The following is a 72,089-nucleotide window of genomic DNA, read 5'->3' as shown; positions in this document are numbered from 1 at the left end:
TGGGAGCTTTTTCTGAAGTCCACCGCACTGACCTAAGGTGCCCAGTTGGTGTCCTGGCATATCAGGAGGGCCAGTGTACTACGAATCCTGGCCCCACCCACGACCAAATGGCTCGGATTAGGACGTTTTTGAGCTGGGTGTTTTTTGTTTCCATTATCGCTAAAAAAAACAAACACCCAGCTCAAAAACGTCCATTTTTTCGAAAATACGGTTCGGTCCGCCTCTTCACGGACCCGTTCTCGGAGATAAACGCCCATGGAGATAGGCATTTGCGTTCGATTATGCCCCTCCACGATGTTGAGAGTGCAACTAGCTGGAAAGTAGACTTCCTGTCCTATTGTGGACTTGGCCAACAATATTCTAAAGTAGCTTCTGATAGATAAGAAAGCTAAGGCCTAAAATCATAACAGATGTGTTACAAGAAATGTTTTTTTCACTTGTCATTTTATATTGAGGGCTCTTGCATAAGATATAGTTGTGCCCCCTATTCTGTGCTAACATAGCTTCACTGGATTCCTATTTGGTGATCAAATTAGTATAGCACTCATGATAGTCTCCTATTGTTTTTCATTGTTTGCTGAGGAAATTGTTCCTGGGCAGGGCCCCATAGATGGCATTTGAACACAGCAAGCTCTCTGGTGTATCAGGCTGTTTTGAAAATGGCATTTTATTCTTTATATAAAATGCCATTTTCAAAACAGCCTGATACACCAGAGAATATGCTGAAATCTTCTGCTCAGTGTGTGGTGGTGGCCAAAAAAGCAAATATGATGCTAGGAATTATTATTTATTGCACTTGTATCCCACATTTTCCCACCTATTTGCAGGCTTAATGTGGCTTACAGAGACCTGTTATAGCAACGCCATATCAGGTTGGAGAAAACAATTGGTGTTACAAAGAGGTAAAGAAATACAGGAGAATAGGAAAGGGATGGCGAATAAGACGGAAGGTTCAAAGAGGAGCAACCAAAATGATAAAGGGGATGGAACTCCTCTCATATGAGGAAAAGCTAAAGAGGTTGGAATGGAGGAGTAGCCTAATGATTAGTGCAGCAGGATTTGGCCCTGGTAACCTGGGTTTAATTCCCATTGCAGCATCTTAGGCAAGTTACTTAACCCTCCTTTATAGGAGCAAAAGGGGCTTTCAGGGAGGACAAGGCAATAGCGGAGAAACTGAATGAATTTTTTTGTTTTGGTCTTTACGGAAGAAGATGTAAGAGATATACCTGAGACAGATATGGTTTTCAAGGGTGATGATGTGGAGGAACTGAAAGAAATCTCGTTGAATCTGGAAGACATACTGAGCCAAATCAACAAATTAAAGAGTAGTAAATCACCTGGACAGGGTGGCATATATCCAAGGGTACTCAAAGAACTCAAGCTTCAAATTTCAGATCTGTGGTTAGTAATATGTAACCTGTCATTAAAATCGTCCATAGTACCTGAAGATTGGAGGGTGACCAATATAACACCTATTTTTAGAAAGGATTCCAGGGGGTGATCTGGGAAATTACAGACTGGTAAGCCTGATGTCAGTGCTGGGTAAAATAGTGGAAACTATTATAAAGAATAAAATTATGGAACACATAAACATGGTTTAATGGGACAGAATCTGCATGGGTTCAGCCAAGGGAAGACTTGCCTCACCAATTTGCTTCATTTCTTTGAAGGAATGAATAAACACGTGGATAAAGGTGAGCCAGTTTATGCAGTGTATCTAGATTTTCAGAAAGCTTTTGATAAAATTCTTCATGAGAGACTCCTGAGAAAATTAGAATCATGGGATAGGAGGCAATGTTCTGTTGTGGATTAGGAACTGATTATTGGACAGAACACATAGGGTAGAGTTAAATGGTCATTTCTCTCAATGAAGGAGGGTGAATAGTGGAGTACCACAGGGATCAGTACTGGGACCGATGCTATTTAACATATTTATAAATGATATGGAAATCGCAACGTTGAGTAAGGTGTTTTAAGTTGCAGATAACACCAAACTATTCAAAGTTGATAAACACATGCGGACTGTGAAGAAATGCAGGAAGACCTTAGGAAATTGGAGGACTGAGAATACAAATGGCAGATGAAATTTAATGTGGACAAATGCAAAGTGATGCACATTGGAAAGAATAATCCGAATCATAATTACTTGATGCTAGGGTCCACCTTGGGGGTCAGAACCCAAGAAAAAGGTCTAGGTGCTGTTGTAGATAATATGCTGAAATCTTCTGCTCAGTGTGTGGTGGTGGCCAAAAAAGCAAATATGATGCTAGGAATTATTATTTATTTATTTATTGCACTTGTATCCCACATTTTCCCACCTATTTGCAGGCTCAATGTGGCTTACAGAGACCTGTTATAGCAACGCCATATCAGGTTGGAGAAAACAATTGGTGTTACAAAGAGGTAAAGAAATACAGGAGAATAGGAAAGGAATGGCGAATAAGACAGAAGGTTCAAAGAGGAGCAACCAAAATGATAAAGGGGATGGAACTCCTCTCATATGAGAAAAAGCTAAAGAGGTTGGAGTGGAGGAGTAGCCTAATGATTAGTGCAGCAGGTTTTGGCCCTGGTAACCTGGGTTTAATTCCCATTGCAGTACCTTAGGCAAGTTACTTAACCCTCCTTTGCCCCAGGTACAAAAAAAAAAAGAAAAAAACTTAGATTGTGAGCCCCTACGGACAGAGAAAAGTACCTGTGTATAATGTGTACAGTTCTGCACGTGTTGTTGGTCTGCCTTACTTACTTTATCTGTTCGTAAAAACAACTCATAAATCTTGCAAATCTTCTGTTTGTTCAGTAATCTTTACTTTATTTCAGAGGCGTAGCCAGACTTCGGCGGGAGGGGGGTCCAGAGCCTGAGGTAAGGGGGCATATTTTAGCCCCCCCCGGCACTTTTGACCCACCCCGGTGCCGCCGCCACCACTTTTGACCCTCACCCCGGCGCCGCCACCCCTCCCCTTTTGACCCCTCCTTCCCCCCGCCGCCAACCCTCCTCTGCCACCGCCATCAGGTACGTGTGCTGGCGGAGGTCCCCAACCCCCGCCAGCCGAAGTCCAAGTTGCTGATCTGGAAGGATTCTGTTTCTGTGTCCTCCTGGCGTCCTGCACGTAGGAATGTGCAGGACATCAGGATGACTCACACAGAAACAGAATCCTTCCAGATCAGCAACGCGCCGGCCTGGAGACCGGCGCTGAAGAGGACTTTGGCTGGCGAGGGTTGGGTACTCCTGTCAGCACAGGTACCTGATGGTGGTGGCGGGGGAGGGTTAGTGGCGGTGGGAAGGGGGGGGGGTTGAAAGGGTCGGTGGCAGGGGGGCCAGGGCCAAATCTGGGGGGGGCCATGCCCCCGTGGCCCCACGTAGCTATGTCCCTGCTTCATTTCACACAAGCTTGACCAAATAAATGCTTACTTTCAGACACACAAGAAAAGTAGGGCTGCAGTTTGATGCAGAATTCTAACTGTGATTAATCACGCAATTAAAAACATTGATCTCACTGTTAACAAGGTTGACCCATAGCCAGCTGTTCATGGGGGGGGGGAGGGGGGTACAGGGATGGAAGTGGAGGCACATTTTCTCTCTGCCCCCCCATTAGATATTATACCTTTGCTGGTGGGGATGCCAAAGCCAGTCAAACAAATCCACTTCCAAAGGGTCTTACTTCCTTCTCGTGCTGCCTTAGCAGTGAAGAAGTTAACAGAGTGCCTCCAGATGCTGATGCCGGCAGTCCCCAAGCATGCTCAGTTCATGCTCAGACTGAGTATGCTTGGAAAGTGCAAGTGTTGGTGGCTGGAGGCACCCTGCAAACTTCCTTGCTCATGAGGCAGTATGAGGAGGAAGGGGTGACTCAGGAAGTGGATTTTGTCAGCTAGCGGGGCTTCAGCTACCCCACCAGCCATTGAACAGGTATTGTAGTTTTGGGGGGCCTTCAATCATTCTCTCTCTCTCTCTCCCTGTGCACCCTGTTCCTTCGCCCGTTCTCTCTTTCTTTCTCTCTCCTCCTGTGCCCCCTGAACCTTCACCTGTTCTCTCTCTCTCTGTGCCCCCCTGTGCTTTCACCTGTTCTCTCTCTCTCTCTCTCTCCCTGTGCCCTCTGTGCCTTCACCCATTCTCTCTCCCTGTGCTTTCACCCATTCTTTCTCTCTCTATAATATGCCTCCCCTCCTGCATTTTCCCTCAATTCCTCCTACGTTCTCCCTCGCTTGCCTGCCCGCCATTTCTCCTCAGCAGCAGTGGTTGGTGGTGGCTCTCTCCTCCCCTCCTCTCCCAGTTTACCTCATCAGTTGTCTTACAGAATACTGAAATGCTGTTTCAGCCTGCACTGGGCCTGTCCTTTTGACCTGATGTCCCTTTCTGAAAATAGGAACTTGTGTCAGAGGGGGACGGGACAGGTCAGAAGGCAAGACAACTAATGAGGTAAACCAGGTGGGGAGGGGAGAACCACCAGTGGTCCCGGAGGGGAGAAAGTGATGCCAGACTGGTGGACTGGCGTGTGTGTGTGTTGTGGAGGGTAGTTAATCATTAATCACGATTAATTTTTAAATTGTGATTAATGATTAACTTGTTAATCGCGGCATTAATCACGATTGACGTACAGCCCTAAACAAAATACATGATAAAGTTTAATGCTGATCCCACCAATTACCTTTGCTATAATGGAATACTGTAAAAATGTCTCAATGATAACTTTCACACATAATTTATTTGATAACTTAGGGTCCCTTTTACTAAACTGCACTAGCGATTCCTGGCACAGCAGTGCTGATAAAACCCATTCACTTTGCTGTACAGGATTTGCTAGTGCCATTTGGTAAAAGAGGCCCTAACAGCATTCTAATACCCAAAACATTTTAATACAAACCTTTCATTTATTTTGGGAACAAACACAATAAGATTTAAAAGACCACCTACTATACTCATAATTTACAAATTCCTAATTTTTGGAAATATGTAAAATTAAATGAAACAGCAATAAAATATCACAAAAAAAGATATTCTTCATCCCTCCCAATCAGGTTTTAGGAAGGACTACAGCACGGAAACTGTTGTGTATGCCTTGATAGCGTATGCTAAAGAACTATTATGTAAAGGCCAATGTGCTATTGTTATTCAATTCAATCTAAGCAGTGCATTTGATTTAGTGGACTTTAAATTGATGATAGAGATCCTGAATCATTTTGGTATTCGAGGTCAAGTTTTGTCTTGGTTTAATGGTTTTTCTTTTTGACAAATCGTTATTATACTGTGAAAAAGGATGTTTTTTCCCCCAGAAATATGGAGTCCTTCAAGTGGTATTCCACAGGGATCCCCACTCTCCTCCATCCTTTGATCAAATTGGGATAAAACATTTTATTTATGCAAATGATATTACATGATTTTATCTGTTTCCCAATTGTGGGATTCTGTATTAGAACCTGTGTTTGTACGATAGATAATTGGATTGCATTCCATAGGCTAAAATTAAATACGAACAAAACTAAATTCCTATGGCTTAGTTCTATGTCAGATCCAAGATATGTTGAGACTATATCCCTGGATGGCAATCAATTTTCTTTGGATCTTCGCTCACTAGTTTTGGAGTGGAAGTCGACCATTCACTATCTATGCACTGCCATATACAATCTATTCTTAGACACTCTTTTGTCATATTGAGAAAGTTGAGAATCATTAGAAAATATTTCCATTCAGAAGTTTTTAGAATTTTGGTTCAATCATTAATTGTTTTTATTCCAGAAATTTTATTAAAATTTTGTCCAAAGAAATACAGAATGTATTAGTCACAATTATGAATATTAACATATTATAGTAAAGAATAGTATCACAGCAACAATGGACACAATAAGTTGTTCTAACATGATAAAACTATAAAAGGAAAAAAAGGAAACTTAAAAGAAATTACTAGCTAAGTAACTGACCCGAGGGCACTGAGGCATTATCATTATAGTATATACATTGAGAAGGAGAGATAATTGGAAATATGAAAAAGGAACGGTGTGGAGAACAATAAGTAAAAAGGTAGCACAATATCAGCATTGCAAGAAGGAAGTCAGTGTGGACCAAATCTTATATTTCTTTAATACAGACCCTCATTTATTTCTTTCTATTCTGGATTACTGCAACCTTACGTTAGATAATTGTTTTAAATCATTTATTAATCACTTACAATTAGTCCAGAACTCTGCAGTTAGACTGATTTTTGGGTTATCCAGATTTGAGTCGATTCAAACTTTCTCTTCTGAACTTCATTGGTTGCCTGTTGCTGAGAGAATACAGTTCAAATTAGGTGTTACTACTTTAAAAATCTAATTGGTGAAATTCCTGTTTATATGCTGGATTTAGTATCTCTGCTACAAGGGTCTTCTACTAGATATAAGACTCAAAATCTTTTCCAATTAAGATTTCCAATGTATAAAAAAGGAAAATCAGTTAAACATCTCTCATTTTTTGTTCAGTATCAGCTAGCTAACCCGTGGAACCAGCTTCCTTTTTCTCTGAGATCTTGTACTAACTGTTTTCAATTTAGGAAACATCTCAAAGCTTCTCTATTTTGTAAATTTGGTTTATCTACTGTTTAGCAAACCATATTAGTTGTTTACTTCAGTTATCTATAGTTCCTGGATAGATCGGTCCAGCTCTTGTTTATTGGAATCCGTCCTTGAACTGAAAAGATATAGGTGGAATACAAGAACTGGTGTAAAATAACGTAACATAACATAACATAACATATAGACTAGCAAAGAAAAATACTCTGATTCCAGCACAAAAAAGCAAGAATATACTTGGTAAACTTGTAAAAGTGGGGACTAGCTAAAAAAATCTTTGCAAAATGATGCCAAGTTATTAAAACTTACACTAAATAATTTTCAAAAATCAGGCATATTGCCTACAAATTTTTAAAGTTGACCACTTTTTACAAATTACAAAAATGTTTGTCTGACATTGTATGAATTCTACAAAACATTCAATGAAAAACATGCCGTTTTCAAGTATACTCTGCGTCTTCTCCCCACCAACACTTATTCCTTTCACCCAAGTTACACAAACTGATTTATTAAATTCAGTGAACCTCAACTTTTCAAGTGAGATTTCTCTTTTAATTCCTTCAACATTTTCAGTATAGTTTCCAAGCTCCTCGCCTTTGAACTTTTACCTATTTAACCCATTAGTAAACAATCCATACTGGTAGACAACTAATAACCTAACACACCACCAACCAACCTATAAACAACTATTCTGAGAAGGACGTGGAGAACTGGCCTCCCATGTATCCCCACAAATAAAGAGACTCCAAACTCCAACCATAGGATCTAACTTTTCAAAATGATTGGGGGTGCTGAGAACATTTTTAAAGGGGGTGCATCTCCTCCCTGTGCTTCCCCCATACCTTAAAATCCTGTCTGCTGCAGTCAAGGAGGTTGGCTGTAGTCTTCACCCAGGCAGTGGCAGCGCCACTCATAGGCTGTCAGCGGCCTGCACCGGGACTTCCTCCCTGAACAGTCCTGCTCCTCAGTCCTGGTGCAGGCTGCAGACAGCCTATGAGTGGCGCTGCCACTGCCCGGGTGAAGACTACAGCCAACCTCCTTGACTGCAGCAGACAGGATTTTAAGGTGGGGGCAGGGGCTGGGTCTGATAGGGGAAGCATACGCCACTTCTGATACACCTTGTTTAAATACGCCACTGGCTGTTGAACACAACCCAATATTCTCCCTCTCCCCAGCCTCTCCCCCAGTTTCTCTCATGCCCCCTTCCCCTGCCTCTCCCCCAGTTCCTCCCATGCTCACCTCCCCAGCCTCTCCTCCAGTTTCTCTCATTCCACCCTCCCCAGCCTCTCCCCCAGTTTCTCTCATGCCCCCCCTCCCCACCATTCATCCATATTTATCTCTACAGCAGGGCTCGGGATGGGCTCCAGATTTTTGCTCCTTCCACAGCGCTCCCTGCATTTACCTCTACAGCATGGCTCGGAGTGGGCTCCAGTTTTTTGCTCCGTCCAGGCTCTGCAGATACTTGAGATGTTCCTTAACTTCCTGCACCACAGCAACTGAAGTCAGATCGTGGCCCAAGAAGTGTTTTGCTTCCTGCAGAATTTTAAATCTATTTGATTCAAGGCTCTCCTTAATATACAATGCTACCCCTCCACCAATTTGATCTGCCCTATCACTACGATATAATTTGTACCCCGGTATGACAGTGTCCCATTGGTTATCTTCCTTCCACCAGGTCTCAGAGATGCCTATTATATCTAATTTTTTCATTTAGTGCAATATATTCTAACTCTCCCATCTTATTTCTTAGGCTCCTGGCATTCGCATACAGACATTTCAAAGTATGTTTGTTGTTCCTATTTACATTATGCTTACTACTTGACAGTATTAATTTGCAATCTTTTGTCTACTATGGTGTCTTTTGCAACCTCACTATCAGGATACCCTATCTTCCCTGTTTTGGTGATATCTTTGAAAGATACCTTATCCCGAACCATGCACTTTTGAGCGACTGTCGGCCTTGCCCCGTTTCTAGTTTAAAAGCTGCTCTATCTCCTTTTTAAATGCCGATGCCAGCAGCCTGGTCCCACCCTGGTTAAGGTGGAGCCCATCCTTTTGGAATGGACTCCCCCTTCCCCAGAATGTTGCCCAGTTCCTAACAAATCTAAAACCCTCCTCCCTGCACCATTGTCTCATCCACGCATTGAGACTCCGGAGCTCTGCCTGTCTCTTGGGCCCTGCGCGTGGAACAGGTAGCATTTTAAGATTTGCCAAGTATATTTATGTTTTTTGGGGCTAGAATCAGAACATTTTTCTTTGCTAGTTCATATATTAACCCTCTTATATGTTAGATGTTTATATTTTGCCATATTAAAACTGACATCTCATGGATTGTGTATGAGTTTGAAATCTGAAAAACTGAACTTGAGTATATTGCATGCACATATTATTTTTAAGATTGTTACTTGTCTTGTCTTGTTACTTGTCTTGTTTTTCAGGTGTTGTATGGAAATCAGTCCGAATTGCTGTCTCAATTTTTTTCCCCACTGCTTTTATATTTCTGCTCGAGTTTGAGATAGTTTGTTACTGAAATTTCTGTTACTTAAGAGTATACAGTTTAAATGTCAGCTTGGCACCATATTTTCCTTCCAGGCGGTTGTTACTTGGAATGAATTACCTGTTTCTATCTGTTTGGAATCAGATTATATACGATTATGCAAGAAGCTGGAAAGTTCTTATTTGACAGGTTTTAATGGGTTTCTATTCCTGATTATTTAAAATTATTTTCCTATATTGAATGTATGTTTTTATAGTTGTTATTCCTCACGTTTATGTGGGCTCTTATATTGTAAAGACCTAGAACCTCCTCCTGGGACCAGTGCGGTCTATAAATCATAAATTAGATTAGATTAGATGATCCCTGAGGAAGCATTTTAATGCACAATGATTCATTGATGCTGAGCAGTTCTTTTCCCTTAATAAATGCAAATACATTTAAAAACAGGCCTCATTTCCAGGTTTGTGGTCCAGAAAATAAGAGCCCATCCATCCTTATCTAATCATGTGATCAAATTGTCTGATGACATTTTGGGTCATTACAGTATTGATAAACATGCAAATTTTGCCCAAGTGTTTATAGTAGCCAAATTGTTGAACTGGTTTTCAGTAGATGAATTATTATGCCCAGACACAAAAAAATCAGCTAAAAATGGAAGCTAAACATTTTGCTAAGAAGGTTCTCTTTCTCCTATTAATTTTTACTCAGTTTTAACAGGTAACTTCAGATGAAGACCAAAATGGTATATCCAGTCTGTCTTAGGGTTGAAATTACCATTAAGTTTAGGTACCCCCCCCCCCCCAAGCCTTTATTTAGGATTGTAGCTTGTGCTTTAATGATGTTGTAGATTCTGATCAAATAAAGCTAAGTATATCATTTATCAGCATGTGTAATTTTATATTGGCTGTATCTGAATAAACTCCTCATGATGAATTATATTCAGTGAGACCTTACATGTGATTGCACCAAAGACACTTCTATACTGTAGGTGCCTGATATTATTCATATGATGACAGGCTGGCATTTCACATTTCTCTTTGAAAAGTGGTATGTGTTATTCAATAGAATGAAATGCCTGGCCTGCATTAACATTATTTATGATGTGTTTTTTTTCAATGCTATAACTAACAAATAGTAAGAAAAATGACCTTTCTTACCATGAATGTGATTTTATTGTCAGAAATAGTGAACAAAAACTCAGTCTTAGATCAAACAAATGCTTTAAGTTCAAGAACAGAGAATACGATCTTATTCAAACCAATGAATAAGGCGACAGTTTTCCACGGCACCCAAGGTCCAAAGTCTTGGAGGTGATTTCATAACAGAGCACCTCTGGGTAGTGTGCAATAAGGTGTCTATTTTATGCCCTTTTTACAAAGGAGTGAATAAAAATAATCCTCCACTATAAGTATTATATGCAAAAGATAAAACCATTAAGGACCTGTTATATTTTTAAAGGTGCCAATGTCAATAATTCCTTATTAGTCCATTTGTTCTTATTATGTAGGAACCTGTGGATTTTTGCACAGGAATTGTGCATTTTAAAAAAATCCTTCAGGCTCCTCCAACAGTATTATGTTAATGAAGTATGATAACATCACTGGTAACCAGGAGAGTGTTTATTCGACTGATTCCAAAAGAACCTGTCTAGAACAAAGGGGAAATGGGAGTGTCCTAAATTCTATTGGTGAGAACTCCAAAAGAGGAGGAGTACACTTTAGGAGGGAACTTAAGGTCAGTTGGCTTTAGCTTCCTGAGCCCTGACCACATTGAGCTAGGGAGAGCACTCCAGCCTTAGGCCCAGATGAAATAATTACTGCATAGCCATTTAGGTAGCAGAGCTTGCTAGCCTAGCAGGACAGAGAAGCCACAGAAGAAGTATGAGAGACATACAGCAAGCAGAGGTGTTGTCTAGACCTCTGTTCCATATCCAGTGAAGTGGGGAAGCCATTTCACCCCAAGCTCCAGACCAAGGGAGGGAGAAGGCTGTGCCAACCATCTTATTTTAACCATTTGGGCACTGTAAAGTTCCTATTCTATTTAAAGGCTAGGAGAAAGGACACAACTACAGCTTTTATGACTGCAGCCTTACAAATGAGAAATGAAAGACCTCCCATATCCTGTATGTCTACTGAGGCTCAGCACCTGCCTGCCTGATACCCTTCTGGGATCTGCAGAACTGTAAGTTTGTTCCAATTTAGCATTCAAATTGGTCTGGCTGTTATCCTTTAGATTGTAAGCGCTCTTGAGCAGGGACTGTCCTTCCCCTTGTCTAAACTTGTACAGCGCTGCGTAACCCTGGCAGCGCTATAGAAATGCTAAGTAGTAGTAGTAGTAGTAGTATGTGAGATTAAGAAGACGTTTTAAAGAGAGATAGAGAGGACTCTTCACTGGGATAAAGTGAAACATTGTAAAGGAGAAGTGTAAATATTTTCTAAAGCTTCTGCATTGTTACTGCCTCTGCTTAATGTCCCAAGGATTCTTCTATTATCAAGTTCTTCAGTCAAGACAAGAGCACATTCAAAGGTGTGGCCTGAGATTTGTTTTGTGTGTGCCGTGGGTGCATGGACTAAGCCTTATTCAGCCTCCTGAGGGAACCTTAAATCCCTGCCTACACCCTAAAACAAAACTATTGTGTGTCTGACCAGCTTTCTTGCTCCGGAGCACACACAAGGCAGCTGTCTAGGATGACCCCAAAGGTCAAGAGAGCCATACACAGATTTTTAAAAAGTTAAGATTTTTACATGATGGATGAAGGGAATAATTCTTCATAATCTCTCATTTATTTCTGTCTCTAATATGAAAAACAATAAAATATATAGCCTTGGTACCTAATTGGTTGCACTTCTATATAGTATATCACAGTAGATAGTGAAGCTGAGGGAGCTTGAATTTAGATTAAAATATAATTTCACACTCAACAACACTTCCAAGGCATTACATCAAGTAGAGCATATTCACCTAATAAGTTCTTTTGAATAGCTTGTTGCTATAGTAATTGAGTTAGCTGTTTAGTGAGCGGTAAGCGCGCATTGGGCTTAGTGCCGCTTAGTAAAAGGGGCCCTATATGTTCCATCTTTGTTTTTACTCTACACTGTCTATTAAATATTTAAGCACCTCTCGGACCTCATGTGCAACTTTCTTTAAATTAGTCCCCTTATTTTCTAACTTCTCTTACTCTCTTACTATGGGCCCCTTTTACCAAGCTGTGGTAAAAGGGGGCCTGCGCTGTCGTTGGCGTGTGTTTTTCACGCACGCCGAGGCCCCCTTTTACCTCAGCAGGTAAAAGGGAAGTCTCACTTTCCTGCAGAAAATGGCCTTGCGGCAAGTAAAGCACTTGCTGAGCAGCCATTTAGTGGGGGGTGGGCCTTTATCACCATCCATTGAGGTGGCGGTAAGAGCTCCCATGTTAACCCGGTAGTAACTGGGCAGTGCATGGCACTACCCGATTACCGCCGGGTACACGCCGGTGCTACAAAAATAAATATATATATTTTTGTAGCACCGGATTTGATGGCGTGATAGGGGTGGGAAGTACCACTGAGCTGCTGCGGTAGCCCAGTGGTACTTCCTGTTTAGTGAGCGATAAGCCCGCATTGGGCTTAGTGCCGCTTAGTAAAAGGGGCCCTATATGTTCCATCTTTGCTTTTACTCTACGCTGTCTATTAAAATGTTCTATTACGTATTGTGTTGACATTGTAAGTAGTATACTATGCCATACTTTGTATTGTTATTTGAATATTTTTACTGCTGTAATTGTGTATTGCTTATGTTTGATTTATTCTTACTGTACAACGCCTTGAGTGAATTCCTTTAAAAAGGTGGTAAATAAATCCTAATAAATAAAAATAAATAATAACATTCTGTGGAACTACTATTAAGTTATGCTATCTCTGTAATGGCGACTTTCTGACACAAATCAAATTCATGGCAAAGTGTGACCCAGTCATAAAAAAGCATATCCAATGTTTTTTCAAGAGGTAATTCAAGCAATTGTAAAATAAGTAGAGAAGATGAAATATTCTTCCTTGAGTACACAAAAGACATTGGTCACATAGTGCAAATGTCAGTCATTCCTCAGAACATAAGCAGTCATTAGATAGAATTAAACATCAGCAAACATTTTCTGTTATTTTCTACTGCAGATGAAACTATAGGAACATCATTGTGTGACAGACACTTCAGATTTTGCAAGGATATAATATACTGGCTGACAATTGCAGAAGGTATGATTATGAGTACGAAGCAAATATGGGATGGCATGTTCTTTTTCTGGTAACAGGTTTTTTTTTTCATATTTCTTCAGATATCTGTACTATATTTGCTTCTTCAGACTGAAGAGAGGATAGTTTGCAGTTGTTTGCAAACACAACATTAAAACCCCTGTCAGATAGAAGAAGAGAATGTAAATTAGAAAGTGTCAAGGCTGTAAGAGACCAGACCAATTAGATCAGTATTGTTGAAATTAACATAGACTACAAATGACAGTTCAACAGATTTGAGAGGCTGGATCATGTGTAGCAAAGCTTTTGCCTTACCAATGTCTCATTTCGCTATTTTTTGTATCATATATATTTACAAACCAAGTTAAAAGGGACAATTTTTTAAGCCATTTATATAGGTAAATAGTGTTTTACTGGGGTAAACTGGCCTGTCTGAAAACTCCCCTAAGAGCTGCTAAAAGTAAACATGGAGGGGTCAATTGTCAACCAGCAATGCTCAGTGTATTGCTGACTGCTGCCGGTGTTATGCCCAGAAATTCAATGCCTGGTCATGTCTGGGCTTTGGCATTGAATTTCCAAGATTCTGGAGCAAGCACTAAGGGATCCTTTTACTAAGCTGCGTTCAAAAATGGCCTGTACTGCTGAAGGTGTGTGTATTGGACGCACTCAGGTCCATTTTTCAGCACACCTGCAAGAAAGACCTTTATTGGGGGGCCAAAAATGGACATGTGGCAAAATAAAAATTGGCACGTATCCATTTTGGGACTGAGACCTTATCGCCACCCATTGACTTAGCAATAAGGTCTCACACGTTAACTGGGCAGTAATTGTCAGTGCGTATACGCTGCCGATTACTGCCCAATTAGCACCACGTGGTAGAAAATTACTACTACTACTACTTATAATTTCTATAGCGCTACTAGATGTACGCAGTGCTGTACACTTGAACATGAAGAGACAGTCCCTGCTCGACAGAGCTTACAATCTAATTAGGACAGACAAACAGGACAAACAAGAGATAAGGGAATATTAAAGTGAGGATGATAAAATAAGGGTTCTGAACAAGTGAATAAGGGCTAGGAGTTAAAGGCAGCATCAAAAAGTGGGCTTTTAGCTTAGATTTGAAGACGGCCAGAGATGGAGCTTGACGTACCGGCTCAGGAAGTCTATTCCAGGCATATGGTGCAGCAAGATAAAAGGAACGGAGTCTGGAGTTAGCAGTGGAGGAGAAGGGTGCAGATAAGAGAGATTTACCTAGTGAATGAAGTTGCTGTGGAGGAATGTAGGGAGAGATGAAAGTGGAGAGGTATTGAGCAGCTGCAGAGTGAATGCACTTTATAGGTCAATAAGAGGAGCTTAAACTGTATGCGGAAACGGATAGGAAGCCAGTGAAGTGACTTGAGGAGAGGGCTAATATGAGCATAACGACACTGGCGGAATATTAGTCGTGCAGCAGAATTTTTAACAGATTGAAGAGGAGAGAGATGGCTAAGTGGGAGACCTGTGAGAAGCAAGTTGCAATAGTCTAAGTGAGAGGTGATAAGAGTGTAGATGAGGGTTCTGGTAGTGTGCTCAGGAAGGAAAGGGTGAATTTTGGTGATATTATAGAGAAAGAAACGACAGGTTTTAGCAGTCTGCTGAATATGTGCAGAGACGGAGAGAGAGGAGTTGAAGATGACCCCAAGGTCATGAGCTGATGAGACAGGAAGGATGAGTGTTATCCACAGAATGGGGGAAGAGGAGAGGTTGGTTTAGGGGGAAAGATAAGAAGCTCAGTCTTGGTCATGTTTAGTTTCAGATGGCGCTGAGACAAAAATATTTTCGCTGCACCTATCAAACACATGTAAAAAATGGAATTACCGCCCAGGGCATGCAGTAGCTGGGTGGTAACTCCAAATTGACACACGTTGGACATGTGTAGGTGGCTATGCGCCTTAGTAAAATGGCCCCTAAACTAGCTATGTTGTAGAACTTGCTCAGCACACATAAACCTATTCTGACTCTACATGCAATTTTTTCTTTTAGTCACCCTTAGCTTTTAACTCCTGTTACTCTATCATATCTGTCTATATACTCCATCTACATTTATCCTCTATGCAGTTTATTAAGCTCTTTTAACATATATTGTGTTGACATTCTAAGTAGCATGCTATACTATATTGTGTTCTGCGATTTGAATATTTGTGCTGCTGTAATTGTTTACTGCCTATGTCCGAGTTATGCTTAATGTGTACTGCCTTTGATGAATTTCTTCAGGAAGGTGGTAAATAAATCCTAAAACATTCAGACATACATACATTTGTACATAAGTAAGTAAAAAAGTAAGATGAATGGATAGTGCCACTGAATATACTCATGCAAAAAAAGTTAAGCACTGTTTCCGGCACTTCACTTTAAATGCCCGCCAAGTCCACTGACTATCAGGCCCTACCTTTCAAAGCTGGTGAGTCTTAAAGGCAATTTTCACATATGAAGTAAATGCGTGAGGGGTTTGAATTGTGAGGTGACAAAAATCAATTTATTTAGTTAGTCAGATTTGATCTTCTGCCATATCTGTATCTTCCACAATTAAAGCTTTTGTTTAAATTTAGAATGGGTGCTAATGAATAACAATGGGAGTTCTGTGATTTGTAAGGAATATGCCGAAAGGAAGATATGTAAGGAATATGCAGAAAGGAAGAGGGACCCCAGCTACCCACCGGAGAAAAGAGAGCCGGAGGGTAGGAGGGAAGACCCTAGGGATGCTCAGGTTTTGCCCAAAAGGGACATAAAGATGGGAAACTACAACTCCCAGAAGGCCACAGGCCAGAAGGCCACAGGAGAGCTCCGGGGGAGGAGAAGTAGGGTGCAGAACCAAGGAGCTCCAGAAGAGGGCCGCCAGGGAAAAGGAAAAGCTGATTCTCCCACCTGGTGGAGGAGGTGGTGGAACCGGTGGCAGGAGAAGGAAAAGCAGCCTAGCAGAGTTAATGAAGAAAAGTGTAATCAGCTGGAAAAGGGGTGGGAGGAGGAGAAAATGGACTGGGCTACTGAAGGAGGGGGGGAGAATGAACCAGAGGCGATGGAGCAAGAGGAGGCTGAGCTGGTCTTAGACGAACCCATGGAGCTCTTGGCTATGGCTCAGCCAGCACTGGAGGTATAGGGGAGAGGCCTGGGTCAATGCGGGAGGAGGTCAGGAGAATAGAGACTGACCTAGAGGGTGGGACCCAAGGCTTTGAGCCTGCGAAAAGCCTAGCTCTATTGAACTGTGCTGAGAGAAGCCTGGCTGTACTTGGACTGTGTTTGAAACAGCCTAGCTCCATTGAACTGTGCTGAGAGAAGCCTGGCTGTAATTGGACTGTGTTAGAAACAGCGTGACTTTATTGAACTGGGCTGAGAGAAGCCTGGCTGTACTTGGACTGTGTTTGAAACAGCCTAGTTCCATTGAACTGTGCTGAGAGAAGCCTGGCTGTAATTGGACTGTGTTAGAAACAGCCTGCCTTTATTGAGCTGTGCTGAGAGAAGCCTGGCTGTAATTGGACTGTGTTTGAAACAGCCTGACTTTATTGAGCTGTGCTGAGAGAACCCTGGCTGTAATTGGACTGGGTTTAAAACAGCCGAGGAGCTGTTGAAGAAAAGGGGGTTGGGTTGCCAATCCCAAAAACAGGCCCAAGAAAGAAGAAGAAACACATAAAGAGGAAAACAGAGAGCTCGGTGCTGGTGGTGAGGAGGCTTCACGGACTTAGCCAGTAGGAGCCTTGTTTACAGATTTTAACAGAGCCGACATTATTAGTGAACTTCACGTTCCTATCATCTTCCATTCTTGCTTTAGCAACAATTTTTTTTTTAATACTTGGCTTTCACTCTCAAACTTTTATTCTTACTTTTATAAACTATTAAACTTATAGGCCTGTGCAAAAAGGTTAACATGTATGTAATAAATCCTAACCAGGTGAGGGGCAATTGGAGTGGAGGTGTAGCCTACTGGTTAGAGTACTAGTCTTGACATCTACGACTACTACTATTTAACATTTGTAAAGCTCTACCAGGGTTGCGCAGCACTGTACAGTTAACAAAGAAGGACAGTCCCTGCTAGAGGTAGCCAGTTCAATTCCCACTGCCACTCTGTGATTGTGGGCAAGTCACTTAACCCTCCATTGTGTCAGGTACAAAATTAGATTGTGAGCCCTTCAGGGACAGGCAAATACCCAGTGTACTTAAATGTAGCTCACTTTGAGCTACTACTGAAAAAGGTGTGAGCAAAATCCAAATAAATATAAGCTGGTACCTAATGCTAGGTGCAAATACATTGTAGGTTAGAGAATATAAGCACTGTCTTGCCTCATTGGAGCAAATAATCAGCATTTAGGTGCTTTTCAACATAATATGCTCCAAAATTGCTTAGAGGACCTTTAAAAAGCCTAACAAATATTTTTAGCTCATGGTAGAAATCAGATGGCGGTAAACGCTGAGACGTTCAAAGGAATATAATGAGCATCTCAGTGTTTACGGCCAGCTGATTTTTACCATGAGCTGAAAAAACTAGCATGGCTTTGTAAAAGACCACCTAAGCTCATAACTGCAAGGGGAGCATACATATGGACAGAGCTTTGTCGGGCTATGGGCGTGTTGCCACGTGATGCACACAATTTATACAAATCAAGACAAGCAAGCTGAAGTGCTGCCCCCCACCAAAACAAAATGCAAGCAACAAAAAAAGAAGACGTATGCTTGTCTTTTTTGACATGATCTTGGATTTGGCACCTTGCTTGTCAACGTTTTCGACGCTGTATTACTGGATTCTCCAGCCCTTACGTTTACAATTATCATCTGTGGCTGAGATCATTTGTTTGACTCCTGAAGCAGGTGCGTGTGGCACTAAAACGCAGAACTGCGTCAAGTCAGTTTTAATAAGCCAGTTGTTTTGGAACCACATTGGTCTAACCCTTCTTTGCCTTTTTTTTTTTTTAGTTGCACTATTTATACAATGCTATCAGTTGTGTGCTGTGCATGGCACACACATAGATGTGACAACTTACACCAGTTATTGATTTGCCATAAGTGGGCGCACCACAGTTTTGGCACACCAACGAGCCTTTACACTAGTATATTATAATGGCTTTTATAATTTCTAGAGACGGGCAGGTTCCCTGGAGTCCTACAGCGCTTGCCCATCCCTCACTATTGAAAATGTGATAGTAAAACAGCACCCCCTACTGGCAGGACTGTAGGTGGAGGACTCTGACTCAGCTTAGAGGGAACAGCGAAGCCAACTACGGGCCAGATGCACTTAACTTAACGAGCCGTTAATGAGCAAGTAGTAAACCCTGGCATGCACTAAAGGCCATTTTCCTATCGCAGTAGCAGCTAACGAAAACGGAATGCAGATGATTATAATGAGCTGCACTACCATTGCAAGGCTATTATAATGAGATGCACTAACGTTTACCGATTCCCCTTACCGTGGAAAACCTAACGTGAGGTTTGCACCTCTCGTTAGGCTGAGGCTGCTGTGAACGGACCCATGGAGACCAGTGGGAAAAGTGCCTAACACCCATGTAAAAAAAAAAACAAAAAACAAGCTGCATGTCCCAAGTGCTCGTCAGGGACATCCTTTCCTAACATGGACGTCCTTCAAGGACGTCCCTGATGAGCACTTGGCTTTCTTTTTTCCCTTCCACTGCTGCCCCCCCCCCAGAGGTCGCCGCCACCGCTCCCCCCTGTATTGAAATGACAGGTTCCCGCAGCCCCGGCCTCCATGCCATCCTCCGCACCCCCGTGACCCTGCCCCCGCCACCCCCCTTGAGGTCGCTGCTGCCGCTCCCCCCTCCACCTGCCCCCCTCTGTCTGCCACCAGGCCGGGCCCTCACAGCGCCTCTCACCTCCGTGTGAAGGCGCTGCAGTAGGCAACAACTGATCACCTCCCTTCGGACTTCCCTCCTTTCCTCCCTGGCCTGCCCTCATCTGACGTAAGTAACTTACGTCAGATGAGGGCGGGCCAGGGAGGAAAGGCGGGAAGCTGTCATTTCAATGCAGGGGGGAAGGGGGAGTGGCAGCGATCTTGGGGGGGGGGGAGGACGTCCATAAAGGATGTCCATAGGCACAGCTCGTCTTTTTTTAATATATAGTGAAGGACGTCCATAAAGGACGTCCTTGGCATGCGCAGAGCAACCAGCATAACGCTTGGCTGCTGTGCGCATGCTCGACTAGCTGACTGGCCGACTGTATAACGATGGAATAGAGAATACAAGTGAGCTACAACGAGCAGCTCATTTGCATTCCTATTCCTTGATGCATGCCCGTTCCTTACCGATTCACTAAGGGAATCGGTAAGGGAAGGGCTTTAACGATTTTTTTAGTGCATCTTGCCCTATATGTGTAAATGACCAAAATACTGGCATATATGTGTGCACATGAGTGTAAATGCCAATATTCCAGCTGTACGCTCTTCTATAACAAGGTGCCTAAATGTGATGGTGCATAGTTTGAAGGTGGACATACATATGAGTGGTGTCTGGGCAGAGAATGTCAGGGCTCACAGTTGCATGTCTGAATTTTAGAATACTATTATTTATGCATGTGTTTTAGCAATTTAGGTGTTAGCATGAGTCCTCTGTGTTAAATTGTACAGTGCTGCGTAACCCTGGTAGCGCTTTAGAAATGTTAAGTAGTAGTAGTAGATTTGCTGGTAAATTGGGTATGGTCCCATCATCTAAAACTGAGTGAAACAGCACTTAGCTGGCTATCCAGTGATATTCAGCTGGGGATAGCTGGCTGTCCCATGCTGAATATCGCTGGTTAGCAGCTAAAAGATAGTCATTATATCACTCGATATAACCAGCTATCCGTCGATTTTCAAAGTTAGACCAGCCAAGTTTGGCAGCCACAATAGGTGGAATAACTTTGGCCAGTCTGACTTTAACTGACCAGCGCTGAATATCGGCTTGGACAGTTAAAGATGGACCAGCAAAAGTTAAACCAATATTCAATGCCAGTGTTCGGAAATGGTCTGACATTGAATATCCAGGTTCAGCACGGACTATGGGAGACGTTATAAAAATAAGTCTAGCTTAAAAGTCTTAGTTTTAGTCCTGGACGGTTTTGTTTTGTTCCATTATGGTTGAAAGGAACACCCAAATGCCGCCCTTAACATGCCCCCTTGAGATTTGGATGCACTGCAGACGAACAGCAAAGAAAAACATCTGAAAAATAGGTTTCGAAAATACTGATTTGGACGTTTTTGTGAGAAAAATGTCCAAATGCAGATTTATGCCATGTTTTGGATGTTTTTCTCGTTTGAAAATGAGCCCCTTGAAGTAAAAGCCAGAAAATTTCCTCACCTTGAAATGAGTCCCTCCAAGCAATGTTAAAAGCAGAGGTAAATATCTATGTAATATAAATAAGTAATATAACAAACAAGTGAAATTACACAGAACTTGATCTCAGTATCATCAGCTCAGTTTACTTTTAGCAGCTCTGAGGGAAGTTTTCAGACAGGCCAGTTTACTCCTGTAAAGCACTATTTACCTATATAAATGGTTTCAAAAATTGTCCCTTTTAACTTGGTCTGTAAATATACATGATACAAAAAATAGTGAAATGAGACATTGATAAGACAAAAGCTTTGCTACACGTGATCCAGTCTATAGAATCTGTTAAACTGTCATTTGTAGTCTATGTTAATTTCAACAGTACTGATCTAATTGGTCTGGTCTCTCACAGCCTTGACACTTTCTAATTTACATTCCCATCTTCTGTCTCTCGGTGTGCCTAAGTGTCGTTATAAGATTGGTATTAATTCTGCCCCATTAGAGTGCCTAGATTGAAGCATAAAAATGTCCAAATCAGTATTTTCGAAACCTATTTTTCAGACGTTTTTCTATGCTGTTCTTCTTGCGTCCAAATCTCATGGGGACATGTTAAGGGAGGGAATGTGGGTGTTCCTAAGACATTTTTCAGCCATAATGGAACAAAACAGAACCATCCACGACTAAACCTAAGACGTTTTGAGCTAGACTTATTTTTATGACGTCTCCCACGGTCCGTGCTGAACCTGGATATTCAATGCCGGACCACGTCTGGTGACCAACATTGAATATTGGTTTAACTTTTGCTGGTCAGACTTTAACTGTCCAAGCCGATATTCAGTGCTGGCCAGTTAAAATCAGACTGGCCAAAGTTATTCCACCTATTGTGGCAACCAGATGTGGCTGCCAAACTTGGCCGGTCTAACTTCGAAAATCGGCAGATAGTCGGTTATATCGAGTGATATAACCGGCTATTTTGTAGCTGCTAACTGGCGATATTCATCGTGGGACAGCCAGCTATCCCCCACTGAATATCACTGGATAGTCGGCTAAGTGCCGTTTTACTCAGTTTTAGATGATGGAACCATACCCGATTCTCCAGCAAATCAATGCTAACACCTAGATTCAGTGGTGTACTGGAGCTGGCTCGCAAGAGCCGGTTGTTAAATTTTTTAACATCTTGCGAGCCGGTTGTTCTGCAGGGCGAACCAGCTCCAGTAAACGAGGCGTTTCCCTCACCTCCCACCACTGGATCTCTCACTGGCTTTGTGTCACCGAGGCGATGCTGTGATTTGAGAGCCCAGCCTGCAAGAAAGGAGCGTTGTCAGGATAAGAGTCTTCTCTTCTCATACCCCTCCCCTCCCCTTCTCTGAACCCAACACCTTCTTCCTCTTAGCTCTTGAGAGGGAGCCCAGGGCCAGCTGTGTGGGGAGGGGCTGCTTGCTCTGATTGCTGGTGGCCTTTGCTAAACCATTAACCCCTTGCTCTCCCAAACCTCTTTGCTTTCTGTAACTAGGCTGGCAATAGATCAAGTCTCCTTTTACAAGCTGGCACATGGAAAGGGTTCACTGAAAGCCCTGGAGGAGGACAGAAGGAGAGGCTGCTCTGCCTTTTATGGAACCTTAAATTTGGGGCTTTTTCTAATACTATGTTGTTACTTTAACTTCTTTTTACTTTGCACCTTTTTTTAAAATATAAATTAAAAGAATAATACATTTAGTACACAATACAGATGTTTTTTTGTTTCTTTCTCTCCCTCTCGTCTCTCACTGAACACTTTAAGAAAACCACAAGTAACTTACCTCATTTGCCTGTGCTGCTCTGGGGGGGGTTTAAATCTTTTTTTAATTACCTCTGTTGAAGCGGTCACGTCATTGAAAGCCCTGCCTGTCTTTAGCCTTCCCTTCGTGAGTTTGTTCCCTCAGAGTTCCACCTTCTGACGTCATTTCCTCTTTCCACGAGGGCGGGACTCTGAGGGAACAAACTCACGAAGGGAAGGCTAGAGACGGGCAGGGCTTTCAGTAACGTGGCCGCTTCAACGGAGGTAATCAGGGGAGAGAGGAAAATCACTGGGTATGGGTGGCTGGAGGGGGGGGGGCAGGGGAGAGGAGGGTTGCTGGACATGGGTGGATGGAAGGGAGGACAGGGGAGGGAAGAGAATCGCTGGGTATGGGTGACTGGAGGGGCGGCAGGGGAGAGAAGAGAATCACTGGGTATGGGTGGCTGGAGGGGGGCAGGTGAGAGAAGAGAATCGCTGGGTATGGGTGGCTGGAGGGGGGGCAGGCGAGAGAAAAGAATTGCTGGGTATGGGTGGATGGAGGGAAGGGCAGGGGGGAGAGGAGGGTTGCTGGACATGGGTGGATGGAGAGGTAAGGGAGAGAGAAGAAATGCTGGTCATGGATGGAGGGGAGGGAAGAGTGAGGAAGGAGATGAGATGAGGGAAAAGGAAGAGAGGAGAAAAACTGTACATGGATCCACTGGACAGTCAAGTCTGCGGAGGACCCAGCTTTTACTTACGGATGTAGGGCAAGAAATGAAGAAGAAAGGCGGAAAGTAAAGAAATAAATGGAAAGGAAGCCTTGGAAACGGAGTTAAGAGGACAGATAGCAGCAGGATCAGATACTGGGCCAGCATGATCAGAAAAACAAAGTCACCAGACAACAAAGGTAGAAAAAAAATCATTTTATTTTCAGTATAGTGTTTGGAATATGTCCACTTTGAGAATCAGGTGCTCAACATTAAAAGTTTATATATCAGGTGCTCAACATTAAAAGTTTATATTTATTTACTTATTTATGGCATTTTATCCCACATTAAACATGAATTAGATTGGAACCTGGGATCATTTAATTTTTTTTCCTGGAGTAATGCATTGTCCCTCCCCCAGACTCTCTCCCTGGCTATAGCCAGCTCTGCAATTGGGGGGGGGGGGTGCAGAGGTGGACGAGGGGTGCAGAGGTGGACCAGGGAGAGAGCCTGTTGTTAAACATTTACCAGCACACCACTGCCTAGATTTAAATCCATGCATAAATAATACTATTCTATAATTCAGACATGAAACTGTGTGCCTTCCAATGCTTTGCCCAGACACCACTCATATGTATGTCCACCTTCAAACTATGCACCATCACATAAAGGCACCTTGTTATAGGAGAGCGTACAGCTGGAATATTGGCATTTACACTCATGTGCACACATATATGCCAGTATTCTGGTCATTTACACATATACTTGGCATCACTGTTCTCTCTAAGCTGAGTTGGAGTCCTCCACCTACAGTCCTACCAGTAGGGGGTGCTGTTTTACTATCATATTTTCAATAGTGAGTGACGGGCAAGCTCTGTAGGAGTCCAGGAAACCTGCCTGTCTCTAGCAATTGAAAACACAATATTGAAACACCACCTTCCACTGGCTTCAATGCGGTTGGAGGACTCCCGCTCACCTTAAAAGGAACAGTGCTTGGCATTAAACATTGTTGTCCACTTTCTAGAATTACTTCCCTAGATGTCACCCTTCATTATAATGCTCTCCCTCCAGGGGAGTTGAATGTTGCTTCGCAGCACCCCCAGCTCCAGATGAATCAGTGAGTGGAAAAACCCAACTTGTAAATCAAACCATTGAGCCAGGGACCTTCTGCATAGCAGTGTGCAGCACTTCCACTGAGTCAGTGGACCAGTCTAAATTTCTACATACAAAAGAAATTTCTACCAAAAGAAAGTCAAGAATTATCCTGCTTCAAAATACATACAATCTCCAAGTATATTGTTACTAATTTAAAGATCTCACAGGAGAATAATTTGATATTTTTGAGGAAGTGACAACAGCATTTGCGTACGGAGAAAAAGACTGCTTTTCTGAAACTGTTGAATATGGATATGTTTGATTTTATAACTCTAATCATGTAAAAATAACTTCTGAGATGCCTATGTGTTACTGTACTCAATCTGTATCAGGACTGACTGAGTGTCTGTTTACATTTTCCTTTAAGCCTGATAGTTCTATCCTTGAATTAACATGAGGGGGGAAATAGTGTTTCTTCTCAGCAACAGAAGTGATATTAATTTGCATGATTAATTACATTTTGTCTATTATTTTATATGTGTTATGGAAAGAACAATTTAGAAGCTGTGAACCATGTCCTTTCTCCCTGCAACAAAATAAATTGATATATGCTATCACTTTGCCTGCTTAAATATCAGATGCACTTTCCTTCCTTCACCTTGTACTTTATTGTTTTATCTTTCACCTCTTTTTATCATTCTTCATCTTTGATCCCCTGTTTTTCAAATGTTTAGCTGGGTTCCTCAGGAAACTCTAGTCAGCTAGTAAGGTGTTTTGTTAAGATGCATCCTCAGCATTGCCCTTTGACTGGCAGGGATACCAAGTCTTCTCTTCTGCGCATGATCTCTGTTGTGTGATCAAACATTCATTTATTGTATTGTTTGAAATTAATATAGTATAGAATATCATATTTTAGAAACGAGATCATCAAGGAGCTCATTTTCGAAACAGAAAAATGTCCAAAAAGCGACAGATTAATTTTTTTATTTTTGCCAAAACGTCCAAATTGTTATTTTCATACTCCATTTTAAAGATGTTTTCTGTGCAGTTTGTCTGCAGTGCGTCCAGGGGGTATGTTGGGCATTCCCAAAACTTGGACATTTTTCTGCCATAATGGAACAAAGCAAAAACATCCTGAGCTAAAAGTTAGACAATTTGGTCTAGACCTGCTTCAATCACGACTAAGTCACAAAAAGGTGCCCTAAATGAACACTGGAGGGATTAAGGCCTAACCCCCCTTATTCCCTCCAGTGGTCACTGACCCCATTGCACCCCCCCAAATACAAGAAAGAAACAGTACATACCAGCCTCTATGACACTTTCAGATGTTATGGCCAGTCCTATTAGAGCAGCATGCAGGTCCCCGGAGTAGCCTAGTGGTCGGTGCAGTGAACTGTAGAGAAGGAGATCCAGGTCCATATCCCACTCTAACTGGTACACATCTGGTGAAAAGTGTGAGCCATTCAAAACCCACCAAATACCTACTGTACCTACATATAGGTGGCACCTGCAGGCATAAAGGCTATTGTTGTGGTCTATAGTTGGGTATGGTAGGTACTTGGTGGGTTTTGGAAGGCTCACCGTACAATATAAGGGAGTAACAGTGCAATGTATACCTGGGACCTTTTATGTGACATCCACTGCATCACCCCCTAGGGTGCCCCACAGTTCTGCTGGGATGTCTGTGTGGCCAGTCTACTAAGAATGCTGGGTTCCCCATACATCCCAATAGCTTGTTTTTGTGTGTTTTTCCCTTGGATGTTTTGGGTTTTTTTTCAAAAATGGTCCAAAAAGATAGATGCACTGAGCACAAAACGTCTAGGAAATCTCTATTTTCAAAACAAAAAGATAGACGTTTTTCTGGTTTGAAAATCACTATTTCATAAAACGCCCCAAATCAGATTTAGACCTTATATCAAAAATGCCCCTCCATAAGTAATATTGCAATGTTCACAGTAATTAAAGGGGTTTTTTAATAAGTTAAGAATTTACAGTTTTGGGAAACTTCATCTATAATTGTATCGATCCAGTTATCAAAACTACCTGCTAAGGTAATTCTCTGCAAAAGGGATGAGCACTATGAAGGCAATTTCAGAATCATTTACCAGGACAGCAAGGGAGGGAGAACTGTAAAAGAAAAAAAAAGGGTAGAAGGAAAGGAGGAGGAGTGGAGCAAATGAAGAACAGGGGAGAGGGAGGAAGAGAGAGGAGCAGAGGCATAGCCAGACTTGTTATTTTGGATGGGTCCAGAGGTAAATTGGATGGGCCCTTTCACGCGCATGCGCTGCCCCCCTCCCCCACACCACACCACAAAATTCTTCTGGAGATATTTTTTTTCACCTACCCCACATCTTCTTCCTCTCCTCCACAGCGTCCCTGTATCTGCACTTCTGTCTCTGAATCCCGTCCCTCCCCTGTGTCAGTACATGTGTCCTCGATGCCTGTAGCAATTCATTCTCGCTGCTTGTGTCGGCCCCGCAGGCTTCCTTCTCTGCCACATCCTGCCCTCGCTGACATCATTGCCTGTTTCCTGTCTAGTGGAACACGGCAGATGGAAGCCTGCGGGGCTGGCACAAGCAGTGAGAATGAAACACTGGAGGTGCCGAGGATGCCTATACCAATGCCAGGAAGGAATGGGGTTCAGAAACAGGAGTGCAGATGCCGGGACACCATAGAAGGGAGGAAGAGAGCAGTGTGGCGCTGCAGCTGGGTGTGCCTTATCCAAGAATGGGTGGGCCAGTGCTCACCCAGGCTCACCCGTAGCTACGCCATTGGAGAGGAGGTGGTGGAAATTATCTACACTGGTTACCTATTCAAACCAGAATTATATTTAAAACCATATGTTTGGTCTATACGGCCTTCCATGGTTTAATGTCTAGTTATGTAGTTAGTTATTGGAGCACTGTTCTTCCAGATACACATGTTGTTCTAAACATTATCAATTGTTGTCTTTTCCTTCGCCTGTTAGTCTCAGGTACAGTAAATATTGGAAGGCTTCTTTTTCAGTTTTTATTTGGAATGAATTACCTTCAGACTTAAGGCTGGATTCCTTTATTTTTCTTAGGAAAACATTGAAAACTTATCTTTTTAAGAGGATTTTGAATGTGTAGTATTGTATTGACATGTGAAATGTCTTAGCTTTAAATGTTTAACTGTTATTTTTAGTTGTTTTAATCATAATATTGTCCTGCCCACTTTGTTTTATGGACATGTTAATTGTAAACCACTTAGGACCGGAAGGATCTAACGGTCTAGAAATCTCGAATAAGAATTAGTATTAGAAAATTGAAGAAAGCAGAAGAGGAGATGGGAAGAGGTGGGAAAGAGATGAGGTAGGAGATGGAGGAAAAGTGGAAATAGGGAAGAAGTGGAAAACTAAGAAATAAAGGAGAGGTAGAAAGAGAAGAGCTAGGAAAGATGGAAAAATAGGTGGTAAAGGGAAATGCAAAGATATGGGAGAGGGAGGTGATGGCAGAAAAGGAGAGAGACACCTTATCATCTCAATCCCGAACTGCTGGACATTAAGGGGCCCTTTAACAAAGTGGCGGTAAGCCCAGTGCAGGCTTATCATGTGCCAATTTGGAGCTACTGCTGGCCCAACGTGGATGCTGGTAGTAGTTCCAACCCCAGAGCGTGCCATTTCCCTCGCTGGGAAAAGTAGGGCTTGATTTTTTTTGTGCGGCGGTTGCCCGGTAGTAATTGGGCAGCACCGTGTGTTACCCAGTTACCGCTGGGTTAGCACGGGAGAACTTAAAGTGCACCTCCCATGTGGCCACGTGTTGAGAGCAATCTTACCGCATGGCCATGTATTTTTGCAGCCTTTTTACCTGCTGCGGTAAAATGGGCCTCAGCGCATGGCAAAAACGGCTGCTGCTGCTAGCACAAGGCCCTTTTACCACAGCTTGGTAAATGGGCCCCTAAAAGAAATGAGCACTTCAGGGACACAGTTGCATAGACCCTGAATTCAAAACATCTTTTTTAGAGAGGAGAATAATGATCCTTGTCTCCAACAGGTCTTGGAGCACTATTTACTATAGTGTGAAGAAGAGTCAGTATGAGGCTCAAATGTAGGGGGTAACAAGATCAAATTTGAGGTCACTTATGTGGGCATACATAATTACTCCAAGAGTAATATTTTCAAAAGGCACTAAGAAATACGCTTTATGATGAAGACTACTGACCATTTTAATAGCTACCCTCTGGACGGACTCTATCCTGTTTATATCTTTTTGAGGATACGGTCCCCAGACTTGTACACAATATTCTAAATGAGGTTTCACTAGAGCCTTATACAGAGGCATCATCATCTCCTTTTTCCTACTAGTCATTCCTCTCCCTATGCATCTAAGCATCCTTCTAGCTTTCCCTTTCTCTGATGGCAGCTAGATACCCTCGGCTACCTCAGAGGCACCCACTGCACCATCCCATCCTTTCCTCTTGAGCCCAGCAGGGATGATTTTGCGGCTGCTTCATTGGATCAGCTAGGACAACAGATTACCACTGTCTAGGAGGAGAGGGTTGGCCATGGAGAGGATGCTCCATGCTTACGAGTGTATACCTGATCTGATTATTCTGATTGCATTCACTCTGGAGCAGGAATGCCTTTCTCAAAGCCCATATCCCAGTCCCCTTAATTCTATTCTTATCTCCATGGGCATCCCTCCTCATCAACATTCCCTCCAAACTGCGTGGAAGTCCTCTGCTTGCATTCCTGCTGTTGGAAGTTGATGCTTCTATATCACATTTTCAGTCTTGAGGGGCAGGCAGGTCCCTTGGCGTCCAGCAGAGCCAGCTTGTCCCTTCTGACTGAAAATGTAATATTGAAGAACCCCTCCCTCTACCAGCAGGAATGTGAGTGGAGGATTTCTGTGCAGCTAGAAGGAATATTGCTTCTAATATCCCATTCTTAGAAGGGCTCATTTCAAGTTAAGGCAACTTTCTGGCGTTTTACAGTGTTCCACATGGATCTTTAAACAAAGAAACAAACAAAAAAAAAAAGGGTTGCTAAGCTGCTTGGTTATATTTACAGTTTTTTGCAGAACAAGATTTTACTTTTTTTTAGGAAGCCTTTTTTACTGTAGATTTTATTGTTTTATCTGGTTTTTAATTTTAGAAGTTCAAAGGAGCAAAGGCAATTTATACTGTTTGAAGCCACTTGTTGATGAGTTAGTTCTCTGCTTCCCTATCTTTTGAGGAAGCCTTTTTTTTTTTTTTGCAATAGGGGTTTATGATTTTTCCAGCTTTTAATCTTAGAAGTTCAAAGAGAGGAAGAAAATTAATACCGTTTGAAGCAACTTCGATGCTGAGGTGCTATTTTCCTACTTCACTACCTCAACTCCCGTCCTCCTCCCTGTTCAATCTTGTTGTATAATGGGCTAAATTATATATAATTTTTGTAAACAAAAAATAAGAAAGTAATTAGGCCAATTTTTGGTTACCTGTGAAAAGAGAACAATGAAATATATTTCAGGTGGCTTTCACTAGTAATATTTTATTTGCCTTTTCAGGTAATTCTACAAAGCAAACACACATGAACCTCAGATAAATACATTTTGTAGCCTGAAGGGACAAGATAAACTAATGTATAATCCAATGGCAGGTGAGCAAAGGTGTTAGTTTTCACATAGGGATAGGGATGGGACTTGATATACTGCCTTACAGTGGTTACAATCAAAGTGGTTTACATATTATATACAGGTACTTATTTTGTTCCTGGGGTAATGGAGAGTTAAGTGATGTGCCTAGAGTTACAAGGAGCTGTAGTGGGAATCAAACCCAGTTCACCAGGATCAAAGCCCTCTGCACTAACCACTAGGTGACTTCTCCATTCCACATAAAGGAGACTAGCTGGGTTTTTTTTCTTTTACTTAGATAACAGCTCAACTTTGGTAGGACTTTTTATCATTCCTTTCATCACATACCAAAATTCCTATGGGAAGAAGTATAGATGGAAAAAAAGAAGAGGTCCCAGGACAAATCCCTGAGGTACACCAACTGATAGTGGGATAAAAGTGGAGGAGGATCCACCAGAATATACACTAGAAGTACGATGGGAGAGATAAGAAGAAAACCAGGAAAGAACAGAGTCCTGAAATCCAAATGAGGACAGTATCAAGGAGCAGGCGGTGATCAACAGTGTCAAAAGCAGCACATAGATCGAGAAGGATGAGGATAGAATAGAGACCTTTGGATTTGGCCAGGAACAGGTCATTGGAGACTTTAGCAAGCACTGTTTCAGTTGAATGAAGAGGGTGAAAGCAACATTGAAGTGGATCAAAAATAGCTTGAGTTGAAAGAAAGTCAAGACAACGGCGGTGAATAGCACATTCAAGTATCTTGGATAAGAAAGGGAGAGGGAGGTGGGGCGATAGAAGGACAGGTAGGGTCCAATGAAGGTTTTTTTAAGAAGTGGTGTTACGGCATGTTTGAAGACATCAGGAACAGTCACAGTGGAAAGTGAAAGATTGAGGATATGACAGATAAAAGGGATGACAGTAGGAGAGAGAGTGCTAAGTAGATGGGTGGGAATAGGATCAGAGGAACAGGTAGTTAGTTTCGAGGAGGAAAGAAAATGTGCAGTTTCCTCTTCAGTGATTTCAGAAAAGAAAGAAAAAGAGGCAGGGGTTGAAGGAGGGTTGACAGAATGGACTAAGAGGAGAGGTGGAGGTGACTTGGTTGAGAATTCAAGTTTAATCTTGTGAACCTTATCATGAAAGTACTCAGCCAGAGTCTGGGGAGAAAGTGAACGGGGAATTGGAGGTGAAGGCACTTTGAGGAGAGAGTTCAGTGTGGCAAAGAGATGTTGAGGGTTTGAGCCAAGAGAATTTGTCAACTGGATGTATTAGTCCTGTTTGGCATGTGAAAGAGCAAACTGGAAGGAGGTCAGCAAGAATTTGAAATATATAAAGTCAGCATGGGCATGGGATTTCAGCCAAAGGTGTTCGGCAGAGCGGGCACAGGAACGTAGGTAGAGGATTCTAGAGGTCAGCCAATGCTGGGGTTTGATATGCGTTATGGAATAGGAGGAGCGAGACTATCCAGAGTAGAGGAGAGAGTAGTATTATAGGAAGAGACAGCCTCATTGACAGACTTGGATAACATAGTGGTTGAGAAGAGATTTGAAACACTGGAGGACAGAGTAGAAGGGTAAATAGCCTGAAGATTCCTAAATGTATTGGTTGAGATTGGACGGGACTGGGGAGGGGGAGGTGTTTAAGTGTGAAAGTTATCAGATGATGGTCAGAGAGGGGAAAAGCTGAGGCACAGAAACTAGAGAGTGAGCAGTTGGAGAAGATAAGATCAAGACAGTGGTCATTCTGGTGAGTGGGGGTAGTGGAGCACAGTTGAAGATTGAAAGAGGATGTTAAAGTGAGAAAGTGAGAAGCATAAAAGTCAGAGGGATCATTAGTATGAATGTTAAAATCCACAAGAATGAGGGAGATGAAAGTTCAAGAAACAAGGAAAGCCAGGCATCAAAGTCAGTGAGAAAGGAAGAAAGGGACTTATCAAGCGGTTGATAAATGACTGCTACTAGCCAGAGGAGTCAATAGACGGATGGAGTGGACTTCAAAGGAAGAAAAGCAGTGAGACTGAGGTGGAAGAAGAGGTTGAAATCTACAGGAGGGTGAAAGTAGTAGCCCAGCACCACCTCCATGGCCAACCAGGCAAGGAATATGGGAGAAAAGTTAACCTCCATGATACAGGGCCACAGCTGAAGCACAGTCTTCAGGGCAAAGCCAAGTCTCAGTTAGGGCAAGCAGATGGAGACTACAAGATATAAAGAGGTCGTTGATGTAGGAAAGTTTGTTGCAGATAGAGCGGGCATTCCAAAGAGCATATGAGAAAGGCAGGGAAGAAGGGGGAGAGGAGAGGAACAGAAATTAGGTTGCAGACACTGAAACCTTCTGCTCAATGTGCTGCTGCGGCTAGGAAAGCGAATAGAATGTTGGGTATTGTGAGAATCAGAGAAGCCACAGAGCCCAGAATGAAGGGGGGAAGAGAGAAAAGCCAGAGTGGAAAAACTACAGATCCCAGAATGCATTGCGGGAGGGGCAGAGGCAGGAGCGGAGAGAACACAGATTGCAGACTGCCTGGAAGAATAGGAGAGAGGAGGACAAACGAGTACCTGAGCCACATGAGAGGAAAGGAGAGGGGGCTGATTGGGAGATGGAATCAGCTGAGAGGGTGGAACACCTGAGGGAGGGGGTGGAGAATGGGGGGATGGAATGGGAGGAGTTGGAGCAGATAGGAGGAGGAGGTGTGGAAGAGGAAATGGAGGTGGGAGAGGAAGTGGCTGGAGAAGAAGAGTGACTTCTGGAGGAGCCCAAAAGTATCAGGAGAGAGTAATAGTCAGGAGAGATCCAGCGGGTGGTTGTCAAGAGGTAAAGTGTTGACAAGTGAGGGTGGTGGATCTTTAAAAGCCTGGCTAAGGTGTGCTGGGGAAAAAAGCCTAGCTAAGCTGAACGGTTTTGAGGCCTTGCTGAAGAGGGCGTTGTTGGGAAGCCTGGCTAGCAGAACTGTGGTTAAAGCCTGACTAGCTGAACTTTGTGGGAAGTCTGGCTAGCCGAGCTGTGTTTGAAGCCTGGCTAGCAGAACTGTGTTCAAAGCCTGACTAGCTGAACTTTGTGGGAAGGCTGGGCTAGCCGAACTGTGTTTGAAGCCTGGCTAGCAGAACTGGGTTTAAAGTCTAACTAGCTGAACTTTGTTTAAAAGACTGGCAAGCGGAACTGTGTTGCACCGCCTTGCTAGCGGAACTGTGTGGCAGTGAGAGCGAACTGCACGGACGAGTGTGGAGTCGGAAGCGGACAGCACGGATAAGTGAGAGAGACAACTACGCGGCCGGGAGGAGCGGCTGGCATATGGTGGCAGTGGTGGGATTACAGTGAACCTTCACGGAGGAGGAGGAGAGGCCCCTGGAAGGCCGAGGGAGTGCCAGACCTGACCCATCGAGTAACCAGAGCGAGGTGGTGGTGGCCGGGAGATTCCTGAAGCCCGTCGAGGGGGCCAACGCTGACAAAGGCGCATTACTCGCCTACCCAGGTAAAGGGTACCTAGGGAGGAGGCGAGGGAGGATATAATAAACGGGGAGGCACAGTGCCTGTGAATTAGAATAAGGGTTTTGTGAAAGTCCGCACTTGGGTGGCTGTTTTTTTTTGTTTCCCCTCAGATACCGTGGAGCCGGGGGACAAGATGGATCCTAAAGAACTGTTTGCGTTTATGACACACCAATTTCAGAAGCAGCAGGAAATGGCTCATCAACTTTTGGAGGAGTCGTTAGCTGCTTCCCGAGCCCAGCAACAGCCACTTTTGGATTTATTTCAAGAATTGCTGCATAGTGGAGGCGGACTGCAGGGAGCAGGATTGAACTTGAGGCCCATCCGTGTGGAGGAAGGAGCGGGGACTGCTGTGCTTCCTGGGGTAAACTGGCTGCCTTGGGGTAAGCTAACTGACGCAGACAATATTGAGGATTACTTGGGAGCGTTTGAAAGGGTGGCTACGGCAGCCGGCTGGCCCCAAGAGCAATGGACCATTCGTTTGGCACCAGCCCTATCTGGGAGGGCTCTGGCTGCTTTTCGGGCCCTCCCTACCCTGGAAATAGCTAATTATGCAAAACTGAAAGAAGCTATTCTGGATAGGTATGGGCTAAATCGTCAGACTTATAGGAGGCGATTTCGGGAGTGGAGGTGGACAGAGGGGGAGACACCTAGAGCACTGCTGCAAAAACTTTTAGATTTAGCGGGCAAGTGGCTAGAACCAGAGAAGAGATCTGTTAATCAAGTGTTCCAGGATGTAGTATTGGAGCAATTTTTAGAAGCTTTACCTAATGCTCTTAGGGTGGATCTAGTGAGGAAGGGATGTGGGACCCTGGATGAAGCAGTCAGGAGTATGGAGAATTTCTTAGAGTCCCAGCATTGTGGTGAAAAGGGAGGTCAGTTAGGTGAAAGGAGGCAGTTAAGCTTGGGGTTTAAGCCTTCATCTACTGAGGAGAGGGTGTTTTATAGGTGTGGATGCAAAGGGCACTTGCGAAGGGACTGTGCTTCGAAGTTAGGGCTCACCTCTTATTCTCAGGGTTCAGTGGCTGAGCAGCTTAAACAGACTGTAGAGATCTTGGGGGTCAAGGTCACTGGTTTGTTAGATTCAGGAGCTGATCAAACGATGCTGTCCCAGGGTTTTTGGGAGAGAATAAAAGGAAAGGGGAAAGGGTGTTTGAACAAGAAGAGGCAAGAGGTAGGCATTCAGTGTGTGCATGGAGAAGTAACTAAGTACATAAGTACATAAGTACATAAGTAGTGCCATACTGGGAAAGACCAAAGGTCCATCTAGCCCAGCATCCTGTCACCGACAGTGGCCAATCCAGGTCAAGGGCACCTGGCACGCTCCCCAAACGTAAAAACATTCCAGACAAGTTATACCTAAAAATGCGGAATTTTTCCAAGTCCATTTAATAGCGGTCTATGGACTTGTCCTTTAGGAATCTATCTAACCCCTTTTTAAACTCCGTCAAGCTAACCGCCCGTACCACGTTCTCCGGCAACGAATTCCAGAGTCTAATTACACGTTGGGTGAAGAAAAATTTTCTCCGATTCGTTTTAAATTTACCACACTGTAGCTTCAACTCATGCCCTCTAGTCCTAGTATTTTTGGATAGCGTGAACAGTCGCTTCACATCCACCCGATCCATTCCACTCATTATTTTATACACTTCTATCATATCTCCCCTCAGCCGTCTCTTCTCCAAGCTGAAAAGCCCTAGCCTTCTCAGCCTCTCTTCATAGGAAAGTCATCCCATCCCCACTATCATTTTCGTCGCCCTTCGCTGTACCTTTTCCAATTCTACTATATCTTTTTTGAGATACGGAGACCAGTACTGAACACAATACTCCAGGTGCGGTCGCACCATGGAGCGATACAACGGCATTATAACATCCGCACACCTGGACTCCATACCCTTCCTAATAACACCCAACATTCTATTCGCTTTCCTAGCCGCAGCAGCACACTGAGCAGAAGGTTTCAGCGTATCATCGACGACGACACCCAGATCCCTTTCTTGATCCGTAACTCCTAACGCGGAACCTTGCAAGACGTAGCTATAATTCGGGTTCCTCTTACCCACATGCATCACTTTGCACTTGTCAACATTGAACTTCATCTGCCACTTGCACGCCCATTCTCCCAGTCTCGCAAGGTCCTCCTGTAATTGTTCACATTCCTCCTGCGACTTGACGACCCTGAATAATTTTGTGTCATCGGCGAATTTAATTACCTCACTAGTTATTCCCATCTCTAGGTCATTTATACAGTGGTGGAAATAAGTATTTGATCCCTTGCTGATTTTGTAAGTTTGCCCACTGACAAAGACATGAGCAGCCCATAATTGAAGGGTAGGTTATTGGTAACAGTGAGAGATAGCACATCACAAATTAAATCCGGAAAATCACATTGTGGAAAGTATATGAATTTATTTGCATTCTGCAGAGGGAAATAAGTATTTGATCCCTCTGGCAAACAAGACCTAATACTTGGTGGCAAAACCCTTGTTGGCAAGCACAGCGGTCAGACGTCTTCTGTAGTTGATGATGAGGTTTGCACACATGTCAGGAGGAATTTTGGTCCACTCCTCTTTGCAGATCATCTCTAAATCATTAAGAGTTCTGGGCTGTCGCTTGGCAACTCGCAGCTTCAGCTCCCTCCATAAGTTTTCAATGGGATTAAGGTCTGGTGACTGGCTAGGCCACTCCATGACCCTAATGTGCTTCTTCCTGAGCCACTCCTTTGTTGCCTTGGCTGTATGTTTTGGGTCATTGTCGTGCTGGAAGACCCAGCCAGGACCCATTTTTAAGGCCCTGGCGGAGGGAAGGAGGTTGTCACTCAGAATTGTACGGTACATGGCCCCATCCATTCTCCCATTGATGCGGTGAAGTAGTCCTGTGCCCTTAGCAGAGAAACACCCCCAAAACATAACATTTCCACCTCCATGCTTGACAGTGGGGACGGTGTTCTTTGGGTCATAGGCAGCATTTCTCTTCCTCCAAACACGGCGAGTTGAGTTCATGCCAAAGAGCTCAATTTTTGTCTCATCTGACCACAGCACCTTCTCCCAATCACTCTCGGCATCATCCAGGTGTTCACTGGCAAACTTCAGACGGGCCGTCACATGTGCCTTCCGGAGCAGGGGGACCTTGCGGGCACTGCAGGATTGCAATCCGTTATGTCGTAATGTGTTACCAATGGTTTTCGTGGTGACAGTGGTCCCAGCTGCCTTGAGATCATTGACAAGTTCCCCCCTTGTAGTTGTAGGCTGATTTCTAACCTTCCTCATGATCAAGGATACCCCACGAGGTGAGATTTTGCGTGGAGCCCCAGTTCTTTGTCGATTGACAGTCATTTTGTACTTCTTCCATTTTCTTACTATGGCACCAACAGTTGTCTCCTTCTCGCCCAGCGTCTTACTGATGGTTTTGTAGCCCATTCCAGCCTTGTGCAGGTGTATGATCTTGTCCCTGACATCCTTAGACAGCTCCTTGCTCTTGGCCATTTTGTAGAGGTTAGAGTCTGACTGATTCACTGAGTCTGTGGACAGGTGTCTTTCATACAGGTGACCATTGCCGACAGCTGTCTGTCATGCAGGTAACGAGTTGATTTGGAGCATCTACCTGGTCTGTAGGGGCCAGATCTCTTACTGGTTGGTGGGGGATCAAATACTTATTTCCCTCTGCAGAATGCAAATAAATTCATACACTTTCCACAATGTGATTTTCCGGATTTAATTTGTGATGTGCTATCTCTCACTGTTACCAATAACCTACCCTTCAATTATGGGCTGCTCATGTCTTTGTCAGTGGGCAAACTTACAAAATCAGCAAGGGATCAAATACTTATTTCCACCACTGTAAATACATTAAAAATCAACGGACCCAGCACAGACCCCTGCGGGACCCCACTAACTACCCTCCTCCACTGAGAATACTGGCCACGCAATCCTACTCTCTGCTTCCTATCTTTCAACCAGTTCTTAAGTACATAAGTACATAAGTAGTGCCATACTGGGAAAGACCAAAGGTCCATCTAGCCCAGCATCCTGTCACCGACAGTGGCCAATCCAGGTCAAGGGCACCTGGCACGCTCCCCAAACGTAAAAACATTCCAGACAAGTTATACCTAAAAATGCGGAATTTTTCCAAGTCCATTTAATAGCGGTCTATGGACTTGTCCTTTAGGAATCTATCTAACCCCTTTTTAAACTCCGTCAAGCTAACCGCCCGTACCACGTTCTCCGGCAACGAATTCCAGAGTCTAATTACAAGTTGGGTGAAGAAAAATTTTCTCCGATTCGTTTTAAATTTACCACACTGTAGCTTCAACTCATGCCCTCTAGTCCTAGTATTTTTGGATAGCGTGAACAGTCGCTTCACATCCACCCGATCCATTCCACTCATTATTTTATACACTTCTATCATATCTCCCCTCAGCCGTCTCTTCTCCAAGCTGAAAAGCCCTAGCCTTCTCAGCCTCTCTTCATAGGAAAGTCGTCCCATCCCCACTATCATTTTCGTCGCCCTTCGCTGTACCTTTTCCAATTCTACTATATCTTTTTTGAGATACGGAGACCAGTACTGAACACAATACTCCAGGTGCGGTCGCACCATGGAGCGATACAACGGCATTATAACATCCGCACACCTGGATTCCATACCCTTCCTAATAACACCCAACATCCTATTCGCTTTCCTAGCCGCAGCAGCACACTGAGCAGAAGGTTTCAGCGTATCATCGACGACGACACCCAGATCCCTTTCTTGATCCGTAACTCCTAACGCGGAACCTTGCAAGACGTAGCTATAATTCGGGTTCCTCTTACCCACATGCATCACTTTGCAGCGAGTTAGTATAACAGGGCCTTTGGGTAGACACTGGGTCTGGGTGGCTATCTTACCCTGTCTTCCTCAGGATCTTATTTTAGGAAGAGATTGGCCTGCTTTTTCTCACTGTTTAAGGGAGAAGGAGGGGTTGGTGGTTACGAGGGCTCAGGAGAGGGAGCAGAAGGATAGAGGGAAGGCATTAGCACAGATATTTCCCTTTCATGATGATGTGTTAGAGAGGCCCGGAAAGACGCGGGGGGAAGGAAGGGTAAAAAAACTAGCACGTAGGGGAAGAGCGCAGATGTTGGAAGGAATGAGGCACACGGAGGACTTCCCTAAAAGGCCCGGGGAGTTGTTGGAGCAGTTTCCTTCTTTTCTTAAGGAACAGGAATCGGACCATACGCTGCAGTATGCGTGGGAGAGGGCCAGGGAGGAAGGGAGAAGGACACAGGGACCAGCTTTTATTATTGAGAAGGGCTTATTGTTTAGGGTAACAAAAGCCAGAGAAGGGGAGTCGATGGTGAAGCAGTTATTAGTCCCTCGTGGGTTTCGGGAGGTGATAATACGAGTAGCCCATGATCACCCATTGGGAGGACATAAAGCAGGGGCGTATCTGAACTGCGGCGGTAGGGGGGGCCAGGGCCAGAGTGAGGGGGCACATTATAGCCCCCCCCCCCCCGCCGCCACCGCCGCCGCCGCCGCCGCCGCCATTGCCGATCCCCCTCCCCCCAGCTGCTACCATTTCCAACCCTCCCCCTCCGTTGCTTGCCTACCTTCGCTGGCGGGGGACCCCAACCCCCGCCAGCCGAGGTCCGCGTCCTCCTGCCGCTGCCGCTGCCGCTGCCGGCTGCCTTTGGTCCATTCATTTGTCCATTGAAGCTGGCGCCGACGAAAGTTTCTTTTGACTCTGACGTCGCTGCACGTTGTACGTGCAGGACGTCAGACTCAGAAACATTTTCTGAGCCTGACGTCCTGCACGTACAACGTGCAGCGACGTCAGACTCAAAAGAAACTTTCGTCGGCGCTAGCTTCAATGGACAAATGAAAGGACCAAAGGCAGCCGGCAGCGGCAGGAGGACGCGGACCTCGGCTGGCGGGGGTTGGGGTCCCCCGCCAGCGAAGGTAGGCGAGCAACGGAGGGGGAGGGTTGGCAGCGGTAGGGGGGTCCAGGGCGAAATCTGCGGGGGCCCAGGCCCCTGAGGCCCCACGCAGATACGCCCCTGACATAAAGGGACACAGAACACCTTAAAACAACTGCTAGGTCGGTTTTATTGGCCTGGGGTGTATAAGGAGGTGGAGGCTTACTGTGATTCCTGTGGGTTATGCCAGAAGGTGGCGGAAAGAGGGCCAGGGCCAGTACCCTTACATCCGCTTCCTCGGATTGGGGTTCCATTAGGGCGAATTGCTATGGATATTATAGGCCCACTTATTAGGTCCACAAGGGGGTTTATGTATATTCTGGTGATCATGGATATGGCTACGCGGTTCCCGTGGGCAGTGCCTCTGCGTACCCTATCAGCCAAGGTTATTGCAGCAGAGCTTATTAGGCTGTTTTGTGAGGTGGGGTTTCCTAGGGAGGTATTGACTGACCGAGGAACGAATTTCAGGTCGGGCATACTTACCCAAGTATGGGAAGCTTTTGGTATTGTTCATATTAACACCTCAGCATACCATCCCCAAACTAATGGGCTAGTGGAAAGGTTTAATAAAACCTTGAAGACCTTGTTGAGGAAAGGATTAGGCTCTCACTATGAAAATTGGGACCAACTACTGCCGTTTGCTCTATATGTGAGCCGAGAATGTGTTCAGTCCTCTCTTGGGGTTTCGCCCTTTGAGTTGATGTATGGGCGAGCTCCGAGGGGGGTGCTTGACATGGTAAAAGAACAGTGGGTTCCACCGGGGCAGGAAGATAAGACAGTGGTCTCATATCTGTATGACTTAAAGGGGCGGTTACAGAGATTAGGGGCGTTATCTAGGGAAAATCTCAGGAGAGCCCAGGAGTATCAGAAAGAGAGGTTTGATAAAGGGACTCAGGAAAGGTCATTTGAAGAAGGGGATAAAGTTCTGGTCAGGATCCCGGATGGTCCTCATAAATTTACTAGTAGATGGAGGGGACCTTGTACAGTGAAGAGGCAGTTGGGGCCCGTGACATATGAAGTGAGGAATGAACGGGGGAAAAATCAAACCTATCATGTTAATTTGTTGAAACCTTGGATGGAGAGGAAGGTCTTTGTGGGGAAGGTATGGGAGGAAGAGGAGGAAGACTTAGGGCCTCAAATCTCGGAAATCTTTAGCCCCAAAGAGCCAGTGGTGGGGGAAGGGCTAGAGAAGCAACAGAAGGAACAGATTCAGACTCTTTTGAGAGAATTTCAAGATGTGCTTACGTCTTGCCCTGGTGAGACACATCTGATAACTCATAATGTTATTACAGAAAAAAGGAGGGTGGTGCGACAGAAACCGTATAGGTTATCACCAGTTAAACAGCAGGAAATAATCAAGCAGGTGAGGGAAATGCTGGATTTTGGGGTGATAGAGGAGTCAGGGAGTCCCTGGTCTAGTCCGGTGGTGCTGGTGCCGAAATCGGATGGGACGTGGCGCTTTTGTATTGACTTTCGCCAAGTTAATGCCCTGTCCCATCCTGATGCTTATCCTATGCCCCGTATTGAGGAGCTGATAGACAGGCTGGGGCCTGCGCAGTTCTTGTCTACCTTAGATCTAACAAAGGGATATTGGCAGATTCCCCTTTCATTGGAGTCTCGACAAAAGACAGCATTTTGTACACCGGTTGGGCTGTTTCAGTTCAAGAGGATGCCTTTTGGATTGAATTCGGCGGCAGCATCCTGCCAGCGTCTGCTGGATAGGGTTTTGAGGCCGCATCAGGAGTATGCGGCTGCATACTTAGATGATGTTATCATTCATAGTACTGATTGGGAAACTCATCTAGTACAGCTGAGGAAGGTATTACAGTCTTTTAGGGAAGCAGGACTAACTCTGAATCCACAAAAATGTCATTTTGCAAAAAGGGAGGTTAAGTATCTTGGATATAAAGTGGGGAATGGACAGGTGAGACCCTTGTGTGACAAGGTGAAGAGTATCCATCAATTTCTCTTGCCCACCACCAAGAAAGGTTTGAGAGGGTTTCTGGGGTTAATAGGATACTACAGAAGGTTCATTCCTCACTTTGCCTCTCTGGCAGCTCCATTGACAGACATGTTGAAAGGGAATAGACCTAATCAGCTTAGATGGGGAGAGAGAGAGAAGCAAGCCTTTTCGGCTTTACGGTTAGCATTGTGTGAGGAACCCCTGCTTAGAACGGTAGACTTTGAGAAACCTTTTGTGTTGCATACAGATGCTTCAGGTGTGGGGTTAGGTGCTGTATTATCCCAGGTACATGAGGGGGAGGAACACCCAATTTTATATTTAAGCCGGAAGCTGCTGCCTCATGAAACTCGGTATGCCACCATTGAGAGGGAGTGTCTGGCCATTAAGTGGGCTATTCAAGAGTGTCAGTATTATTTGGAGGGACGCCCTTTTAAACTGATTACTGACCACGCTCCTTTAAAATGGTTAGGGCAAATGAAGAACAATAATGCGAGACTCATGAGGTGGTATTTGGCATTACAGCCCTTTCAGTATTATATTGAGCATCGGGCGGGGAAGTTATTGCAACATGTGGATGTATTGTCCAGGATTGCTAGTCTGGAGGGAGAAAATGGTAAAAGGGAAAGGACTAGCAATATTTTGAGCAGGGGGGTATGTGAGAATCAGAGAAGCCACAGAGCCCAGAATGAAGGGGGGAAGAGAGAAAAGCCAGAGTGGAAAAACTACAGATCCCAGAATGCATTGCGGGAGGGGCGGAGGCAGGAGCGGAGAGAACACAGATTGCAGACTGCCTGGAAGAATAGGAGAGAGGAGGACAAACGAGTACCTGAGCCACATGAGAGGAAAGGAGAGGGGGCTGATTGGGAGATGGAATCAGCTGAGGAGAGGGTGGAACACCTGAGGGAGGGGGTGGAGAATGAGGGGATGGAATGGGAGGAGTTGGAGCAGATAGGAGGAGGAGGTGTGGAAGAGGAAATGGAGGTGGGAGAGGAAGTGGCTGGAGAAGAAGAGTGACTTCTGGAGGAGCCCAAAAGTATCAGGAGAGAGTAATAGTCAGGAGAGATCCAGCGGGTGGTTGTCAAGAGGTAAAGTGTTGACAAGTGAGGGTGGTGGATCTTTAAAAGCCTGGCTAAGCTGTGCTGGGGAAAAAAGCCTAGCTAAGCTGAACGGTTTTGAGGCCTTGCTGAAGAGGGCGTTGTTGGGAAGCCTGACTAGCTGAACTTTGTGGGAAGTCTGGCTAGCCGAGCTGTGTTTGAAGCCTGGCTAGCAGAACTGTGTTCAAAGCCTGACTAGCTGAACTTTGGGGGAAGTCTGGCTAGCCGAGCTGTGTTTGAAGCCTGGCTAGCAGAACTGTGGTTAAAGCCTGACTAGCTGAACTTTGGGGGAAGTCTGGCTAGCCGAGCTGTGTTTGAAGCCTGGCTAGCAGAACTGTGTTCAAAGCCTGACTAGCTGAACTTTGTGGGAAGGCTGGGCTAGCCGAACTGTGTTTGAAGCCTGGCTAGCAGAACTGGGTTTAAAGTCTAACTAGCTGAACTTTGTTTAAAAGACTGGCAAGCGGAACTGTGTTGCACCGCCTTGCTAGTGGAACTGTGTGGCAGTGAGAGCGAACTGCACGGACGAGTGTGGAGTCGGAAGCGGACAGCACGGATAAGTGAGAGAGACAACTACGCGGCCGGGAGGAGCGGCTGACAGTATGATTAGGAAAGGTATGGAAAACAGGTGTGAGGATGTTATAATGCCGTTGTATCGCTCCATGGTGTGACCACACCTTGAGTATTGTGTTCAATTCTGGTCGCCGCATCTCAAAAAAGATATAGTAGAATTGGAAAAGGTGCAGGGAAGGGCGACTAAAATGATAGCGGGGATGGGACGACTTCCCTATGAAGAAAGACTAAGGAGGCAAGGGCTTTTCAGCTTGGAGAAGAGACGGCTGAGGCGAGACATGATAGAGGTATATAAAATAATGAGTGGAGTGGAACAGGTGGATGTGAAGCATCTGTTCATGCTTTCCAAAAATACTAGGACCAGGGGGCATGCGATGAAACTACAGTGTAGTAAATTTAAAACAAATCGGAGAAAATGTTTCTTCACCCAACACATAATTAAACTCTGGAATTCGTTGCCGGAGAATGTAGTGAAGGCAGTTAGCTTGGCAGAGTTTAAAAAGGGGTTGGACGGTTTCCTAAAGGACAAGTCCATAGACCGCTATTAAATGGACTTGGGAAAAATCCACAATTTCAGGAATAACATGTATAAAATGTTTGTACGTTTGGGTAGCTTGCCAACACCTCCATCCCTGTCAATAAAGGAAACAATGGCCCTATCTGTCCAACAGCGCACTGACAACACATCCTGCATGCCCCTTTCCAGACCATCCTCCAGGTTTCCCTGCTATGACATCTCATTCGTGCCACACCTCATGTAACAAAAACTTCCCCCACCTGTCCCTGGCTCCTGACAGCCTGCTGCCCTGCTGTGGAAGCCATGTACAATAAGCTGATCTGAAGCGTACATCTTTTATAAACATAGGGCACCCTCCAGGTGAAAAGAAGCCAGCAGTCATGGAGCACAGCAGCCAGTGGACATGGAGCAGCCAGTGGCAGCTAACCAGCCTGAGTCCGAGAGTCACTAGGAGAAAGTGGAGGTGACCTGGGGGAGGACCCTTGGAGGGACATGCCCTTCCCCCCGGAAGAGCAAGAAGAGGAGCAACATCACCCTCCCCAACAGTGGCAGCAGGCTAACCTGCTGTGGCTGATGCTGCCACAGACAGGTACTTGGTGCATCAGGTGGGGGCCCAATGCCAGATCCTGGTGACAATGTGGTGCCTCCACTACTAGGCAGGCCCTGGAAAATGGAGATTGCAGGCCCTGGTGGGGGAGGGGGGGAAGGAAAGGAAAACACAGGCTTGCAGCCTCCCTTATCTCTCCTTTGTCCCAAGAAGGAATTTGAAGCCTTTGTTCAGGAATTATCCTGGAATAAAATACACAAGCTTCATCACAAGAAATTGTATGATATGATACCTCCAACAAGTCTTCTCAAGAGTAGCCCCCACACTCTAGAATTTACTCCCAGATAGCTACATATAACTTGAGACTACCTCTACTTCAGGAAGCAGATAAAACTCTGACTCTTCTCCCAAGCCTTTAATACATAGGGTGACTGACTATACACCCATTCTGCACCTGGACTAACTTGCTATACCCACTGTAACTTAAACCAGTTCCTTATATTTTGATTAACTGTACAAAGAAATTGACTTTATTATTATTTTTTTTTTGCTCACACCTTTTTTCAGTAGTAGCTCAATGTGAGTTACATTCAGGTACACTGGGTATTTTAGTTTTAGTTTAGCCACCCATTTATTTATCCCAACTGACTCTGTATTACACATCTTGTCCCCATCTATATGTCTACATTTGGCCCTTCAGCTATATGGTAAGCTGTATTGTAGAAAAGAATTAGTATAATACAGTGCTTTTTTTGTAGAAAAAAAGGTGCCAGTACTCATTATGGGCAGGGTCACCACATATGGCTCCACCCCTATGATAGCCACACCCCTTATACCAGCCATGGCGCTTATAAACAGACATCATTGAAAATATTATACTAGTACAGGAGAAAAAAATAACGTGATCGTTTTTTCATTATAAATAATTTCTGTAAGCTGTTACAGCTCCAGTATACCCAGTGCAAAATAAGACAGCAGATGTAAATTCTCAATTGGACATATTCCAAACACTAAAATGAAAATAAAATGATTTTTTCTACCTTTGTTGTCTGGTGACTTTGTTTTTCTGATCATGTTGGTCCTAGTCTCTGATTCTGCTGCTCTCTATTTGTTCCCTTATTTATTTCTTTACTTTCCTCCTTTCTTCTTCATTTCTTGCCCTACATCCATAGGTAAAAGCTGGGTTCTCCATGGACTTGACTGGAGGAGGTATAGAGTGGATACAGCTTTTGCCTATTTTCTCCATCCATGTGCAGTTTTTCTCCTCTCTTCCCTTTCCCTCATCTCCATCCATGTGCATCTTCTTCTTTTTTCTTTCCTCACCTCCATCCATGTTCAGCACGTCTCCTCTCTCCTCCCCTCTATCCATTTCCAGCATTTCTCCTCTCTCTTCCTTCCCCTCTATCTATATAAAGCAATAATTCTCTCTCCCCTCTTCTCCATTCAAGTCCTCCATTTCTCCTCTCTCCCCTGCCCTCCCATCCATGTACATCTCCTTCCTGTCTTCCCTCTCCTCCATCCATGTCCAGCATGTCTCCTCTCTCCCCTGGCTTCCCCTCCTATGTCCAGTGATTCTCCTCTATCCCCTGTCCTCCCCTGCCATCCATGTCCAGCGATTCTCCTCTCTCCCCTTCCCTCCCCTCTCATCCATATCCAACGATTCTCCTCTGTCCCCTTGCCTCTCCTTCCATCCATGTCCAGCGAATCTCTTTTCGCTGACCTCCCCTCCCATCCATGTCCAGTATGTCTCCTCTCTCCCCTGCCCTCCCCTCTCATCCATGTCCAGCGATTCTCCTCTGCCCCCTGTCCTCCCCTTCCATCCATGTCCAGCGATTCTACTATCCCCTGCCCTCCCCTTCCATCTATGTCCAGCGATTCTCCTCTCTCCCCTGCCCTCCCCTCCCAACCATGTCCAGCATGTCTCCTCTCTCCTCTGCCCTCCCCTCCCATCCATGTCCAGCAATTCTCCTCTCTCCCCTGCCCTCCCCTTGCATCCATGTCCAGTGATTCTCCTCTCTCCCCTGCCCTCCCCTCCTATCCATGTCCAGCTATTCTTTCTTCCCTGCCTTCCCCTCAAATCCATGTCCAGAGGCAAATCAAGCAGCTGTTCCAGCCCCAGCTGAAAGGGTTTTTCCAGAGGCAGCTGAAGGTGAGCAGCTAAGTGAGAGAATTTTGGAACTGTAGCCTTGCCCTGGGCTCCAAGGAAGAGGGCATTTGTTTGAACCTTTTGGACTGTGGCATTTCCCTGTGTTCAAGGGTAAAGCCTCTTGGGACTTGGAGCTAGTGCCTGGACTTGTGTTTGGGGAGGAAAGGCATTTTGACTTTGAATGGTCGCCTTTCCCTGGGCTTGAGGGAAAGACATTCTGGAACCTTGACCTGCAGCCTTGACCTGGGCTTAAGGTGAGAAGACTTTTGGACTTTTGAACTGTGGCATGTCCCTGTGCTTAAGGGAAAGGCATTTGTGGGACCCTTAAACTATCGCCTGCCCTGTGCTAGAAGGGAAGGGGGAACTCTGCAGGGCCAGTAGCATCCTGGCCTCCAATCCCTGGACTGGAGGATTCCAAGGCCAGTCAGGTGGAGGGCCATGATAAGGGAAAACTGTAGCCAACTTTGAATCAATAAACAGCACAAGGAGCCTGCATTTTGTGTTCTTTGAGTGGGATCAATGTACCTGTGGGGCAGAGCATAGCGGTATTCCCCAGGAGAGGGACCACTTCCAGGGGACCCTGGAGTTCCAGAAGGCAGCCTGTGGACAATGTCCAGCAATTCTCTCCTCCCTGCCTTCCCCTTCCATCCATGTCCACTCTCCCCTCCCCTCCCATCCATGTCCAGCAATTCTCCTCTCTCCCCTGTCCTCTCCTCCCCTCCATGTCCAGCGATTCTCTTTTGGCCCCTATCCTCCTCCTCCCTTCCATGTCCATTGACTCATCCCAGCCTCCACCTGCCCCCGAGATCGTTCAAACCCCAGCCCCACCTGCCCGCCCTTAGCGCCCTGACTTTCTGTTCGTGCACCTGTGCTCCCTGCGTTGAAATTTTCTGTTTACATGAAGTCGCGGTGAACTGGCAGTGAAAGCAGCAGGCAGGCTCGCCTCCTCGTCGCTTCCCTTCCCTCTCAGCGCGTCCTGCCCTCGCGGAAAGGAAATTACATCAGAGGAAGGCGGGATGCTGAGAGGGAAGGGAAGCGACGGGTAGGCGAGCCTGCCTGCCTGCTGCTTTCACTGCCTGTTCACCGCGACTTCGGGTAAACAAAAGATTTAAACACAGGGAGCATGAGTGCACGAATGGAAGGGAGTGGGCAGGTGAGCCGGACCTCACAAAAAAGGTGCCGGTACGCCATACCGGTGCGTACCATCACAAAAAAAGCACTGGTATAATAGCAATGTTATTTGTTTGTTCTAATTGTGTGCTTATTAGATATTCTATCACTATTATGCTTACATCGTATTATATCTCAGTTATTTGAATTTCAGTGCTGTTAAATGTGTATATTTTTGACCCTTTTTCATGGTAGTTGTATTATTAGGTTTCAATTTTGCTGTTTTCAATTTTTTTCTCTTTCATTGTATTTATGTTTATACTTGTTCATTTTACTGTTGTTAAGCTGTTATTTTTCTCTTTCATTGTATTTGTTTATACTTTAATATTTTACTATTGTTATGCTGTTAACAAAATTGTAAGTTTGATGTTAAATGTACCTACTGTACACTGCCTTGGGTGAATCTCTTTATAAAGGCAGTTAATACATTCCAATAAATAAATGAATATGGAAGCAGTGGGTTGTCATCTGTTTTTCTCCCCCAAATTATCACTCTGTGGCATTTTGAACAATTAACCAAGTTGGAAGTAGGTTGCTAGCAGTTAACAAGGAGACAGAGCAGCTTTTAAATTAGATTTTGGGGACAAGCCAGCAGTCACATTGGACCATATGATATCTTCAAAAGATACTCACAAAATAATATTCTGATGGAAAGGTTATGGTAAAAGCGGAAGTAGCCTGTGTCTATTTAAATAAAGAACACATTGAGATATATGATTTCAAATTACCCCTAATCAGCTGCTAGGCAGGTAGTGAATACAAATGAAAAACATACTTTAAATTGTCTACTCTGTATGTAAATGCCAGAAGTCTAAAAAAGTAAGATAGGAGCATTATAATTAAGGCTTCTATTCTTAGGTGTTTGGAAATTGTAAACTTGTTTATTTTCCAGCTAATTAGGGATTCTTTGAGTGTTTTTGTTATACACAGGTAATGTTGCTTGGTACCTTTTCCATTGCGAGTGTAACTCTCTCTTGCCCAGTAAGCATCAGGGCAGTTTACGTTAAGTATTTGTGGAACTGAGTTGTGAAGTCAAGGCTGGGGTAGCAAGGTGGGAACCTGAAAGACACAAATACACTCACTCATCACTCTCTTCTAATTCAATAAGTCAATCCAGACCAGATTGCAGGTCTGAACCAAAAGTTTTACTTAAACCCTCAGCATTAACTATATACTGTCAGTAATAGAAAAAGGTAGTTGCAATCATTTATAGTCTTTAGTAGGTTTCCTTCAGAAAACTCTGCCTTGGTAAAGATTCTAGAAAAAATGTCCTTGGCAGTTTTACTCTCTCTGGTCCCTTTATAGTAAGTCTCTTTTGGGTAGTTGGGATCTCTGATCCTTCAGATACAAAGTCCTTGTAGGTAGTCCTTTCCCCAATGGGAATTCATCTATTGAGGTTCTCTATCTTGGTATTTTCTCTGGATTGATGTTTCCACTGTTTCTCTACCTCACCTCTTGTGAAGGCAGTGTTGGTAGACTGATCCCTGCAGTTTTAAGTGGGTTTGTTGCTGTATCCACAATCCTCCTCATTCCCTGTGCACTGGCTGGGCTAGCCAGTCACTGTCTCCCATTGCATAAATGGTGCAGTGGCCAAGGAGTATGCGTCAAAGTCAAGGTTACTTCCTTGGGCTGTGTATTTCTACCACCACAGTTTTCCTCCCAGAGGCTGTCTCCTTCTACTACTGACAGGCAGGCAGGCAGGCAGGCAGGCAGGCAGGAGAACCAGACCTTGTTCTGAAACTGTGAGATCTTTCCAGTCAAAAATTCACCACGGAGTATTACTAGGCTCCAGAGGCCTCGGCTGTACAGCTTCTAGTAGGTAGAAACTAAGTGCCCTCTACATACGTTTATGTCACTTAGCAGTTGTCAGCACAGAAAATGTAGAAAAGATTAGTATAAAATATAAAACAAGCCAGGAGAGAAGTTAAAAAGTATTAAGAGGAATAGTGTTTTTCCAGTGTTCATCAGTTCAAACCTAAAATCGGAAGCTCTAATAATAAGGTATGACACTAGATAAAGATATAGACAGAATGAGTATCTCAGAGACCTGATGGAAGAAGGACAACCAATTGGACAATGTGATACCACATTATGTTGAAATGATAGGGAGGGTCAATTTTCTAGCGAGGTGGTATGCTATAATAACATTGTGAGGCTCAAGGCTGAAGGGGAGGAATATTTATTTATTTATTTATTGCATTTGTATCCCACATTTTCCCACCTCTTTGCAGGCTCAATGTGGCTTACAATACATCATGAATGGTGGAGATATATAAGAAATAAACATTTAGTAATTACACACTGTATAAGCTGATAAGGGTAAAGCTGAACTATTATTTCTGTTCTGTATTCACAGATGAAAAGCTGGAGGCAGGACCACATGAAACAAATGCTAATGAGGATGGATGTATGGTAGAACAGGACTTATTTTCAGAAGACTATGCTCATGAGGAGCTGGCCAAACTAAAAGTAGACAAAGTGATGGGGCCTGATGGGATACATTTGAGGCTACTCAAGGAACTCGAAGAAGTTCTAGTTGCTCCCTTGTCTGACCTCTTCAATGTTTCCTTAGAATCTGGAGGAGGGAAAATGTGGTCCCTCTGTAGAACAACGGAAGGCTTGGTTGCAAATTACAGATCAGTGAGTAAACTAATGGAAGCACTTTTAAAGCGGAGGATTGTGAGGTTTCTGAAATCGAATGGACTGCAGGACCCGAGGCAGATCTTGTCAGACAAATTTGATAGACTTCTTTGACTGGGTGAGCAAACAGTTTGGATGTGGGAGAGGCGCTAGATGTGATGTACTTGAATTTTAGCAAAGCCTTTGACACGGTTCCACACAGGCGACTGATAATTAAACTGAATGCCCTCAGTATGGGACCTAAAGTGACTGTGTTAAAAACTGGTTAAGTGGAAGGAGACAGAGGGTAGTGGTAAATGAAGTTTGCTCTGAGGAAAAGGATGTTATCAGTGGTGTACCACAGGGGTCAGTCCTTGGGCCGGCTCTTTTTAACATCTTTGTGAGTGATATTGCAGAAGGACTGTCTGGTAAGGTTTGTCTCTTTGCGGATGTTACCAAACTCTGTAATAGAGTGGACACCCCGGAAGGTGTGGATAGCATGAGGAAGGATCTAGCAAAGCTTGAAAAATGGTCCAAAAATTGGCAACTAAGATTTAATGCTAAGAAATGCAGGGTCATGCACTTGGGTTGCAAAAACCCAAGGGAACAGATTAGTATAGAGGGTGAAGTGCTTCTGTGTATGAAAGAAGAGCGGGACTTGGGGGTGATTGTGTCTGATAAACTTAAGGTGGCCAAAGCAGTAGAAAAGGTGATGCTCAAAGCCAGAAGAATGCTTGGGTGCATAAGGACAGGGATGACCAGCAGGAAAAAAAGAGGTGATAGTGTCCTTGTACAAGTCTCTGGTGAGGCCCCATTTAGAATACCATGTGCAATTCTGGAGACCACATAGGATGAAGTCAGACCAGAGGGCGGCTACAAAACTGGTAAGCGGTCTCTATCATAAAACATATAGGGACATGCTCATGAACCTCAACATGTATACGCTGGAAGAGAGGTGGGAGAGAGGGGATATGAGCGAGACATTTAAATACCTCAGTAGTGTTAATGTGAGCCTTTTTCAAATGAAGGAAACCTCTCGAATAGGAGGGCATAGGATGAAATTAAGAGGAAATAGGCTTAGGAGGAATCTGAGAAAATACTCCTTAATGGAAAGGATGATCAATATGTGGAATGGCTTCCCGGTGGAGGTCATGGAGACGAGGACTGTGTCAGAATTCAAGAAAGCGTGGGACAGACACGTGGGATCTCTTAGGAAAAGGAGGAGTTAGTGGTTACTGAGGATGGGCAGACTGGAACATTTGTCCCTTATTACCATCATGTTTCTATACGTTATGATTGCACAGACTCAAACAAAATAGGATAAATCCAGCAAGAAACAAATTGCAATGGGAAATGTTTTTAGTTAAAAATTTCATGTGTGATGGGGAAGAGTATAGTGGTAGGGATATAGTCCCATCTACCTGAACAGAATGAGAAGACAGGCAGTGAAATAGGAAGGCTAACATGTAGGTACCAACGATATAGGAAAATGTGGGAGGGAGGTTCTGGAAGCCAAATTTAGGCTCCTAGATAGAAAGCTGAAATCCAGATCCTCCAGGGTAGCATTTTCAGAAATGCTCCCCATTCCATGCGCAGGGTTCAAGAGACAGGCAGAGCTCTGGAGTCTCAATGTGTGGATGAGGCAACAGTGCAAGGAGGATGGTTTTAGATTTGTTAGGAAATGGGCAAGATTCTGGGAAAGGGGGAGCTTATTCCGAAAGGATGGGGTCCACCTTAACCAGCGTAGGACCAGGCTGCTGGCATCGGCATTTAAAAAGGAGATAGAGCAGGTTTTAAACTAGAAATTGGGGGAAGGCTGACAATTGCTCAAAACTGCATGGTTCAGAATAAGGTATTTTTCAAAGATATCACCAAAACAGGAAAAATAGGGCATTCCGATAGCTAGGTTGCAATACAGACCATGGTAGACCAGGTGTCTAAATATAAAGCTGTCAACTGCTGAGCAAGGTGTAAATAGGAACAACAAACATAGTTGCATATCTATATGCAAATGCCAGAAGCCTAAGAAATAAGATAGGAGAGTTAGAATATATTGCACTAAATGAAAAAGAATAGACATAATAGGCATCTCTGAGACCTGGTGGAAGAAGGATAACCAGTGGGACACTGTCATCCCTGTTGCCCCAGGCAGATCTGGTTCCCTCTTCTGGAGTTAAACTCCAAAGAACTTTGGAGATTGGAATGTTTTCCAAGAGGCATCACGCAGAACAATGGATCTCGTCAGCATCTCAACCTCTAGTTCCTGGCCCTCACAGCCTGGCTGTTGAGAGTTTAGAATTTGCTTTCTTGAATCTTCCTGAGGGTGTCTCAAATGTTTTGCTCTCTTCCATGAAAGATTCCACTAAGAGATGTTACTCTTTCAAATGGAGGAAGATTGCTGTCTGATGTGAGTGCAGAGTCCTAGATCTCTCGCCCTACAGCCTCTTGCCCTTCACACACCCTGCTTGAATACCTTCTGTACCTCTGAGTCTGGACTTAAGACCAACTCTGTAAGGGTTCACCTCAGTTCAATTAGTGCTTAGCATCACTGTGTAGAAGGTAAGCCCAAAATATTAGAAACCTTACCAAACAATTCTTCTTATACCTGGAAAAATTTGCTATTTTACATTGTTCACAATTTGGCTTCACTGTTGGTAATTCTAACTATGTATGTCAAGCAACACCTATGTAAAGAAGACCAAGTAATACTTCTCCAATTCGATATTTTCGTGGAATTTGATGCAGTGGATCACGCATTGCTTCTGTTCTCAAATGGTTCAGTGAATTCCTTTCAAACCAAAGCTATTCTGTCAAGCAAAATAATCAGCTTTCTGACTACTGGTCCCCCCCCTAACTGTGGAGTTCCTCAGGGTTCCCCGCTCTCACCCATCCTGTTCAATTTCTTTATGCCATCCCTCAACTCAATTCATCTGAGATTCAACGAGCTTCTACTATCATACGCTGATGACATCCTACTTCTCCTACCAGTGACTTCTTCAAATAAAGACCCAACTCAGTCAGTAACTGCCTGCATGAATGCTGTTAGTACTTGGACTCTGATCAATAAAGTAAAATTGAATGAGCAGAAAACCAAGGGTCTGTGGTTCCGGAATCAGGGAGCTGTGGTGCCATCTTCAGTAACATTGTCCAATGGCCAAAACTTTGCAATGGAGTCAGAAACCAAAGTGTTAGGGGTTGTGATTGACTTCTCACTCACTTTCTCCTCGCTTATTAACCAGTTGTGGAAGAAATCTCTATTCAAAATGATACAGCTTCGTCTAATAAGATCTCTCCTTGACCAAAAAGTCTTTGCTCTGCTGGACTGCAATGTCTTATTTCTTGGTATTAAGCGTAATATCAGAAAAAATTGCAGATCATACAGAACACTGCTGCCAGACTAATATTCAAATAGATATACTAGTGTTTTCATCTGTTCTTATCAAACTTCACTGGCTCCCTATATCAGATAGAATCAGGTTTTAAAACTGCCTGTAGTTTTTCAAATCTTACAGGGTTTTACATCAGAATTGCTAACTAAAGTGGCTTCACTATGTTTGGTCCAGTCTAACAGACTAAAAGAACAATTGATGCTAGACGTTACAATATGGGAATCTCTACCTATTGCCATCAGAACAGATAATATCTACCCTAGCTTCTGGAAGAGGCTAAAAACCTTTCTCTTTCCTAAGTCTGTTTCATAACAATCATTGCGATGTCTGACTCTTCATATTATTCATCTGATTTTCTTATCTTTTGTCTCATGCACACACTTTTAACAGTTTCTGCTTTGTCATGACTGTTATGTAAGCTACACTGAACCCTGGTAAGGGGATTTTAGTGGTATACAAGATCTGATTTGATTTGATACCAGGATACAAATTATATTGCACTGATAGGGTAGATCAAATTAGTGGAGGGGTAGCATTATATGTTAAGGAGTGCCTTGAATCAAATAGACTAAAATGTCTGCAGGACACGAAACACATCTTAGAATCCCTATGGATTGAAATTCCATGTGTAAAGAGGAAAAGAATAATGATAGGAGTGTACTACCGTCCACCTGGCCAGGATGAATAGACAGATGTAGAAATGTTATCAGAAATTAGGAAGGCTAATAAACTGGGGAACACAATACTACTACTACTACTTAACATTTCTAGAGCGCTACTAGGGTTACGCAGCTCTGTACAAAATAAACAAAGAAGGACGGTCCCTGCTCAAAGGAGCTTACAATCTAAAGAACGAAATGTCAAGTTGGGGCAGTCTAGACATAGCCTCTACTAAAACTTGCCCACTGGATGCTGACACCTCGATGCGCTGGGTCAAAAACACTGAACGTGAAAAAGAAGCAGGCCCTAGGTCAATAATAATGGGTGATTTCAATTACCCCAATGTTGACTGGGTAAATATAACATCAAAACATGCTGGAGAAGTAAAATTCCTTGACAAAATCAAGGACTGCTTTATGGAACAGCTGGTTCAGGAGCAAACAAGAGGAGGAACAATTCTAGACCTAGTCTTTAGTAGAGCGCATGATCTGGTGCGGAAGGTAATGGTGCTGGGGCCACTTGATAACAGTGATCATAACATGATCAGATTTGATATAAGCTCTGGAGTAAGTACACACAGGAAATCCAAATCACCAGACAACAAAGGTAGGAAAAGTGATTTTATTTTTAATTTAGTGATTGAAATACGTCAGTTTTGAGAATTTATATATGCTGTCTTTATATTTTGCACTTTTAGGAAGAAATGCATTTCTTTCTGTTTCTCTGGTGCTTCACTGCATACAAAGTATGGCATCTTAGGGTTTTGTTTGTCTACATTAGTACTTTTAGTTGGTGGTCCTATATTTGAAGAGGGGCTATCTGTGTTCTGCATGTGTGACAGAAGCCATGGATATTGAGAAGCGTTGTTGGTGTCATGGCCCCACGTAGGAAAACATTTGTCAGCTCAATTACAGCTCTTTTGGCCCTAAAACGGCCCTGACTTAAAAATTAGTGAAGACCACTGCCCTAATGTCTAATCTTGAATGCCCTCTGTTGGATTGATTGCTTTATCTGTATTTTAAAACTCTGTTCAATTATGTGCTGGTAAATTGTTTTTCTTTGTGCTGGAGTTGTTTTGAAGGAACTGTGTTTTCTACTGAGTGAAGTAATCCCATTAACTTGCAGAAGAAGATAGGGTCTAGCAGGGGAGGAGGGGTGAATTTGGGAACAGCTGAGTACTTTGTTTAGTAAAGGGGCGGGGAAAAACAGAACTTCACTTGCTTTGAAATTGTGCTGGGGATCTTCAGGGCTGGTTTGTTTGGTGGTGATATGCAATTTATCTTTAAAATCGGGCGTGGTACCGGAAGACTGGAGGGTGGCCAATGTAACGCCGATTTTTTAAAACGGTTCCAGGGGAGATCCGGGAAATTATAGACCATTGAGTCTGATGTTGGTGCCAGGGAAAATGGTAGATGCTATTATTAAAAACAAAATTACAGAGCACATCCAAGGACATGGATAACTGAGATCCAGTCAGCACGGCTTTAGTGTGGGGAAATCTTGCCTGACCAATTTATTTCAATTCTTTGAAGGAGTAAACAAACAGGTGGACAAAGGGGAGCCAGTGGATATTGTGTATCTGGATTTTCAAAAGACGTTTGATAAGGTACCTCATGAAAGGCAACAGAGGAAATTGGAGGGTCATGGGATAGGAGGAAATGTCCTATTGTGGATTAAAAACTGGTTGAAGGATAGGAAACAGAAAGTGGGGTTAAATGGGCAGTATTCACAACGGAGAAGGGTAGTTAGTGGGGTTCCTCAGGGGTAAGTGCTAGTACCGCTGCTTTTTAATATATTTATAAATGATTTAGAGATGGGAGTAACCAGCAAGTTAATAAAATTTGCTGATGACACAAAGTTATTCAAAGTCATTAACTCACGACAGGATTGTGACAATTTACAGAAGGACCTTACGAGACTGGGAGACTGGGCGGCTAAATGGCAGATGATGTTTAATGTGAACAAGTGCAAGGTGATGCATGTGGGAAAAAAGAACCCGAATTATAGTTATGTCATGCAAGGTTCCACGTTAGGAGTTACGGACCAAGAAAGGGATCTGGGTGTCGTCGTTGATAATACACTGAAACCTTCTGCTCAGTGTGCTGCTGCGGCTAAGAAAGCGAATAGAATGTTGGGTATTATTAGGAAAAGTATGGAGAACAGATGTGAGGATGTTATAATGAGGCAGCCTGGGCAAAGAAATCATATTAATTTGGTGTTTAACTTTTCAGTCCTGTAAAGTGGAAGAATGTCATCTGGGTTTAATTTGCTCAGAAGTCTAGCTTTTGCTAGACTAGAGGTTAGAAAGGTCAGAGAGAAATGAAACTTTCTTTGTCCCTTTTTGAGTTAATGTTAGTTCAAAGGTATTATTTATCACATCTGGAGGCCATTATGAGCAAGGCATACTGGATAGTTTTGCAGGCAGATTAAAGGATTAGGCTAATGCTGGTTAGAAGAAGATAGTTTAGATATAGATATTCTAGATGATTTAGAATTTGTCTTATAAGGAATTCTGATTTCTGCTTATTTTAGAATATGTTTTATTCTGTGTAATTAATAAGTTCTATTTCTATGTAGAATATCTTTTCAATTCAGTGTTACATCAGTGGCTGACTTTTCAAGTGAGATTGTCTGCAGTTTAAGAGGTCATCATCTGGTTTGAATTATCCACAGTCCTAGCTAGTTCTGTGTAGGAAGCTAATAGGTGAAAGAGGTCAGGGAAAGTCTTGATTAATTATAACAAATCATGTATGTATGCCATTAAGCAAGATTGGCCCCTTGACCCCTTAATGAATGCCAGAGTCCAGTTAGCAGTTAGTATGAAGTTAGCTGGGAACCTAAGAATTTAATAATAATAAAATGCAAGAGATAGGTGCCACATTGTCTAGTGTGAGAGGCCCCAGGTCATAGGTCAGTTTAGGAAATATCTCAAACCTATGTAACTGATATTTTGGAGTAAATGTATAGAGATAATTATTTCAAGACAGGGTAATCAATCTATTCTTTACCATCTGGTGAGAAAGGGGGGCTAGAGAGGTGTAGGACCCTATATAATTGAGAGCAGAAGCAGCTTACGTCAGAAGAAGAGAAGGAGCTGAGACAGAAGCCACAAGACACAGAGAGCTGAAAAAGAGAAGAAGAGACCTAGTGCTGATGTCCTACTTTGTTTGCTGGCAAATAAAGAAGATTTCTCTCTCACTCTGGTGTGTGGTGTTTGACTTCTGAAGTACCACAGATTCTGCTAACAATAGTGGTAATTCCTGCAACAATAATGCCATTGTATCGCTCTATGGTGCGACAGCACCTTGAGTATTGTGTTCAATTCTGGTCACCGCATCTCAAGAAAGATATAGTAGAACTGGAAAAGATGCAGGAAAGGGCGACAAAAATGATAGCGGGGATGGGACGACTTCCCTATGAAGAAAGACTAAGGAGGCTAGGGCTTTTCAGCTTAGAGAAGAGACGGCTGAGGGGAGACATGATAGAGGTCTATAAAATAATGAGTGGAGTGGAACAGGTGGATGTGAAGAGTCTGTTCACGCTTTCCAAAAATACTAGGACTAGGGGGCATGCGATGAAACTACAATGTAGTAAATTTAAAACAAATAGGAGAAAATGTTTCTTCACCCAACGCATAATTAAACTCTGGAATTTGTTGCCAGAGAACGTAGTGAAGGCGGTTAGCTTGGCAGAGTTTAAAAAGGGGTTGGACGGTTTCCTAAAGGACAAGTCCATAGGCTGCTACTAAATGGACTTGGGAAAAATCCACAATTTCGGGAATAACATGTATAAAATGTTTGTACATTTGGGTAGCTTGCCAGGTGCCCTTGACCTGGATTGGCCGCTGTCGGGGACAGGATGCTGGGCTTGATGGACCTTTGGTCTTTTCCCTGTATGGCATTACTTATGTACTTAAAACCCATCACAATCCTTTGGGAAAGCATTTCAATTTACCAGTTTTCTTCAGGACCAATATTTTATTTTTATTTTTGTTACATTTGTACCCCGCGCTTTCCCACTCATGGCAGGCTCAATGCGGCTTACATATACAGGTACTTATTTGTACCTGGGGCAATGGAGGGTTAAGTGACTTGCCCAGAGTCACAAGGAGCTGCCCGTGCCTGAAGTGGGAATTTAACTCAATTCCCCAGTTCCCCAGGACCAGAGTCCATCACCCTAACCACTAGGCCACTCCTCCACTCCAATATAACTACTAGAACTGAGTTACTGATTCTATTTAGGCTCTAATTAGTAGTACCAAAAATCATTACCATCAAGAAGCACTATGATGTTTCATAGTATGAAAAAAAATATTGCATCAGTACATCGTTCAACATCAGGGCTACACATAACATATTAATTTTATTTATTTATTTATTAGGATTTATTTACTGCCTTTTTAAAAGAATTCACTCAAGGCGGTGTATAGTTAAAAGAAATCAAACTTAAGCAATAGACAATTACAGCAGTAAAAATATTCAAATAACAATACAAAGTATGGCATAGAGGGGCATTTTCGAAATGGACGTCCATGTTTTGATATGGACGTCCTCACAAAACGTCCTATTTCGAAACACGATGGACGTCCATCTTTCCTTTCGAAAATACCGCCAGGGACGTCCAAATCCTTAAATTTGGTCATCCCTAGATTAGGTCGTTTCTGATTTTCGGCGATAATGGCAACCAAGGACATCCATCTCAGAAACGACCAAATGCAAGCCATTTGGTTGTGGGAGGAGCCAGCATTCGTAGTGCACTGGTCCCCCTGACATGCCAGGACACCAACCGGGCACCCTAGGGGGCACTGCAGTGGACTTCATAAATTGCTCCCAGGTACATAGCTCCTTTACCTTGTGTGCTGAGCCCCCCAAACCTACTATCCACAACTGTACACCACTACCATAGCCCTTATGGGTGAAGGGGGCACCTAGATGTGGGTACAGTGGGTTTGTGGGGCTTATGGGTTTTGGAGGGCTCGCTGTTTCCTCCACAAACATAACAGGTAGGGGGGATGGGCCTGGTTCCGCCTGCCTGAAGTGCACCACAGTACCCACTAAAACTACTCCAGGGACCTGCATACTGCTGTCATGGACCTGAGTAAGACATCTGAGGCTGGCATAGAGGCTGGCAATCAATATTTTTAAAGATATTTTTTGAGGGTAGGAGGGGATTAGTGACCACTGAGGGAGTAAGGGGAGGTCATCCCCGATTATCTCCGGTGGTCATCTGGTCATTTCGGGCACCTTTTTGTGCCTTGGTTGTAAGAAAAACACGACCAGGTAAAGTCATCTATGTGTTCGTCAGGGACGTCCTTGTTTCTTTTGATTATGGGTCAAGGACGTCCAAGTGTTAGGCACGCCCAAGTCCCGCCTTTGCTGCACCTCCGATACGCCTCCTTCAACTTTGGCCATTCCTGCTACTGAAAGCAGTTGCGGATGTCCAAAATCGGCTTTCGATTATGCCGATTTGGACGACCCTGGGAGAAGGACGTCCATCTTCTGATTTATGTCGAAAGATGGGCATCCTTCCCTTTCGAAAATGAGCCCGTTAGTATACTACTTACAATGTCAACACAATACATAATAAAACATTTAAATAGACAGCATAGGATATAAGCAAAGTTGGAACATATAGATAGGTAAGAGGTAAGAGTGTAAGAGTATAGTACCATAGGTATTCTGAAACAAATCCCTACAGCTATCATTTTTATGGATTACTGGAGGTGGAATGTATAGATATAATGATACCATGCTTTTAAAAAAACATGACTCCTTAGGAAATTATTATTGTAGTTAGTGTTTTGGTCTCATATTAGCTCAGCAGGTGATATCTGGGTTTGGTGAACCATACAATCTAAGCTTTAAAACCTGTTATGTTGGTTGTGTTTAACTTGACCCTTGATTTTGAGAGTAAACCACTAGAACTCTTTATGGAAGATTAACTAGTTGGAGAATAAAAAGAAAATCAGAATATGTGGTTGTACTCCATGCGTGAGACATCCATAACCACTAATTTCCAGAAGTAACCATGGTAACAAATGATAATTGCTGACAGATCCTCTGAATACCCTAAACAGTAAATATCACATCCGAACTCTCCCTGAAATTACCTATAAATTATTAGTCTTGGGATCAACACAGTTCTGTAGCATTCCTACAAAATCAAATTACTCTAAGGTGAGAAACATTTAAAGGAATTTGGGTAGAAAAATTAGCAACTTTAAATAATTTAATTCCAGTGTTTATAACCCATTTCATTGTGCAATTCATTTAGTTGAGCAGGGAGATGGCAGGCAACTGCAAGTCTGTTAGTCTGACTTTACTGGTAGGTAAATTAAAGGAATTATTGCTAAAGGCAACAGTTGTAGGCTGTCTCATTTTTCACTGGATTATGGTATCCAAGGAAACATGAACTCTCTAGTGGGTAGTTATGTCTTACAAATTAGATTGATTTCTTTGGCTGGGTGACTAGGCAGTAGGTTAGGGGAAAGCATTAGATATGTCCTACTTATTTTGCCCTACTTATTTCTTGGTTAGGCCTAGAATACACAAGAGACTTATCAGTATGCTGGGTAGTCTAGGGTGGGTCCTAAGATAGTCCAGTATTTGGATTTGAAACTGCTTGAATGGTAAGTGGGATTGTAAGAGAAGTTCATTGCCTGGAAGGGCAATATATTTTTGTGTCCTGGCCAAGATTTGAAAATTAAGTCCAAAATTATACTTCTCAAATCATTTGTCTGTTTGCAAGGTAGGAAAGCTCAAACTGTCATTTGTTGTGCCCCTAACTATGCTGTGCTGTAGGCTGGTGCCTGACTCGCCTGTCCTTTATCCAGTGCTTTTTTTTGTAGAAAAAAAGGTGCCGGTACTCATTATGGGTGAGGTCACCACATATGGCTCCACCCCTATGATAGCCACACCTACATTAGCCACACCCCTTATACCAGCTATGGCGCATATAAACAGACATCATTGAAAATATTATACTAGTATAGGAGAACAAAATAACGTGATTTTTTTTCATTATAAATAATTTCTGTAAGCTGTTACAGCTCCAGTATACCCAGTGCAAAATAAGACAGCAGATGTAAGTTCTCAAATTGGACATATTTCAAACACTAAAATGAAAATAAAATGATTTTTTCTACCTTTGTTGTCTGGTGACTTTGTTTTTCTTTCCATATTGGTCCCAGTCTCTGATTCTGCTGCTCTCTATCTGTTCCCTTAACTCCGTTTCCAGGGCTTCCTTTCCATTTATTTCTTTACTTTCCACCTTTCTTCTTCATTTCTTGTCCTACATCCGTAAGTAAAAGCTGTCCACTGGATCCAGCTTCTGCCTATTTTCTTCATCCATGTGCAGTTTTTCTCCTCTCTTCCTTTTCCCTCATCTCATTCCTCACTCTTCCCTCCCCACCATCCATGTCCAGCATTTCTTCTCTCTCCCTTCCCTCTCCTCCATCCATGTCCTGCAACTCTCTTCTCTCCCTTGCACCCCCCTCCAGCCATCCATACCCACCCAGCGATTCCCTTGGCTCCCCTGCCCCCCTCCAGGCATCCATACCCACCCAGCGATTCCCTTCCCTCCCCTGCCCCCCCTCCAGCCATCTATACTCACCCAGCGATTCCCTTCGCTCTCCTGCCCCCCCTCCAGGCATCCATACCCACCCAGCGATTCCCTTCTCTCCCCTGCCCCCTCTCCAGCCATCCATACCCACCCAGCGATTCCCTTCGTTCCCCAGCCCCCCTCCAGGCATCCATACCCACCTAGCGATTCCCTTCGCTCCCCTGCCCCCCCTCCAGGCATCCATACCCACCCAGCGATTCCCTTTGCTCCCCTGCCCCCCTCCAGGCATCCATACCCACCCAGCGATTCCCTTCGCTCCCCTGCCCCCCCTTCAGGCATCCATACCCATCCAGCGATCCTCCTCGCTCCCCTGCCCCCCCTCCAGGCATCCATACCCACCCAGCGATTCTCCTCGTTCCCCTGTCTCCGTCACAGCAGCCGCAGTGAAAGGCCGTCTCTAGCCTTCCCTTCGTTTCCATTCAGTGTACCACCTTCGTGGAAAGAGGAAATGACGTCAGAAGAAGGCGGGACACTGACTGGAAACGAAGGAAAGGCTAGAGACGGCCTTTCACTGCGGCTGCTGCGGCAGTAAATGATCAACGACGATTTAAACCCCCCAGAGCACGAGAGATGAGGTAAGCATGGCTTGTGGCGCCCTCCTGCCTTGCTTATCTCACTTACCACAGGCTCGCCTGCTACAACAACTGGCTCGCAAGAGCTCTTGCGAGCCGGCTCCAGCACACCATGCCCCTGGGGGACTGAGAGGAAGTGCAGGGCAAAAAAAGGTGCTGGTACGCCGTACTGTTGTGTACCGGCACAAAAAAAGCACTGTATACATGTTTCTGGGGGGGTGGGGGTGGAATTGGCACTGTTAATATATGGCCTAGCTTTAAGGCTACCACTGGAATAGTGATGGCCAAAGCTATGCAGCCAAGAACAACTGGGAAAAAATACTGACTAGGCCAAAGAACAAGCAAGTGAATTAATATTTGAGAATCTGCAAAGAGCAGGTCTGAATAATGACTTCTGACACAAATTGGTACAATTTTTAAATCAAATATAGCATCTGTAATGAAAGATCAGATGAATAAAATGGAGCTTATTAGTTTTGGTATACAATGATACAGAGGTAATACAGAGTTCATGAGAAAGGTATGAAAAGTATTGCAGCCGGAAGATGTGAAACTGTTATCTCAACGCTTCCCAAAACATGTTGATAATTAGCAGTAGCTGAGAACGGAAGGAGGTGGGTACATCAGATAGCAGATCGCATGGGAAAGTATGATCTCAGAAATTGCGAAATATTAGGAGCTAGGTATCTCACCATTCACTTCTATGGAGAAGATAGAGTATAAAAGAGGGGAGATTTTGGCTCAGTTTGAGAGTCTTCTCCGAAGCTTCTGTCAGACGGCGAAGCCCTGTGCGGCTGAAACCAGAATCTGATGTCTGTATTTGTATCAACTTGAAGACCTGTGTTTGGGTAAGAAATAAAATGTATCTATCTATCTAAACCTATCTCTGTCTTTATTTTTATTGATTCTATCTTCTCTTTACCTTACATTTAGCCTACAAGGTATCTGTGTTTCTTATAAAATACAAGAACCTATTCCTACTGGCACATCCGTGATCTAAGGAGCCCTTTTACCAAGCCATGCTACAAAGTGGCCAGTGCTGTTGTCAGCGCATGGGTTTTCCATGCGCTGCAGCCACTTTTAGCATGGCAGTAAAATGGCTGCATTTCTTTAATGGCCACGCGGTAATCTAATTTCCCAATTAGTGTGTGGTCATTCTTGCAGGAGCTCTTACCAACACTCAGTGGCGTAGGAAGGGGGGGGCGGTCCACCCCGGGTGCACGCCGCTAGGGGGTGTCGGCTCACTGGTTCCCTGCTCTTTCTGCCCCGGAACAGGTTACTTCCTGTTCCGGGGCAGAGAAAGCAGGGAAGCAGCAGAGCCGACGCAGCTCCCAGTGACGTGCATTGGGGGCGGATCGGCCCTCCCGCCTGCCCTCCGCTGCAAGGTAAGGGTGCATTTCGGGGGGGGAGGGTGCGTTTCGGGGGGGGTGCGCTCCGGAGGGGGGGTGCGCCGTGCCCTGCACCCGGGGGGGTGCGCAGCTGCGACCCGCCCCGGGTGTCAGGCACCCTCGCTACGGCACTGCCAACACTTATTTTGTTGGTGCTAAGGGCTCCCATGCTAACCCCCTTGGTAATCGGGCAACAGGCAGCAATGTGCCCGCATTACCTGATTAGCGCAGGGCATGTCTACGCCATCCATAGTCATGCCTCCCGCACTAAAAAATAAAAAAATATTTTTTAGCATGAGATTAGCATTTGCTGATGGGCACACTACTGTGGGGTACCTCAGCATGTCCCAGCATGTCCTGGTGCTAATGATAGATATAGATGAGTGTAAGAATTATTAAAAAGATCACTTTGGGGAAATATAAAGTATGGGTCTCACACTGTGTGTTTTTATATATTTTTGTAGGGGACAGTCCTTGAAACAGCCTGGGTGGCGAAACATGCGTGTCGGACATGGGGTCCCCCGTCTGTCATCTTTCTCTTAATGTAATATATGGTAAGGAATATATTAAATTTCTTTCCTTGCCTGGGGCTCTGGGGAGGCTGTTCCGGGGTTTTGGTGGCTGGTGCTGGCTGCCTGTGATGGGGCTTCGGGTTCGAGGCGCTGTTGTGGCAGGTTGAGTCGCTGTCCTGGTTCGCTTATGCGCGGTGCATCAGCGTGGGCGTGTGCATTGTAAAGAGTATGTAGGACAGGCCCCAAAGGAACCCGGGGATAGGCCAGAATACCCCCGTTATAGGCAGGCATTCCCCAGAAAAAAACTAGAAATAAAGAACTACAACTCCCAGCATGCCCCAAGGGAGACAGGGGATAAGAGAAACTATGTGCATTCCCAGGAGTCTCGAGGGCCGCAGGGGAAGGAATAAGGCTGATTCTCCAACCTGGTGGAAGAGGTGGTGGAACCGGTGGGTGGAGAAAGAGGAGCCACAAAAGAGCTTTAATGAAAGAAAGGGTGAGCAGCTGGGAGAAGGGCGGGGCGAGGAGAATATGGATGGGGCTCCTGAGGAGAGAGAGGGAGAGAGTGGGCCTTGCCCTATGGAGTTGACTGAACCAGAGAGCGCCCTGGAAGAGCCGAAAGACTTTTCAGCTTTGGCTCAGAGAAAGCCAAGGCAGTAGCGGGGCCAAGCCGGGTCAAGCGGGAGGAGGTCAGGTAGGAGTATGACTGACCAAGAGGGTGGGACCCTAGGCTTTGGGCCCGCGCAAAGCCATTGAACTGTGTTTTGAAAGCCTAGCTGGACTGTGCTGTGTTTAAAGCTTGGCCAAAATTGAACTGTGTTTTGAAACCAGGGCTGAATTAAGCCGTGTGTTTTTTTTTCTTTTTACTGCTACTCTCCAGGGGACCGGGAGAGATCCTTATTTTTGTTTCGTTTGGGGGGAAAAAGGGGTGCCATACAGGAGTGGGTTTTTGTTTAGTTGGGTTTTTGTGAAAGGGCTGCAACCCAGGAGAAAAGAGGATCCGCTTTACAATTGGTGGCAGTGGTGGGATTCTGTCGCGGACCTGTCGCTCGAGGAGGCCAAGACCAGCAGGACAGAAAAGCCCGATGGAGGGGCCAACGCTGAGAAAGGCGCAGACCCGTCTGGGGTTCCGGTAAGTGGGGCCTAGATTGGGGGAGATAAAGGGATCCTAGTAAAAGGGGAAACATAAGTAGTGAAACCGCACTTGGAGGTGTCCTCTGTGTTTTATTTTCACCAGGAGTCGCGGTTCCGGAGCAAGGATGGACCCCAAGGAGATCTTCGCGTGGATGACGATGCAATTCCAGAAACAGCAAGAACTGATGAGGAAGATGGTGGAAGACTCCTTGACGGCGGCACGAGAGCAACAACAACCGGTGCTGAATATGCTCCAGGACTTCTTTCAGCGAGGGATCGAGGCTCCCAGGGGCGGTGGAGCCGGAGCAACCGGGCAGGGGCCAGGAGGAAGCGGTGCGGTAGGACATTTATCCCTGAACACACTTACTTGGGGAAAGTTGTCTGAGCAGGATAATGTAGAGGATTTCCTGACCGCCTTTGAGAGGGTGGCAGTGGCCGCAGGATGGCCACAAGAGCAGTGGGCCATGCGGTTAGTGCCCTCATTATCTGGGGAGGCTCTAAGAGCCTTTAGAGACTTGGCTCCTGCGGACGCGGCCAATTATGGGAGGTTGAGAGAGGCCATTAAGGACAGATATGGACTAAGTACTCAGGCTTACAGGTGTGAGTTTCGGTTCACTAAATGGGAAAAGGGGGAAACCCCTAAAGCGGTGGCCACTAGACTGATGGACTTGGTAAAAAAATGGTTGGAACCTGAGCGCTGCACCACGGAAGAGATTCTTCAAGAATTGGTAGTGGAGCAGTTCCTGCAGGGCCTTCCCAGGGAGATGAGGTCAGGATTGGTCCAAAGAGGCTGTAAGACGGTGGAGGCCGTGACAGCCAGGGTGGAGGGTTATTTGGAAGCCCAACGTTGGGGAGAACCCAACCTGGAGGGGGGTAAGCCCCGACCTGTGGGAGGCTGGGGTTCCAAAAGTTCCTTCTTTAGGCCAGATCACCAGGGAGGGAAACCCGATCACGGCTGAGGTGGTAGAAAGCCCGTAGTGCCCTCAGGCCCCGAAAAAAAGCCCCCTCGTATGAAGGAAAACTCTGTTATAAGTGTGGGAAGGCGGGGCACTTCAGGAGGGATTGCCCAGGTCGAGAGGGATGGACCTCGCAGGTTGCCCAAGGGTTTAGGCCTCGGTATACCGCCAAGGTGGAGGTGGAGGGTTTACCTATTGTAGCCATGTTAGACTCTGGGGCAGACCAGTCCATGATCTCTAGGAGGTTATGGGAACAAATAAGAAAGAGGAGGACAGGAGGTAAGGATACCTGTGAGGGAGCAGTGGCTATTCAATGTATACATGGGGCCAGTACTCGTTATACCCTCCATAGGGTTCACGTGAAGGGGCCCACAGGGGACATAGAGATAGCCATGGCCGTGCTGCCCAAACTACCCCAGGAGATGATTTTGGGAAGGGACTGGCCCCCCTTTACCGAGTGTATTAATGAAAAAAGAGTGTTGGTCACTACCCGCTCTCAGGCTCGGCGAGTCCCTGACGCTGAGGAGGAGGGAAAAGAATGCGGGGGTGGAAATTTAAGGGGGGGGTATGTAAAGAGTATGTAGGACAGGCCCCAAAGGAACCCGGGGATAGGCCAGAATACCCCCGTTATAGGCAGGCATTCCCCAGAAAAAAACTAGAAATAAAGAACTACAACTCCCAGCATGCCCCAAGGGAGACAGGGGATAAGAGAAACTATGTGCATTCCCAGGAGTCTCCAGAGGAGGGCCGCAGGGGAAGGAATAAGGCTGATTCTCCAACCTGGTGGAAGAGGTGGTGGAACCGGTGGGTGGAGAAAGAGGAGCCACAAAAGAGCTTTAATGAAAGAAAGGGTGAGCAGCTGGGAGAAGGGCGGGGCGAGGAGAATATGGATGGGGCTCCTGAGGAGAGAGAGGGAGAGAGTGGGCCTTGCCCTATGGAGTTGACTGAACCAGAGAGCGCCCTGGAAGAGCCGAAAGACTTTTCAGCTTTGGCTCAGAGAAAGCCAAGGCAGTAGCGGGGCCAAGCCGGGTCAAGCGGGAGGAGGTCAGGTAGGAGTATGACTGACCAAGAGGGTGGGACCCTAGGCTTTGGGCCCGCGCAAAGCCATTGAACTGTGTTTTGAAAGCCTAGCTGGACTGAGCTGTGTTTTAAAGCTTGGCTAAAAATTGAACTGTGTTTTGAAAGCCTAGCTGGACTGTGCTGTGTTTAAAGCTTGGCCAAAATTGAACTGTGTTTTGAAACCAGGGCTGAATTAAGCCGTGTGGTTTTTTTTCTTTTTACTGCTACTCTCCAGGGGACCGGGAGAGATCCTTATTTTTGTTTCGTTTGGGGGGAAAAAGGGGTGCCATACAGGAGTGGGTTTTTGTTTAGTTGGGTTTTTGTGAAAGGGCTGCAACCCAGGAGAAAAGAGGATCCGCTTTACAGCATGCTTGGGGTAGTCTCTGGGTCCGGTTAGGCTGAAGCTGGGGGCTCAATTTTTGAGGCCTAACAGGAGCTCCAGAGAATTCAGCGATTTTTGGGGTGGTTTTTGTTTTAGCTCCATTGTTTTTGGAGTCGTCGTGGGACCGGATTTGTTGGTGGTCTTCAGGTGAGAGGATTCTCAGGAACATGATAAGGGGTCTTGTGGTCCAGGATTTTATCTAGTTTATTTTTAAATTGTGTGTTTGGGATGTTTAGGCTTTGGAAAGCAAGGGGTAATTGAAATTTTGTGGGGGTTTTTTTGGTAATTATGGGTTCTGGAGAATTTAATGGTACTTACTGGGGGGGGGGGGGGGGGGGTTAAAATTTAGTTTTATGGCTTAAAGTGGGAGTTTTGAAGGAGGGGCTTAAATAAGGGTCCAGTTTGGGGTTTAAAATTCTAAGTTCAACAGAGCAGGTGCATGAGTGGTTAATTTGATTTTTTGAAAAGGTTTAAATTTAGTTTGGGAATTTTTAATAGAGTTAGGTGAAGAAATTGTGAGACATTTCTTAAAAATTGTTTTTTAGAAAAATAAATCCATGATTAGGTGGGGATTGTAATATAAAATGTTTCTTGGTGTTTTGAGTACAGTTTAGGTTAAAATTGACTTTAAAATTCTATATATAGTAAGTTTTACATTTATTTCTATGAAGAAAGGGAAATCCAATCTGGAGATTCAGTTAGGACAGCTAAGATTCTAAAAAAAAAAAAAAAAAGAAAAAACCCCAGTCTTCTTCTGACAGGCTGATTGGTTGAGGGACATCAGATGTTCCTCTGGGGGGGGGGGGGTGAGTTGCCAGGGAAACATTTGAGCTGGAGAGGAGATAAGGCTGAAGCACTGAGAGTGAGAGAAAACGTATGCTGGGTGTCTGTGATATAAAGGAGAAAAAGTATAGATTTGTTCTGTTTAAAGTGAAATAAGTGACAGGAAGTGCAATTAAGACACAGGCTTATGTGTGCCAGTTTGAAAGAAAGTGCTTTAATATTGAAAGGGAGCTGAGGTGAATGTGAATGGTGTTCCAGTAATAGAACTGGATTTCAAAAAATAAAAAGTGAGTTACAATTTTGGGGAGACAGGAATAAAACAGCCTTGGTACTGATAATGAGGTGATTTGGTCTGAAAAGTGAGTAATTAAATAAACAGTGCCTTGACATAGCTGTATTGCTGAACCCAATTGGGGAAAACTGATGTGTTTTGGGTGAGTGAGAGCTGTCCTAAGAGAAAGCAGTGAGAAATTTTAAACCGAATTGAATTTGGTTCTGAGTGGAAAAGAGGTATGTCCCTGCATGCAGTGAATGGAATGGTTAAGTTATAGGGAATTTAAGGTCATGAAAGGTTGAATGAGAGTCTGTACGCTAAGGTACTAAGTGGACACACCGCTGCCTACTCTTTTTAGAATAGGAAAAAATAGTGAAGCACAAGTTTGAAAGAAAAGGATATTTTGTTAAGTTTATTTTGATTAGTAATTAAGCCACAGTATTACTATTCCTTAAATGTCCCAGAGGATGGAGCGGAATTATTAGGTAGTCAGGGTTTTGCCTCCTATTTGATTTCTTTAAAGTGAGGTTTAGGAAGAAGAAATCTGTGACATATCCTCTGAAGGGTTTCCGGCTGAGCTCCAGCGCAAGAAAGAAATCACCCAAATCAATTCAACTACAGCTAAGTGACATTTGCAAAGGGTGTTGAAAGAAATATATTTTTTTTACAACATTTTAAGGGAAAAGAGGGAAAATAACCTCAAATACCCAAAAATCCATACTTACCTGACCTGGTCTAAGTGTTCTGGTTTCAGTGAGATCTCTGCACAAACATCAATAATATACACAAAGACTCAAATTCTTAAATCAATAGCAAGGAAAGGAGAATAACAACAAGCATCTGATTTTGATAAAAGACAATTTAAATACTCATCTGAAAGGGTTCCTTTCTGCCTTTTGAGGTGATTCTGTTGAAAGAAATATAAAAAGTAAAGGATATAAATGTAGTTCCACATTTGAATGTTAAATATGTTATTGCAGTTCTATTAAGCCACAAACTCACTTTGAATTTGAGATTATTTGAATGAAAATTTGCCTGCATTTGTATTCAATAAAGACAATTTGCAAATCTGAAGGTTTGGTTCTTCCATATCAGGAACAAATCCCAGATTTTAGCTTCTTTTCCTCCTTTATTCTTTGAGAGTAAAGGACGAGGTTAGTCTATTTGTACTACCCCCTCTGCTGTAACGATGTGTTTCCTGGATATTCATAATTCAAATTTATTAAGGAGGAAAAAAGATCCTCACAGAGCTCCTAGACTATACAACTGTCTATTGGAGCCAAAACGGATACTTTTCTTATCCTCTGTTCATCATTGTTTTTTTTGAGCCAATGATGAACAGAGGATAAGAAAAGTATCCGTTTTGGCTCCAATAGACAGTTGTATAGTCTAGGAGCTCTGTGAGGATCTTTTTTCCTCCTTAATAAATTTGAATTATACATAGTAGAAACACAGATTTTTTTGTATCATTTTCAGGATTATTCAGTGGAAAAGGCAGTACAGTGGTATTATATATTGTTCAAGTGAATTTTTCCACACCCTAATAGTTGATATTTCCTGGATATTCATCATGACTACAACAGCAGGTATCTGGGAGACCAGCCGAGAGGGGTAGTAACATTAAGATGAGTACAAAAATTAACTAAAAACTAAAAGATTTAAGATACATTGAAGCTTGTGTGCTGGGTTTACCGATGAAGAAGTGGATGCAGGATAGCCTTGCAATTGTGGTCACACACTAGGAGGTTGCACCGCTGAGGTCACCAATTTAAGTGGAGAAATAGTATGTTAAATCTTTGTATGTTTATGGAAGAAAGCGCTGTGCATAAGAGTACGGTTTAAGAAGACAGATTATCTTTGAAGGGTGTGGGATTGAAGATATTTTATTTGCATAATTTCCCACTAAAATGTCTTCCTGTATTTTGTGGTCAGCATGTCCTGCGGCAGTACGTTTTGCTGCAGAGTATTTTATATTGTCTGTAGTTTTTTGAGAGTATCTTCAGAACAAATCAAATAGCTCAGAACAAATAGATCAATTAGATTACAATAATCTAACTGAGAGAAGAGACTGAACTAAGATTCTAAAAGGAGTAACAAAGTATTTACAAATCCTTCACAATTTTCTCATTAACAGGAAGGATTTTTGACCATAAAATTAATCTGTACATTTAATAGAAATGTTTGATCAATCATTACTCCCAAGACTCTGATTGATAGTGAGAACATATACTTTAAAATATTTATTTTAAAGGAAATATTACAAGATGGAATAACATTCCTACTCACCAATATAAACTTTGTTTTATCATTATTCAATTTTAAACGATACTGCAACATCCAATCACTAATTAACTGCATTCCAATCTTGATGGTTTCTTCTGTTTCCTCAAAAGATCTTTGTAGAGGAACTAATACAGTAATATCATTTGCATATATATGTCAAAAACCCAGCCTAAACTAAAACAAACCCAAGAGAAAACAATGAACACATTAAAAAGAATAGGTGAAAGTGGAAATCCTTGAGGCAAATATTTTTTCACTCAATGAATAGTTAAGCTCTGGAGCTCTTTGCCAGAGGATGTAGTTAACAGTGTTTACTGTATTTGGTTTTAAAAAAAGGTTTGGTCAAGTTCCTGAAGGAAAAGTCCAAAGTCTGCTATTGAGACGATGGGGAAGCCACTGCTTGCCTCGGGATTGGTAGCATGAAATGTTATTATTTGGGTTTCTGCCAGGTACAGGATACTGGGCTAGATGGACCACTAGTCTGACCCAGTATGGCTATTCTTATATTCTCTGATATAATATAATTCATCTTAACTTTATAAACTCTAAATAGAAAACCTTGAAACCATTTCAGTACTTTGCCAGGATTCCAATCCCATCAAGTACACTCAATAAAATCTCATGATCTACAAGATCAAATGCTGACAATAAATCAAATTGCATTGTCACAACCTCTCCACCTCTACTTAATATTGATACAATAATGAAAGGAGTTTGGCAAACAATCTTTCTGTGCAGGTTTGCTGAAATTGTTCTGCAGCAGTTCATCTTCCATGGAAGTTGTACTGCTGTCAGCTAGGAGAAAAGATAGCAATATACGCCATAGAAACATAGAAAGACAGACAGGTCCAGAAATCTCAAATCTTTGCCCATTTTTATGTCTCTAGCCAAGATACAAACTTTTTCTGGCATTTGATTATGATGGTTATAAAGTAGGTTCTTAGTATTATTACAGAAGAATTTTTTTTGCATTTAGGTTTATAGAGAAGGTAATGTTCTTTAAATGTTGGCTTTACTTATGTAGATTATTTTATGTATTGTAAGGCTCACGGCCACGGGGCTGCGTGATACCGTCACCACAGCCTGGGCCCCGCCCTGCTCAATCTCTGCTCTTTCACAGTCTGGAAGTTTTCTCTTTTACCCCCAGAGTTCAGTGACTTGGAATTTCACAAGGTCCTTTGTAATCCACCAGCCCACGAGACGGGCTATATTGTAATCCACAGCCAGGGTAATCTCGCTCAGCCTCTTAGCATTTACAGTCTGGAGGGTTATCCCTCTTAACTGTCCCATGACTTGGGACTACAGCTCCTAGGCGGATGGGCCGCTCAGTGTTTCCCAAATTCCAC

The sequence above is a fragment of the Microcaecilia unicolor genome, chromosome 1 (assembly GCF_901765095.1).
Source record: "Microcaecilia unicolor chromosome 1, aMicUni1.1, whole genome shotgun sequence".
Lineage (NCBI taxonomy): Eukaryota > Metazoa > Chordata > Amphibia > Gymnophiona > Siphonopidae > Microcaecilia > Microcaecilia unicolor.
The sequence above is the reverse complement of the archived record's forward strand: the minus strand, read 5'-3'. Positions refer to the sequence as shown.